The 72,089-nt window shown below is 43.5% G+C and overlaps 1 pseudogene; it reads right to left on the bottom strand.

The window, feature by feature from the left end:
• Positions 1 to 32,574: 32,574 nt before the first annotated feature.
• Positions 32,575 to 52,892, bottom strand: LOC148138312 (putative G protein-coupled receptor 139; annotated as a pseudogene).
• Between the last annotated feature and the right edge of the window lie 19,197 nt (positions 52,893 to 72,089).

Here is a 72,089-nt window from a genome sequence, read left to right as displayed (position 1 = left end):
GTGATTCTTAACTTTGTACACCCCAGTCCAACTTCGGCATCTCCAAATCATGACAACATTTGAAATCCTCCAATCCTTTGGTAGGAAACCTATAGACAATGACAACTCAAAGATCAAGGCCAAAGTCTCCGCCATCTCCTCCCTAGCTTCCCAGAGAATCATTGAACAAATCCCATTCCGCCCAGTGGATTTATCTACGTTTGCACCTTCTAGAATTGATAACACCTCAGTCCTTTCAAGCTAATAACCATCTCTCAGTCTTCTCCTCTACAATATTCTCCTTATCCAGATTGAAAGCAGGTGAGAAATATTCGTTTAGCACCTCTCCGATTTCCGCAGGTTCCACACACAACTTCCCACTTCTATCTTTGACAAGGCCTATTTCTACACTAGTCATCCTTTTAATCCACTCGTGCTGAATGAAAGCTTTACGGTTCTCCTCTACTCTACCTGCTGAAGACTGCTCATGTCCCGACCTTACTCGTCTTAATTGTCTCTTTAAATCCTTCCTAGCTACTCTGTAAGTCTCCATCACCTCACCTGAACCATCTCATCTCATCGTCATATAACAAGAGATACAATTTATTTAGTAAACCACAGTCCCCCAACCTTATTACTTACTCCCTGCCTGACAGGGAGATATCAATAAAGTTTACGCGATATCTGTTCCTCAAACCATTTGATTGTTACCACCCCTGCATTTTGCGGCCCCATTCTATGCCTCCTAAGTCTTGCCTAATTGCATTGTAGATGAGGTACATTTAGTGTTAATAAGTAGGGGAGTCAAGGATTATAGGGAAAGAGTAGGAAAGAGAACGTGACAAGTGTTGGAAGAGTCATTGTCCCATTGAAAGCTGGATAAATCTCAAGGGACTGAACCTTGTTCGCCTATCCATATTTCTTGTGGTTGTATAATCTTTTGGAAATGTAGTACTTTCAATTGAAATAGACTCTAATCACATATTAGATTATGAGTAAAGTATTGGAAAGAATTCTGAGGGATAGGCTTTATGACTATTTGGAAAAGCATAGCGTGATTAAACGCAGTCAACGTGGCGAAGTGAGGGGCAGGTCATGCCTCACAAGTTTTATTGTGTTCTTTGAGGAGGTGACAAGACAGGTCGACGAAGTTCGAGTAGAGTTTGTGGGTTATATGGATATTTGCAAGGCATTTGTTAAAGTTCCCATTGGTCCGTTCATTCATAAAGTCAGGAGGTATGGGATACAGGGAGATTTGGCTATCAGGATTCAGTAAAAATGACTTGGATGAGGAGGTTGAGGGGTGTGTTAGTAAATTTGCAGATGACACAAAGATTAGAGGAGCCATTGATATTATCGAGGGCTATTGCAGGCTGCAGTGTGATAAGGACTGGATGCAGACCTGGGCTGAGAAATGGCATTAGGAGTTCAACCTGGATAAATGCGAAGTGATGCATTTTGGCTGGTCGAACTCGAATGCTGAATATAGGATTAAAGACAGGATTCTTGGCAGTGTGGAGGAACAGAATGATCTTGGTGTGCAAGTACATAGATCCCTCAAAGTTACCACCCAAGTGGATAGGGTTTTTAAGAAGGCACATGGTGTTTTGGCTTTCATTAACAGGGGGATCGAGTTTAAGATCCGCGAGGTTTTGTACAGCTCTACAAGTCCCTGGTGAGACCACACTTGGAATATTGTGTCCAGTTCTAGTCGCCTTACTACAGTAAAGATGTGGAGGCTTTGGAGAGGGTGCAAAGAAGGTTTACCAGGATGCTGCCTTGCCTCATGAAGAGGTGCTGACTAGGCTTGGACCTTTCTCTCTGGAGAGAAGGAGGAAGAGAGGTGACCTGATCGAGGTGTACAAGATAATGAGAGGAATGAATAGAGTCAATAGCCAGAGTTTTCCCCAGGGCAGGATTGGCTTGTACAAGGGGTCATAGTTTTAAGATGTGTGTACAGTTCAGTTCGTCACATGACCAAAAGGATGTGGACACTTTTGAGAGGGTGCAGAGAATGTTTACGGGGATGTTGCCTCATATGGAAGATGCTAGCTGTGATGATTGTTTGAGTGGCTTAGGTTTATTTCCATTAGAAAAAAATAGATTGAGTGGGGACTTGATTGAGGTTTACAAAATCATGAAGGGTAGAGACAAGGTGGTTAGAGACAAACATTTTCCCAGGGTTAAGTATTCCATAACGAGAGGTCACGCTTTCAAGGTGAGAGGTGGAAAGTTTAAGGGGGATACACGCAGCAAATACTTCACACAGAGGGTCGTGGGCGTTTGTTACGCGTTGCCAGCAGAGGTGGTAGAGGCAGGCACGGTAGATTCATTTAAGATGCGTCTGGACAGAAGCATGAGTAGTTGGGGAACAGAGGGATACAGATGCTTAGGAATTGAGCAACAGGTTTAGATGGTACATATGGATGGGCTCAGGCTTGGAGGGCCGAAGGGCCTGTTCCTGGACTGTAAATTTTCTTTATATCATGAGGAAGGTACAGAGGAGACGTCAGAGGAAGGTTCTTTATGCCGAGAGTTATGAATCCATGGAGAACATTGCCAGTGGAGGTGGTGGAAGCAGATTCATTAGAGACATTTAAGTGCTGGATATGCAAATGGATGGCAGTGATTTGAGGGGTGCGTAGGTTAAGTTATTTTATTTTATATTAGGATTAATTCTCAGCACAACATCATGGGCCAAAGACCCTGTTCAGTGCTATACTTTTCTATTTCTATGTAATGACAGATATGGTTCTTTTATCACTCAACCGAATGTTCGTGATGAAAGACAGCAACCACATCTATCAGTGTAGTTGATAAGTCATGAACAAGGTATCAAGCATCTGTCAGTTAGTTACTTGGACATGGAGTCACAGAGTCAGAGAGATATAGAGACGTACAGTATGGAAACAGACCCTTCTGTCCAACCCGTCCATGCCCACCAAATATCCCAAACCAATCTAGGCCCACCTGCCAGCACCAGGCCCATATCTCTCCAAACCTCTTCTATTCATATACCTATGCAAATACCTTGTAGGCTTACCAGCCTCCTCCACTTCCTCTGGCAGCTCATTCCATACATGTACCATCCATTATGTGAAAGATTTGCCCCTTAGGTCACTTTTATATCTTTCCCCACTCACCCTAAACCTATGCCCTCTAGTTCTGGACTCCCTGACCCGAGGGAAAAGACTTTGTCTATTTATCCTATCCATGTCACTCATGATTTTGTAAACCTCTTAATGGTCACCCCTCAGCCTCCGACGGTCCAGGGAAAACAGCCCCAGCCTGTTCAGCCTCTCCCAATAGCTCAAATCCTCCAACTCTGGCAACATCCTTAAAAATCATTTCTGAACCCTTTCAATTGCATGCAATATTCCAACAGTGGCCTCAGAAGTTTCCTGTACAGCCACAACATGAATCTCAAATCCTGTACTCACTACACTGACCAATAAAAGAAAGCATACCAAACACCTTCTTCACTATCCTATCTACCTGCAACTCCACTTTCAAGGAGCTATGAACCTGCACTCCAATGTCTTTTTGTTCAGCATCACTCCCTAGGACCTTACCAATAAGTGTATAAGTTCTGCTAAGATTTGCTTTCACAATATGCAGCACCTCACATTTATCTGAATTAAACTCCATTTGCCACTTCTCAGCCCATTGGCCCATCTGGTCAAAATCCAGTTCAAATCTGAAGTAACCTTCTTTGCTGTCCACTACACCTCCAATTTTGGTGTCATTTGCAAATATACTAATTGTACCTCTTATGGTCGCATCCAAATCAGTTGTATAAATGACAACGAGTAGAGGAGCCAGCACCGATCCTTGTGACACTTCACTGGTCACAGGCCTCCAGTCTGAAAAACAACCCTCCACCACCACCCTCTGTCTTCTACCTTTGAGCCAGTTCTGTATCCAAATTGCTACTTTTCTCTGTATTCCGTGAGATCTCAACTTTCGAAACAGTCTTCCACAAGGAAATTTGTCGAACGCCTTACTGAAGTCCATATACATCACATCTCCCGCTCTGCCCTCATAAATCCGCTTTGTTACTTCTTGAAAAAACTCAAGCAAGTTTGTGAGACATGATTTCCCATGCACAAAGCCATGTTGACTATCTCTAATCAGTCCTTGCCATTCGAAATACTTGTACATCCTGTCCCTCAGGATTCCCTCCAACACCTTGCCCACCACTGACGTCAGGCTCACTGGTGTATAGTTCCCTGGCTGGTCCTTACCACCTTTCTTAAACAGTGGCACCACATTAAACAACCGCTATTCTTCTGACACCTCACCTGAGACTATATATTATACAAATATCTCAGCAAAGGGCCCAGCATTCACTTCTCTAGATTCCACAGAGTTCTACGGTATGCCTGATCCGGTCCTGGGGATTAATCCACCTTTATGCATTTCAAGACATCTAGCACTTCCTCCTCTGCAATATGAACATTTTGCAAGGTGTCACCATCTATTTCACAGCGTTCTGTATCTTCCATATCCTCTTCCACAGTAAATGCTGATGCAAAATACTCATTTAGTATCTCCCCCATATCCTGCGGCTCCACACAAAGGCAGCCTTGCTGATCTTTGTGGGGCCGTATTCTCTCCCGAGTTACCCTTTTGTCCTTAATGTATTTTTAAAAACCCTTTGGATTCACCTGAATTCTATTTGCCAAAGCTGTCTCGTTTCCCCTTTTTGCCCTCCTGATTTCCCTTTTAAGTATACTCCTACTGCCTTTATACTCTTCCAAGGATTCACTCAATCTATCTTGTCTATACCTTACATATGCTTCCTTCTTTTTCTTGACCAAACCCTCAATTTCATTATCAACCAGTATACCGAATACCTACCAGCATTTCCTTTCACTCTAACACAAATATACTTACTCTGGATTCTAGTTATCTCATTCCTGAAGGCTTCTCATTTTCCAGCCGTTTCTTTACCTACGAATATCTGCCTCCAATCAGCTTTTGAAAGTTCTTGCCTGGTATCGTCAAAATTGGCCTTCCTCCAATTTAGAACTTCAACTTTTAGATCTTGTCTATCCTTGTTCATCATTATTTTAAATCTCATGGAAGTATGATTTCTGGCCCCAAAATGCTTCCCCGCTGACACCTCAGTCAACTGTCCTACCGTATTTCTCAAGAGCACGTCAGGTTTTGCACCTTCTCTAGCAGGTACATCCACATACTGAATCAGAAAATTGTCTTGTACACACTAAACAAATTCCTGTCCGTCTGAACCTTTAACACTCTGGCAGTCCCAGTCTATGTTTGGAAAGTTAAATTCCCCTACCATAACCACCTTATTATTGTTACAGATATCTGAGATCTCCTTCCAAGTTTGCTTCTCAACTTCACTCTGACTATTAGGGGGTATATAATACAATCCCAATTACGTGATCATCCCTTCCTTATTTCTCCGTTCTACCCAAATAACATTCCTGGATGTATTTCTGGGAACATCCCCCTTCAGTACAGCTGTAATGCCATCGCTTATCAAAAAGACCACTCGCTCTGCTCTCTTGCCTTCCTTTCTATCCTTCCTGTAGTATTTCTATCCTGGAACATTAAGCTGCCAGTCCAGCCCACCCCGAGCCTTATTTCTGTAATTGCTATGATCTCCCCGTCCCATGTTCGTAACCATGCCCTGAGTTCATCTGCCTTCCCCTTTAGGCCCCTTGCATTTAAATAAATGCAAATTAATTTGTTAATCGTACCTTGTCCCTGCCTGCCCTGACTGTTTGACTCATTTCTGTTCTCAACTGTACCAGTCTCAGATTGATCTCAATCATCACTATCTCCCTGGGGCCCCCCAACGCCCTCACCTTACTAGTTTAAAGCTTCCCGAGCAGCTCAAGCAAATTTCCCTGCCAGTATATTAGCCCCCTTCCAATTTAGGTGCAATCCGTCCTTCTTGTACAGGTCACCTCTAGCACAAAAGTGATTCCAAAGATCCAAAAATGTGAATCCTTCTCCCATACACCAGCTCCTCAGCCATACATTCATCTGCTCTATCCTCCTATTCCTGCCCTCAGTAGCTCGTAGCACCAGGAGTATTCCAGATATTACTACTCTGGAGGACCTCCTTTTAAAAATTCCTGCTTAACTTCCTGGAATCACGCTTCAGAATCTCAATATTTTCCCTTCCTCTGTCGTTAGTTCCAATGACCTCTTGCTGGCCACTCTCCCCCTTGAGAATATTCTGCACCCTCTCTGAGACATCATTGAACCTGGCACCAGGGAAGCAACGCACATTCTGATTTTTCGCTGCTGGCCACGGAAACGTCTGTCTGTACCTCGGACTAGAGAATTGCCTTATACAATTGGAAACCAACGTAACCCTCATTGCATTAGAGCCAGTCTCAATACCAGAAACTTGGCTGTTCGTGCTGAAAATCCATCACCAGCTATATTTTCCAAAACAACATACTTGTTTGAAATAGGTATAGCCACAGAAGACTCCTTCACTCGGTGCCTACATCTCTTAACTTTCCTGGAGTTAACCCATCTATGTGACTGTATCTGTGACTTTCCCCCTTCTTTTCACTGCCATCCATCACATACTGTTACTGTTGCAAATTCCTGATTGCTTCTAACTGTCGCTCCAACCGATCCATTCAATCTGATTAGATTCGCAACCAACAGTATTTATTACAGATATAATCCGCAGTTGGCCCAAATCCCGCTACACCCTTCGTATTCATATACCCATCCAAATGATTTTATATGTTGTAATTGTACCAGCCTCTACCACTTCCTCTCGAAGCTCATTCCAAACAGGCACCGCCCTCTGCATGAAAAAGTTGCCACTTCGTTCCCTTTTAATTGTTTCCCTCTCACACTCTAAACCTACGCCCTATAGTTCTGAATGGGCAGAAGTACATTGTTGTTGAAAAAAAGAGTGAGATGTCACTGAAAGAAAATACAACTTCATTGCTGGTTCTAATGTTTAACCTGTAACTGACGCAATCAGAATTGTTCAATCTTTCAAGTTTTCCAGCTCAAATTAGGAGCAATGTTTTGTATCTCAACACGGGCTTAATGTGATGTCGTAATCTGTTTGTTCACCGAAACTAATTACCCAATGTTGAAATATTTCGAGTCACAGTATAAAGGACAGGTTCTGGTAATGTATCAGCTCAGAGTTTGACACAGAGAGATTGCTAAAAGCACTGAAGGACAAGTCACTTGACAGTTGAAAATGCGTGCAAGCTTTCATGGTGTTGAGAAAATATGCTATCTGATTCTCGCTGTTATTGGTGTTCCCGGTAAGTTATTCTCAGCACACAGTGAAAAGAAAGAGTCAGCGTTCCAGTTATGTTTAGTTAAAATCGATTCAAGTTGATAATTGCACACAGGCATCTGACACCTACCATGAAGTAGCACAATTTTATCAGATTATTCAATTTTCACAAGTGAATATGAAGTGTTGTTTCTTTATAATTTACAGATTCTCTATATTATCTAGCATTGTCTCGAGTAGAACATTGCAAATGGTACAATTAGAAATCGCTGCATATATATTTCAGATGAAGATATTATTAGATTTGCTTGTAAATCTACATTTATGTATAGTGTGGATCAGAAATGAAGTGCAATTTCTGAGTCAGTAATGATATATTACAGTGACAATGCGTCTGTATAATACATCCTAGAATCTAAATTGTGTCCCAGTTTCTGTCACTGTTAGTCCCGTCATTGGCTACAGTGAACACAGCACCCTCTACCATTTCTGCCTATCCAGCTTTTACAAAACAGACAGGGAGGAGGCTGGAAGAACACAACAAGACAGTCAGCATCAGGAGATGAAGAGGTTGACGTCGGGTTACAGCACCAACGAGAATTCTGCTCCTCGCCCAATTTACCCTTTTAATTACAATGCACTGATTTTGACAATCAAACCCGACGGGCACAGTTTTCTGCATACAAACGTTTTCTCATACTATTGCTTTTAACTCCCATATTCACAATCGATACACATATACTGTTTGCGAGCGATCCAACGATTTCCTATTGCTGCTTCCTATTTGCAACGATTTCCTATCCCTGTTGACAATTCGGTAACAGCATTTTCTGCTCACGTACACGTTGCCTATACATTTAGAGAGAACAAAATGAAAATTCAGCTTTTAATTTTACGACTGTCCAATCAGTTTGGAATGCAGATTCTAAAGTGGACTGCTAAAGTGAACCATTGTCTTTTCCAGTCGAAATCGGACTTCCACTTTGACAACTGAAATGTATTAACCAAAACTAAGTATGAATGCCACAATAGTTGTTCCGTGAGCCAAATTATTTTCTTAGGTGGCCAATATTGAAAGTAAGCGTGAGGAAATAGTCAACAGAAAAGGTTTTTTTTAAGCCAGTCTGTGTTGGTAATTGAAAATGGAAACAGTGGTTATCACTGCAAATGAAAGTGGATGATGGTGGTGTTCGGATTGACAAATTCATAAAATATAAGCATTTAGAAGGATGCAAGATGATATTAATATCATAGCGACATACCCAGCATGACAACCTTCCTTTCTACGTCACTGTTCATAACTATTGGAGTCTACTAATTTTACTGTGCATTTAAGAAAGCTGTTGCAGAATAACTATTTCTTATTTCTCTGATTTCAAGTTCAGTTTCTTCTATTGCCATTTTTTACCGTATCCCACCATCCATTTCTTTTGTTAAAGAGTTCTTGTATTCCACTGCATTATATAACATGGAGATCCCTTACAAATGGCATTGTCGGTAAACCCGAATCATTGATTTTTTCTCTGTGCTGCAAGACACCAGCTGATTAATGCCCTCTGAAGTCCAATTGGTGATGAACACACACGGACTCAACAATGCTAAAACTATGAATGTATAAAAGTCAACTTCTGATAAAACCATGGCTTGCAGAATTTTGTTGCAAGCATCGTGTTTTACTCTGATGCATACAAGGAGAATGTTTGATAATTCATTTGCAAAAAAAAAAATCCTTTCACTCTGTTGCAGTAAATTTGCTGGCGATTGGTATCCTGTCCCAAGGAAAATGTGATCTTTCTACCTGCACAGCACGCTATCTGGTGGCTATGGCAATATCAGATCTGCTTGTCATTTTCACTGAGGTCATACTCTGGTGGATCAGTAATTACTATTTTCTGGAGTCCTTCCTTAAAATTACGCCTGTATGTAGTGTCATCATTGTCCTGAGCCGGGCAGCTACGGACTGTTCTGTCTGGTGTACCGTTGTGTTCTCCTTTGATCGAGTTGTTGCAATTTGCTGTCAAAAGCTGAAAATAATTTACTGCAGGGAGAAAACAGCCGTCATGGTTATCACGACAACTTGCATTCTACTCTGTTTAAAAAACATACCTTTCTACTTTCCACAGGAACCTGGACAGATAATTGACAATGTACAATGGAACTGTTTTATGAAATGTAGTTATTATACTGAGATAGGATGGATTGTATTTGATTGGTTTGATACAGTTCTAACACCATTGCTGCCATTCACATTAATTTTGTTGTTCAATGCTCTGACGGTCAGACATATTTTAGTGGCCAGTCAAGTCTGTAAGGCACTGAGGTCTCAGAACAAGGGAAATATCTTGGATGATCCAGAGATCCAGAGATCCGGAAATCTGCAATATTGCTCTTCACAATATCTGGCAGTTTAATTCTTCTTTGGTTGACAACGGTCATAGAATTCATATACTACACCGTCAAAGGAATTGACCCAATGGACTACACCGATTCTGAGTATATATTTCAAAAAGTAGGGTGGCTGTTCCGTAATTTCAGTTGCTGCACAAACACTTTTATTTACGGAGTGACTCAGTCTAAGTTCAGAGAACAGTTAAAAGGTATGGTGACATATCTGATTGCCTCAATTGTTGCATCATTTCATAAATATAATTAAACCGAAGATTGTCCCAATGCCTCCATTGTGCAACACGGATTAAGTATAGCAGTGCACCTTTGGGTAACAGATGAAGACTGGGAGTAGGTAATTTTTAGAGACACGGAGGGAAGCAGAACAACAAAATCTGATATACCTCCACCATGTATCCTGTCAGAATGCTGTGCTCTGAAGAAAACATTCCAAACTTATGACGTCTCTCCTTATAACTCTATTTCGTCACCTGAGGCAAAGTCCTGATGGACACAGTCGGTACCTCCTCTCGTGGTATCACAGCCTTCCTGTCGTGAGGTGACCAGAACCAGTCGTGATCTCACAACCCTCTCTCCAAGACCAGAATAACCTTCTTGTCCTTACACTGTATGCCACCACTAAAGAAAACAAGTGTCCCATATTCCTTCTTAACTATCCTATTCACGTGTCTTCTGACATCAGAGATATGTGAATAATTATTGCAGGATCTTTCCGTTCCTCTAAACTACCGAACGTCCTGCCATTTATTAAATAATCACATATCTGTTTTGTTTTTGAATGTGCTTCACCCTGACCTTATCAGAGTTAAATATCATCTGCCGATAGTCTACCCATGTGATCAACCCATGTCTATCTTCCTGTAACTTCCAGCCATCTGCATTGTTATTAACAACTCGTCTGCTAAATTTCCTAACATCTCTACATGTTTTCAACGATATCGCATATGGATGTAACAAAGAAGAAGGGCCCCAGTGCTGATTCGAGTGATATATCGCTGGACAGCGGGCTCCAGTTGCACAAACAACACTTTACTAGTACTGTTCTGTGCTATTACTTATCCAACTTCTGATCCATCTCGCCATGTTTCTCTCAAATCCAAATGTTTTAACCTTCTCAATCAATATCCCATTTGACACATTGACAAAAAAATCCATATAAACTACATTACCTGGACTTCACCTCCCCCCAACCCCTCAGCCACACCCTCGATCACATTTCCAAACAAATTCTAACAAATGTGTTAAGCATGAACTCTCTCTGACAAGACCATGCTGCATGACCCGAATTGACCCATCCCATTCCAAATGGGTATTAACTCGCTCCTTGAGAACTTTCTCCAATCATTTCCATACCAATAACTTGAGATTCACCAGCCTTAATTTCCTCGTTCATGTCAATCACCCCTCTTATAAAGGGGAACCATATTAAACATGCTCCAATCTCCCTCACATCTATTGCACCAAATTTTGTTATGCAGTAATAAACCCATTTAAGAATGAAAAGCTTTAAATTATTTTAACATGTGATTTTTAAATTTAGTCTATCAGGCACATTTTTGTCCATTAGACATCACTTTAACTTTCTCGGTTTCTGCCATCTGCCTGGTGTTCTCCATCAGATGACCCGAAAAAGAGCTTTTCATACCTTGGCAAGTTGATCCAAGTGGACTGCCCTCAACCTGTAATAAGAAGTGATACAAAATGTGGAAATAGATGTATTCCCTTTTCATCTCAACTTCATTCCAGTCAGTTTCGTTTCCCCATCTTTGCTGTAACAAAACGGTTCTTCTTAAAGGCGCAAATTACATGATGTGTATCTGTTTTGAAAATAAATGATCGCAACAACTCGACTTTCTCGATCGGATTGCAGTTTTTGACACTGTTCACGACACAACTCTCCTTCAAAATCCCTCCACAAATTAGTTCTGTTACTAATTTCACAGATCTAATGCCTCAAAATATATCCAGGCTTGAACTTCAATCTTATTTTATTTCTCCCTCGGTAATGAAATCTGTATTGAAGCAAATCCTGCAGTTGCTTCCAGGAAGATGGCGGTGGAACAGGGATTCTGAGCCGAGGGCTCGTTCACTGGCTCCAATTGTCTCTTCATTTCTTTTCTTTTTATTCCACCTTCCTTCTCGTTCTATCTTTTTTTAAATATTCATTTATACTTATCTCTCACTGAAGCGCTCGTTCGCTGTGATAGCATCAGCTGCAGTAAGTCAGCCCAGCACAGACCACTGGCAGTCAGTGAGCGAGCCAAGTGAGGACACGAGTGAGCCCAGCGTGTACACCAGTGGGCCCAACGTGGATTTCCTTTTGGATCAAGTGTTTTAAGTTAGCTTTTTAAAGTTCAAAATTTGGAATGTCAGACAACAAGATGAATTGAGACCCAGGGTCAGAGCCCAGCAGAAAGCAATGAGTGAAATCATATGTCAGCCACATTGTGGAGGAACCCATTGGATATTGAACTCTTGAAGCACATCCTGTGGGAGACGGGTTACACTTAGCGGTTATAAAATGCTCAATTCTGAACACGGGCAATCAATCCGATTGAGATTTCAGGGACATAGTGTGAGGATTGCTTGCTTAGGTGCTGGTTTCAGGGCCTGAGAGAGTAGTATCAGAAGGGAGATAGTGTGAGTAGTTCTTAATTTTGGAGTTTGGAGTTTGTTCGGAATATGGAGGGGGAAAGAATTGTGCGTGTGTGAGAGACAGACGCTCAGATATAGAGACGTGGATAGAGATGCTGACTTGATATGGTGGATAGGATTTGAACAATTTATTCCTAATTTATTGTTTGTCATTACTGAGGATCACAACGGTATGAGAGGAGGAGAATTCAGGTCTGTGGAATGCTCCTCTTGCATGATTTGACACATCAGGGACAGTTCCAACAGCGAAGTGTCCATGCATGCAGCAAGTATGTTTACCTGTAGTTCCTGATTAACTAGATGGAACGGCTGGAACTGAAGATAGGCTCAATATAGAGCACCTGTAATACCGAGAACCTCCGGGACAGAATGCTTCGGGAGTTTGCAACACCACAATAAGGGCTATACAAGCAGAAATGTGCTGAGTGACCACAAGTAAGATGAGCATAGAGTGCAGGTATCCCACTGTGAATCAAATATATCGTGTTGGATCATATTGGGGGATACAAAGTTATAAATCATACAACAACAGGTTATAGTCCAACAGGTTTATTTGGAAGCACACGAGCTTTCGGAGTGACGCTCCTTCATCAGGTGATTGTGTCTTCATCAGGTGACACAACCACCTGATGAAGGAGCCTCGCTCTGAAAGCTAGTGTGCTTCCAATTAAACCTGTTGGAGTATAGCCTGTTGTTGTGTGATTTATAACTTTGTACACCCCAGTCCAACACCGGCATCTCCAAATCACATTGGGGGAGGCATGACCTGTCAGGGGAAAGCAACAGCAGTCACGCTCGTGGCTCCATGTATGTCTCTGCTCCACAGCAGGTGTGGAAAAAGAAGAGGAATCTTAAGTGATAAAGGTCACCATTGTAATGGGTACTGGTTCACTAATGCTTTTTAGGGAAGGAAATCGCCATCCTTATACGGTTTGGGTTACATGTGATTTCAGATCCAAAGGATTGTGGCTATTTCTCAGTTGCCCTCTGGGCAATTGTGAATGGTCAATGATTGCTGGTCTAGGCAGCAACACCTTCATCCTGCGAATGAATATTAAAGGACAATGGTCTATGGCTGCAGCAAGACTCTTGAATGGTTCTTTGACTCTCTTGTGCTAAGGTCGGGGATGTCTCACAGCAGCTGCAGGGAATTCTTAAGAGATTGTGTAACAGCCAGCAGTTGTGGTACAGGTCGGTAACAGCAATGAGTGTTTTAAAAAAAAAGTGAGATCCTGCAAGAAGATTTCAGAGAATAGGAAGTGCAATAAAGAGGAGGATTACTAAGTTTATAATATACAGCCCAGAACATAGAACAGAGAACAGTTCAGCACAGTTAGGTCCACGATATGGTGCCGATCATTTATCTTAATCTAAGATCAATGTAACCTGCACACCCCTCAATTTACTGCCAGCCATGTGCTTGTCCAGCAGTCGCTTAAATGTCCCTAATATCTCTGACTCTACCAGTACTGTTGGCAGTGCAATACACACACACCATAGAACATTGCAGCGCATTGGATGACCTTCGGCCCTCCATGTTGCACCAACTTATGGAATCAATCTGAAGTCTATCGATCCTACGCTATTCCATTTTTGTCCATATGTTCATTCAGTGACCATTTAAATGCCTTAAAATTTGGAGAATCTACTACTGTTGCAGCCAGAGCGTTCCATACCCCTGCTACTCTCTGAGTAAAGACGCCACCTGTCCTATATCTATCATCCCTCATTTTAAGTCTATTTCCCCTTGCGCTAACCATCACCATCCGAGGAAAAAGGCTCTCACTGTCCACCCTATCTACCCTCTGATTATCTTATAAGTCTCAATGAAGTCACCTCGTAATTTTCATCTCTCCAAAGAAGCAGCCTCATTTCCCTCAGCCTCATCTTGAGACCTCCCCTCCATACCAGGCAACATCTGGTAAATCTCCTCTGCACCTTTTCCAAAGCATCCACGTTCTTCCCATAATGCGGTGACCAGCACTATAGGCAATACTCCAAATGTGACCACACCAGTGTTTATTGCACTTCCTCCTTACTGACGTCAACCCTTTCAAGTCTAACCCCGTCTCCACACGATCCACACACAACTGGCCACTTCTGTCTTTTACAGGCCCTATTCCTACACCTGTCATCTTTTATTCCACACGTGCCTATGGAAAGCTTTACGGTTCTCCTCTACTCTACCTGCTGAAGACTTCTCATATCACTTCCTTGTTCTTCTTAATTGCCTCTTTAAATCCTTACTAGCTACTCTGTAAGTTTCCATCAACGCATCTGAACCATCTCGTTTCATCGTCACATAAGCCTCTCTCTTCCACTTAACAAGAGATAAATTTTCATCAGTAAAACCCGGTTCCCCAACCTTATCCCTTACTCCCTGCCTGACAGGGACTTATCTTTGAAAGACATACAATATCTGTTCCTAAAACCTGCTCCACATTTTGATTGTCCCCATTGCTGTATTTTGCTACCCCATTCTGTGCCTCCTAAGTGTTGCCTAATCGCATTGTAATTGCCCTTCCCCCATCTATACCTCTTGCCCTGTGGCTTGTGCCTATCCTGTTTCTTCATTAAACTAATTGTAACCGAATTATTGTCACTCTCTCCTAAGTGCTCACTTATCACTGAATCAATCACCTGGCCTGGTTCATGACCAGGTGTCAGACCCAGTGTGGCTTCCCCTCTTCTCGGCCGTTTGACAAACTGTGTCAGGAAACCCTTCTGCACACATTGGACAAAAATGATCTATCAAAAGTACTGGAGTTATAGCATTTCCTGTTAATATTAGCGAAGTTAGAATCTCCCATATTGGCCACCCGTTTCCTTTCATTCCTGCCCAGAATCGATTTGCCAATCCTCTCCTCCACATCCCTGGAACTCTGTCGAGGTCTATAAAATGCTCCCAGCAGTGTGACCTCTCCTCTCCTGCATCTAACCTCAACCTATACAACCTCAGTAGACGAGCCCTCATCAAACGCTTTTTCAGCCACCATTATACTATCCTTGACTAACAAAACCATGCAACCCTATCTTTTAATGCCTTCCCTGTTCTTAATGAAAGTTCTCAATCCAGGGACCTGCAGCATCCATTCCTGACCTTGCTCTATCCATGCCTCCGAAATGGCCACAACACTGAAGCCTCACATTTACCAAGATTGAATTCCATTTGCATTGATCAGACCACCTGATCAGCCTTTATTATTGTACTTGTAGTGGAACGCTACAGTCCTCATTATTAACCTGTCTACCGATGTTTGTGTGCGCAGTCAACTTACTGATCAGCACTCCTGCTTTCAATTCTAACGACATTTTTTTTAAAACCACAAACAAAAAGAGCTCCAACACTAACGCCTGTCCGACTCCCACTGGACTCTGATGTCCAGTAAGAAAAGCATCCTTTATTCATGTCCTCTGCTTCCTGCCACTTCGCCGATTATGGATCCAAATGGACAAATGCCCTTGCTTCCCATGGGCTTTAAGTTTTGTGATCAGTCTCCAGTCTGGGATCTATGAAAGAAAAAACGTTGCTGAAGTCCCAGTAGACGGCGTCCAAAACGTGCCCTCATCTATGCCACTGTCATGTCATCAAATAAGACAGTCAGGGTGGTCAGAAATCACCTCCCCTTAAAATAAAATACAGACTGTCCTTGATTAACCCCTGCCTCTTCAAATGCAGTGTAATTCTGTCCCTCAGAAGTGCTTCCAACAGCTTCTTTACCACTGAGTTTAGACTGATCAGCCAGTTGGTTTCTGCTTCATCACTTCCTTCCTTCACGACTGAAGACACCACATCGGTTGTTCTCCAGGACGTTGGCACATCTCCTCTGCCCAATGCAAGTGAAACTGTTTCCCTTTCTTCCCTTGAGTACACTCAACAGTATAGGATATATTTCATCTAGCTTTTAAGCCTGCCAAACCACTCAGAATCACCGCTGTGTCTGCGCTAACATATTTAATTGTATCACAGATATTTGCCTTAAATTCTGTACCTACATTGACTCGTGAACAACTATCCAACATATTATTCCACACCGACCCGCAACCCACCCATTTACCCCTTCACCTAACAATACAGGTAATTTAGCATGGCCAATTAACCTAACCTGCACGTCTTTGGACTGTGGGAGGAAACCCACGCAGACACGGGGAGAACGTGCAAACTCAACACAGTGAGTCGCCTGAGGCGGGAATTGAACCTGGGTCTTTGGCGCTGTGAGGCAGCAGTGCTAACCACTGTGCCACCGTGCCACCCACATATATTCCGCTTTTATGGACAATTTACTGCTGTGGTTAAGGATATGCCCCATTCAATTTCCAGTTATTCTTTTAGCGCTAGTGTATCCTAAAATACAACTTTTGATTTTCTATCATTTGCAGCCGCCAGTAACATTTCATATCACTTTTTAACATCCTGAAGTTTCCATTTAGATACCCTCTTGCACATTTCATATTTCTCCTCATTCTTTTGCTGTTTTGAGAGCTCAGTATCTGTCATAAGCACCCATTTTGCTTTTAATCTAATCTTGTGCATACGTTAACATTCTGAGTTGCTGGTACATAATGTCTTATTCCTTTTCTTCTTGGAATGTTTCAGTCCTATATTCTGCATATTTCCTTCTTGATTGCATCCCACTGCACTGAGACAGATTTATATGAAGGTTTCTTAAATGTATAAGCTTTATGATACTGTACAACAGGTAATCAAGAAACTGTTGGAATGTTAACACAGTTTAAGACAATGAAGTGACAGAGTATGAAAGTCTTATCGCAATTATCTAAGATACTGGTGAGGCACATCAGAAGTGCTTTGACCAGTTTTGGTTCTCTTAACTAGCCCAGTTTGATAACATCATGAAAGGCATCATTCCACTGAAGTCCATTCAGAGAAGGTTCTCGAGGAGAAATTCCAGTTTGGAGAGATTGTCTCCTGAGAAAAGTTTAAATAGGTCGGTTTAAGTGATTTTAATTGATGGAATTTGGAAGAATGGGAAGTGTTCCAATTGAAACATACAAGGTACTGGATCTCGTCCATTTCAAGTTGAAATGGTTGTTACCCCCATGGGAACGTCGAGGAGCAGGAAGCATTGTTTCAGAATAAACAGACATTTCTTTAAAACTGAGGACCATCTTCTCTCAGAGGTTTGTGATTTCATTCAATCTCTTGCACAGGGAGCTGTGTGGACAGAGTCTGTGTTCAGAATTGAAGATGAGATACATTTACTTTTAATAAGTAGGGGAGTCAAGGATTATAGGGAAAGAGCAGGAAAGTGGACGTGACAAGTGTCGGAAGAGCCAGGGTCCCATTGAATGGTGGATCAATCTCTAGTGACCGAACCTCATACACTTATTCACATTACTTTATGTTGCAGAATCTTTTGAAATTTTCGTATTTCCATTTGAATTAGACTCTAATCGCATGTTAGATTATGAGTAATGACAGATTTGGTTCTTTTATCACTTAACTGAATGTTCATGATGAAAGAGAACAACCACATCTCTCAGTGTAGTTGATAGGTCGTGAAAAAGATATCAAGAATCTGTCAGTTAGTTAGTCATGGAGTCATAGAGATGTACAGCATGGAAACAGACCCTTCGGTCCAACTCGTCCATGCTGACCAGATATCTCAACCCAATCTAGTCCCACTTGCCAGCACCTGGCCCAAATCCCTCAAAACCCTTCATGTTCTTATAGCCATTCAGATGCTTTTAAATGTTGTTCTTGTACCAGCCTCTACAACTTCCTCTGGAAGCTCATTTCAGACAGGCACCCTCTCTGTGTGAAGAAATTGCCTCTTCGTTCCCTTTTAAAGGTTTCCCTCTCTCACCATAAACCTATGCCACATAGTTCTGAATGGGCAGAAGTACATTGTTGTTGAAAAAATAAAGAGGGCGAGATGTCACTGAAAGAAAATGCAACTTCATTTCTGGTTCTAATGTTTAACCAGTAACTGATGCAATCAGAATTGTTCACTCTTACAAGCAATCTAGCTCAAATACGTAACAATGTTTTCTATGTCGACATGAGCTTAATTTTTTGTCGTAATCTGTTTGTTCACCTAAAATAATTGCCCAATGTTGAAATATTTAGAGTCACAGTATAAAGGAAAGGCTCTGGTAAGATATAAACCCAGAGTTTGACACAGAGACATTGCTGAAAGCACTGAAGGACAAGCCACTTGACACTTGAAATTACGTGCACGTTTTCATAGTGTTGAGAAAATATGTTATCCCTGTTATTTCTGTTCCCGGTAAGTTATTCTGAGCACACAGTGAAAATAAAGAGTCTGTATTCCAGTTATGTTTAATTTATACTGATTCTAAATGGATAATTGTACACAAGGATCTGACAGCTAATATAAAATAGCATAATCTTATAAGATTATTCAATTTTCGCAAGTGAATATGAATTGTTGTTATTCTATAATTTACAGATTCTCTGAATTATCTAGCATTGTCTCAAGTAGAACATTGTAAATTGTACAATTAGAAATATTTGCATATATATTTCGGTTGAAGATATTATTAGATTTACTTGGAAATCTATATTTACATATGGCGTGGATCAGAAAGTGAAGTGCAATTTCTGAGTCAGTAATGATACATTACACTGGCAATACGTCTGTATAATACTTCCTACAATCTAAATTATGGCCCAGTTTCTGTCACTGTTCTCCCCTCCATCGGATACAGTGAACACAACGTCCTCTGCCTTTTCTGCCTTTCCAGCCTTTACAAAACAGACAGGGAGGAGGGTGGAAGAACACAGCAAGTCAGTCAGCATCAGGAGGTGGAGATGTCGATGTTGGGTGACAGCACCAACTTGAACTTCTGATTCTCGCCCACTATACCCTTTTTAATTATAATGCACTCATTTCGACAACCAAACCGACGGGCACAGTTTTCTGCACACAAGCGTTTTCTTGTAATAGTGCTTTTAACTCCCCTATGTGCAATCAATACACATATACTACTTCCGATTGCTGTTTCCAAATTGCAATGAATTCTCATTGCTCCTGACAATTCGGTCACAGCATTCTCTGCTCACGCGCAAGTTGCCTATACATTTAGAGAGAACGAAATGAAAATGCAGCTTTAATTTTATGACTGTTCAATCAGTTTGGAATGGTGATTCTAAAGTGAACTGCTAAAGTGACTCACGGTCTTTTTCAGTCTAAATCCGACTTCCAATTTGACAAATGAAACGTATTAACCAAACCTAAGCGTGAAAGTCACAATATTTATTCCGTGAGCCAAATTATTTTCTTTTGTCCCCAATATTGAAAGTAAACTCGAGATTACACACGACAGAAAATGTTTTTTTTTAAGCCAGTCTGTGTTGATCATTGAAAATGGAAACAGTACAATCGCTGCAGGTGAAATTGGATGATGATGGTGTTAGGATGGACAAATTCATAACATATATGCATTCAGAATAATGCAAAATAATATTAAGATCGTATGCACCCGCCCAGCACAAAAACCTTTCTTTCTACATCACTGCTCATAACTATTGGAGTCTACTTATTTTACTGCACATTTATGAAATGTCACGCCCTATGCATGTATTCCAGAATAACTAGTTCCTATTTCTCTGATTTCAAATTCAGTTTCGACGAATGTCATTTTTACTGTATCCCAATATACATTACTTTTGTTAAAGAGTTTTAGTATTCCACTGCATTATATAATATGGAAATCCCTTACAAATAGCATTGTCGACACACGAGGATTATGGACATTACTCGGCGATGTTGGACAGCAGCTCATTAATGCCCTCTGAAGTCAAATTGGAGATGAACAAACAGTAAATCAATTGCGCTGAACCCACGAATGTATAAAAGTTTACTCCGGACAAAAGCACAGCTCGCCGACTTTTGTTGCCAAAATCGTGTCTTACTCTGTTGCACACAAGGAGACTGTTTGACAATTCATTGACAAAAAATATCCTTTTAATCTGTTGCAGTAAATTTGCTGGCGATTGGCATCCTGTCCCAAGGAAAATGCGATCTTTCTACATGCACCACACGCTATCTGGTGGCTATGGCAATGTCGGATCTGCTTGTCATTTTCACTGAGGTCATGCTCTGGTGGATCAGTAATTATAATTTTCTGGAGTCATTCCTTAAAATTACGCCTGTATGTCGTGTCATTATTGTCCTGGATCAGGTAGCCACAAACTGTTCTGTCTGGTGTACCGTTGTGTTCTCCTTTGATCAAGTTGTTGCAATTTGTTGTCAGAAACAGAAAATAATTTATTGCAGGGAGAAAACTGCAGTTGTAGTTATCACAACAATCTTCATTCTACTCTGTTGAAAAAAAAACATACCTTTCTACTTTCCACAGAAACCTGGACAGATAATTGACAATCCAGGCAGCATCCGAGGAGCTTCCTGAATTGCTGTGCTCTTCCAGCACCACTGTTCCAGAATCTGGTTTCCAGCATCTGCAGTCATTGTTTTTACCACCTAGATAATTGACAATGTACAATGGAACTGTTTTATGAAAAGTAGTTATTATTCTGAGATAGGATGGTTTGCATTTGATTGGTTTGATACAGTTCTAACACCATTGCTGCCATTCACATTAATTTTGTTGTTCAATGCTCTGACGGTCAGACATATTTTAGTGGCCAGTCAAGTCCGTAAGGCACTGAGGTCTCAGAACAAGTGAAACATCTTGGGTGATCCAGGGATCAAGCGCAGACGGAAATCTGCAATATTGCTCTTCACAATATCTGGCAGTTTAATTCTTCTTGGTTGACAAGTGTCATAGAATTCATATACTAGACCGTCAAAGGAATTGACCCAATGGACTACACCGATTCTGAGTATATATTTCAAAAAGTAGGGTGGCTGTTCCGTAATTTCAGTTGCTGCACAAACACTTTTATTTACGGAGTGACTCAGTCTAAGTTCAGGGAACAGGTAAAAGGTATGGTGACATATTTGATTGCCTCAATCATTGCATAATTTCATAAATATAATTAAATGAGGATTGTCCCAATACCTCCATGTTGCTACACGGATAAAATATAGCAGTGCACCTTTGGGGAGCAGGTGAAGACTGGGAGGAAGTCATTTGAAGGGGCATGGGGAGAAGCAGTGAAGCCCATGAATGACAGAGATGGGGTCAGGAATGCTGTCTTTTTGCAAGCTGCAGTGATTCCATTCTTATAGATTCATCGTTTCATATCGTGCAAAACAAGTCTTTTTCCCCATTGAATCTGCGCTGACGTAATGACTACTTGTAGTAGAATAACCCCAATTTCTGCACTTGACAGTTATGGTATTTGAAAGACTCATTCTATTTTATTATTTAAGTTTGTAACGATTCCAGCCTCCATTACGTTCCCAGGTAGTGCTTCACAATTCTCACAAACACTGAATGAAAACGATATTTTTCCTCAAATCCTCACTGAATTTCTTGCCCCTTGCCCTAAAGCATGCCCCCTCGTGATTGAGCCCGCGACAAAGGGGACCAGTTGCACTTCATTCGCCTTGTCCATACCCCTCAAAATCTGATATACCTCTACCATGTGGAAGGAAGCATTCCAAACTTATGCAGCCTCTCTCTATAACTCAATTTCGACACCTGAGGCAAAATCCTGATGAAAACCCTCGGTACCTCATTTGGTGCTATCACAGCCTTCCTGTAGTGAGATTACCAGATCCAGTCGTGACCTCACAACCCTCTCTACAACACCAGCATAACCACTTTGCCCTTATACTGCATGCCATCATTGAAGAAAGCAAGTATTTGATATGCCTTCTTAACTATCCTATTCACGTGTCTTCTGACATTTGTGAATAATTATTCCAAGATCTTTCCGTTCCTCTAAACTACCGAAGGTCCTGCCGTTTATTAAATAATCACTCATCTGTTTTGTTTTTGAATGTGCTTCACCCTGACCTTATCAGAGTTAAATATCATCTGTCAATGTTCTACCCATGTGATCAGCCCATCTCTAACTTCCTGTAAGTTCCAACCATCTTCTTTGCTATTAACAACTCCCCTGCTAATTTTCCGAACATCGCTACATGTTTTCATCTATGTCGCATCTGTCTGTAACAAACAATAAGGGTTCCAGTACAGATTCGAGTGATATACTGCTGGACAGCGGGCTCCAGTCGCTCAAATAACCTTCTACGAATACTTTTCTGTGCCACTACTAAGCCAGTTTCTGATCCATCTCGCCAAGTTTCTCTCAAGTCTATATCTTTTAAGCTTCTCAATCAGTCTTCTATTTGAGACATTGACAAAACATTTGCGAAAGACCATATAAACGACACCAACTTGACTACCCCCACCCAAACCTTTGATGACATTTTATAACAAATTCTAACAAATTTGTTAAGCATGAACGCTCCTTGACAAGGCCATGCTGGATAATCTGAATTAACCCATCCCATTCCAAATGGGTATTAATTCGCTCCTTGATGATTTTCTCCAATAATTTCCGTCCCACTAATTTGAGATACACCAGTCTTAATTTCCTCGTTCATCTTTATCACCCCTCTTAAAAAGTGGAACCATATTAAACATTCGCCAAATTCCGTAACACCTATTGTATCAACGTTTCTTATCCAGAAATAAACTATTTCAGAAGACAAACGCATAAATTATTTCAATGTGATCATGTTTGGTTAGTCTGGCAGGGACATTTTTGTCCATTCGTCATCACTTTATCATAGTCGGTTTCTGCCATCTGGCTGTTGTCTCCATTAGATGACCGAAAAGGTACTTTTCATATCTTGGCAAGTTGATACAATGGATTGTCCTCAATCCGTAATAAGAAGATACACAATATGTGGAAATAGATGCATTCCCTTATCATCTCAACTTCATTGCAGTCAGTTTCGTTTCCCCATCTCTTCTGGACCAAAACTGTTCTTCTTAAAGTCGGAATATGCATGATATATATCTATTCTGAACCTAAATGACAGCAACTCGACTTTCTCGATTGGTTTGCTGTTTTTGACACTGTTCCCGACATAACTCTGCTTCAAAGCCTCTCCATAAATTAGTTCTGTTGCTGATTTCACAGATTTAATGCATCACAATATATTCAGACTTGAACTTCAATCTTATTTTATTTCTCCGTTGGTAATTAAATTTGTATTAAGACAAATCCTGCACATGCTTCCAATAAGATGACGGTGGAGCAGGGATTCTGAGAGAGTGGCTCGAACGTATGTGGGGACTTCCTTCTCCAAAGTATGTGGGAACGCCTCATCTTCACCATGGATATCCAATCCCTCTACATCTCCATCCGCCATGACCAGGGCCTCCAAGCCCTCCATTTTTTTCCTCTCCCAACGTCCCCAACAGTACCCTTCCACTGACACTCTCATTCGTTTCGCCAAACTGGTCCTCACCGTTAGCAATTTCTCTTTAGAATCCTCCCACTTCCTCCAGACCAAAAGGGTAGCCATGGGCATACGTATGGGCCCCAGCTATGCCTGCCTCTCTTTGTTGGCTACGTCGAACAGTCCATCTTCCGTAATTACACCGGCACCACTCCCCACCTCTTCCTCCGCGACATTGATGACTGCATTGGCTCCACCTTGTGCTCCCGCGAGGAAGTTGAGCAATTCATCAACTGCACCAACACATTCCACCCTGACCTTAAATTTACCTGGACCATCTCTGACACCTCCCTCACCTTCCTGGACATCTCCATCTCCATTAATTACGACCGACTTGACACTGACATTTTTTACAAAACTACCGACTCCCACAGCTACCTGGATTACACCTCTTCCCACCCTACCTCTTGCAAAAATGCCAGCCCATATTCCCAATTCCTCCGCCTCCGTCGGATCTGCTCCCAGGAGGACCAGTTCCACCAGAGAACACACCAGATGGCTTCCTTCTTTAGAGACTACAATTTTCCATCCCAACTGGTTAAAGATGGCCTGCAACGCATCTCGTCCACATCCCGCACCTCCACCCTCAGACCCCATCTCTCCAACCGTAACAAGGACAGAACACCCCTGGTGCTCACCTTCCACCTTTCGCATAAACCAAATCATCCGTGGACATTTCTGCCACCTCCAAACAGACCCCACCCCATGGAGAAATTGCCCTCCCCACCCCTTTCAGCCTTCCGCAAAGACCGTTCCCTCCATAACTACCTGGTCAGGTCCATGCCTCCCTACAACCCACCCTTCCATCCTGGCACTTTCCCCTGTCACTGCAGGAATTGCAAAACCTGCACCCACATCTCCTCCCTCACCTCCATCCAAGGCCCTAAACGAGCCTTCCACATCCATCAAAGTTTTACCTGCATATCCACTAATATAATTTATTGTATCCGTTGCTCCCAATGCAGTCTCCTCTACACTGGGGAGACTGAACGCCTCCTAGCAGACTGCTTTAGGGAACATCTCCAGGACACTCACACCAATCAACCACACCACCATGTGGCCCAACATTTCAACTCCCCCTCCCACTCTGCCGAGGACATGGAGGTCCTGGGCCTCCTTCACCACCGCTCCCTCACCACCAGACGCCTGGAGGAAGAATGCCTCATCTTCCGCCTCGGAACACTTCAACCCCAGGGCATCAATGTGGACTTCAACAATTTCCTCATTTCCCCTACCCCCACCTCACCCTAGTTCCAAACGTCCAACTCGGCACTGTCCCCATGACTTGTCCTACCTGCCGATCTTCTTTTCCACCTATCCACTATACCCTTCCGCCCCGACCTATCACCTTCATCCCCTCCCCCACTCACCTATTGTACTCGATGCTACTTTCCCCCACCCCCCACCTTCCTCCCACTTATCTCTCCACCCTTCAGCCTCTCTGCCTGTATTCCTAATGAATGGAGTATGCCCGAAACGTTGATTTTATTGCTCCTCGGATGCTGCCTGAACTGCTGTGCTCTTCCAGGGATTCTGAACCTAGCGCTCGTTCACTGTGCTCGATCATCTCTTCATTTCTTTTCTTTTTATTCCCTCTAACTTCTGGTTCTTTGTTTCTCTTTTTCTATACATTTATATTTACCTCTGGATGATGCGCGAAGTCAGTGTGGTTGCATCAACTGCAGTGAGTTGGCCCAGAACAGACTGTTCACAGTCAGTGAGTGAGACCAGCATGGACACGAGTGGGCCCAGTGTGTACGCGAGGGGGACCCAACGTGGTTTCCTTTCGAATGAAGAGGGTTGCCTTAGCTTTTTATGTTCATAATTTGTTAGGTCAAACAACAAGATGAATAGAAACCCCGGATCAGGGTAAAACATAAATCAATGAATGACATCACACCTCATGTGGAGGCACTCACTGGATATTGAACACTTGAAGCACAACCTGTGGGAGACAGGTTACACTTAGCGGTTATAAAATGTTTAACTCTCAACACGGGCAATTAATCAGATTCTCATGATAGGGACATGGTGTGTAGATTCGTTGCTTTGGTGCCGCTTTCAGTGACAGAGAGGAGAATTGGAAGGGAGATGAAGTGAATAGTTCTTCATTTTGGGGATTGTAGTTTGTTAAGAATATGGGGAGGGAAGGGAGTGTGTGTGAGGGAGTGACGGAGATATGCTCAGATATCGAGATGGCGATACAGATACTGACTTGGTCTGCTGGATAGGATTGAACGGTTTGTTCCTAATTTATTGTTTGTCGTTAGTGAGGATGACGGCGGTATGAGAGGAGGATAATTCGGGTCTGTTGAATGCTCCTCTTGCATTGTGTGACAAGTCAGGGACACTTCCAATAGCGAAGTGTCCATGCATGTAGCAAGTATGTTTACCGGCAGTTCCTGATTAACTATATGGAGTGGCTGGAGTTGCAGATGGGCTCAATATAGAGCACCTGCAATACTGAGGACTTCCTGGATGGAATGCTCAGTGAGTGTGCACCGCCACAATAAGGGCTATACAAACATACCTGCCACATCCTACAGGAGGATCGAGCAACTGCCCTAACATCAATTCCCATTGTTCTGAATTCCCAAGGAGATGATTGAAAAAACTAGTAACCTTACAAATCCAGCGGACCGAAATTTTTCGTTTGGTTGGAGGAGGAGGATAGGTGAGACACTATGTATGTAGTAAGGCAACTGCCCAGATATGTAACCTCACTTACTCAGCAGTCCCGTGTCCACTTCACCTATTCATGAGGTCAGTTTTTAATGAAGGGGTTTACTTTCCCAGCAGCCCCCCCGGCCCTCACCCTCACCGCACCCACTGCTGCATCTGTATTACATCCAGTGCCACACACGACAGAATGAAGGAACAGGTGGATAGGTCAGTTGGTCGTGTGGGTGAAGGGTGCATGGTGTCGATCTTAGGATTTTGGATCATTATCGGGTGGGACTGGTACCTGTCGGACGATTCACACCACAGTGAACATGTGTCTAATTTACTTTCTGGGAGATTTGTTCGTGCTGTTGGGCAGCTTTTAAACTAATTGTGATGGGTTTGGGAGAGTGAGGAGATATAAATCTGGATTCATACCTTAATGCTAATTCCACCATATGTTTGGCTCGCTGCTTCTCCATATTTGTTCTACATCAGGTTTTCCTGTTATCGTACTCCACTATATCGGACCATCCACAAAATAATAGAAGGCTTTCCTGATTTCCTTGGGTTGTCCCCATTTTTTTTATGATCAAAGTCCCTTCCTTTCGAAACTTAGCTTTTCGGCTAAGAAGGTGGATACTTTGGCACGTTTTTCAGTAACGTCAGGGCCTTGAAGTATCAAGTTCCAGTGCACCAGGCAATTGAGTCTCACCATACTGTCTTTTATTTGGCCGCCCAACAATAGTCATGTCCGAGTATTTTTCGGTGAGAAACGTTGGAACCAGTTGTCTAGACCTGGAGGTATTCCTCATCCATGCGAAACCGTGCCGAACTGGGAATAAAAGTCACTGGCATAGGCCATTGCTCCAAGCCTCCTTGGTGCTCTGGAAAGTGCACAGTTGTGAGGGTAATATCCATGGCAGCTAGTTCTTGTGCGACTGGGTGTTTGGTGTTTGGTATCTGCAGTTTAGGACCTTTCCCAGGGCCTGTTCATTTATCTTACCTGTCTTACTCCTTCCATTAAAATAAGAATACTTCAGACAACCATTAATACCATGCTAATTAATTGTTCCTGCTTGTTCTTTCCAATGAATTACTCGATTTAATTTTTGAATTTTCCTCAACCAATTTACTTGATAACCTAGTTTTCTTGTTCCCATATCCCTGCCTCACTAGGATCATAGGATCACGGTGGCTTAGTGGTTAGCACTGCTGCCTCTCAGTGCCAGGAACCTGGATTCGACTACAGCCTAGGGCTACTGTGTGTCTGACGTTTCGATATTCTCCTCGTGTCTGCGTGGGTTTCCTCTAGGTGCTCCAGTTTCTTCCCACAGTCTATTGTCTATTGTCACCGTCCAAAGATGTGTATGTTAGATGAATTGGCCATGGGAAAATGTCCATAGTGTTCAGGGATGTGTAAGTCATGTGCATTAGTCAGGAGTAATGCTGAATAATAGGGGAAGGGGAATGGGTCTTGGACAGATACTCTTTGACCTACAATGCATCTCATCCACATCACACACCTCTGCCCTCAAACCCCACCCCTCCAATCGTAACAAGGACAGAACCTTGCTGTCCTCACCTTCCACCTTACCAACCTTCGCATTAACCGCATTATCCGCATTATCCGCTGGCATTTCCGCCACATCAAAATGGACCCGACCACCAGGGAAACATTTCCCTCCCCACTCCTTTCCACTTTACACAAAGACCGTTCTCTCTGTGAATACCTGGTCAGGTCCACGCCCCACAAGAATCTTCTTCTGCCATATCTGGGACACCAGTACCCACCAACACCCCCCACCCCGTGGCTGAAAATTCCAACTCTCCCTCCCAGTCCATCAAGGACATGCAGGTCCTTGGGCCTCCTCCATCGCCAAACCTTTACCACCCGGTGCCTGGAGGAGAAACGCCTTATATTCCGCCTTGGGACCCTGCCAGCACACGGGATCAATGTGGATTTCACCAACTTCCTCATTTCCCCTCCCTGGCATTATTCCACTCCCATACCTTCAACTCGGCACCGCCCTCCGTACCTGCCCATCACTGCCACCTCTGACCTTCTCCCTCACCTTCATCCAACTATCTCTTTCTCAGTTACCTCCCCCAACTCTACCCACTTCCCACTTTTCTCTTAGAGCCACTGGCCCACAAGCCTCATTGAGGAGAAAGTGAGGTCTGCAGATGCTGGAGATCAGAGCTGAAAATGTGTTGCTGGAAAAGCGCAGCAGGTCAGGCAGCATCCAGGGAACAGGAGAATCGACGTTTCAGGCATAAGCCCTTCTTCAGCATCTGCATCTCCAGCATTCCTGAAGAAGGGCTTATGCCCGAAACGTCGATTCTCCTGTTCACTGGATGCTGCCTGACCTGCTGCGCTTTTCCAGCAACACATTTTCACTTCAAGCCTCATTCCTGATGAAGGGTCTATTCCCAGAATGTCGATCCTCCTGGTCCCTGGTTGCTGCCTGACCTGTTGCTTTTTTTCCAGCACCACACTCTCAACTCTGATCTCCAGCATCTGCAGTCCTCACAGTCTCCCTTAACAATCTGGTATGTTTCAATCAGATCACCTCCGTTTCTCTCTTCCTCTCTATGTTTCTCTGTCTCTGTCCTTCTGTGTGTGTCTCTCTCGGTTTATCTTTGTCTCAAACTCTCACACATGCACACACATACACACAGAGCCCATCTCTCTGCCTAGGTGGTAAAAACAATGACTGCAGATGCTGGAAACCAGATTCTGGATTAGTGGAGCTGGAAGAGCACAGCAGTTCAGGCAGCATCCAAGGAGCTTCGAAATCGACGTTTCTGGCTAAAGCCCTTCATCAGGAATAAAGGCAGTGAGCCTGAAGTGTGGAGAGATAAGCTAGAGGAGGGTGGGGGTGGGGAGAAAGTGGCATAGAGTACAATGGGTGAGTGGGGGAGGGGATGAAGGTGATAGGTCAGGGAGGAGAGGGTGGAATGGGCATGTGGAAAAGGAGATAGGCAGGTAGCACAAGTCCGGACAAGTCATGGGGACAGTGCTGAGCTGGCAGTTTGGAACTAGGGTGAGGTGGGGGAAGGGGAAATGAGGAAACTGTTGAAGTCCACATTGATGCCCTGGGGTTGAAATATTCCGAGGCGGAAGATGAGGCGTTCTTCCTCCAGGCGTCTGGTGGTGAGGGAGCGGTGGTGAAGGAGGCCCAGAGTGTCCTCGGCAGAGTGGGAGGGGGAGTTGAAATATTGGGCCACGGGGCAGTGTGGTTGATTGGTGTGGGTGTCCCGGAGATGTTCCCTAAAGCGCTCTGATAGGAGACGCCCAGTCTCACCAATGTAGAGGAGACCGCATCGGGAGCAACGGATACAATAAATGATATTAGTGGGTGTGCAAGTAAAACGTTGATAGATGTGGAGGGATCCTTTAGGGCCTTGGATAGAGGTGAGGGAGGAGTTGTGGGTGCAGGTTTTACAGTTCCTGCGATGGCAGGGGAAAGTGCCAGGATGGGAGGGTGGGTTGTATGGGGGCGTGGACCTGACCAGGTAGTCACAGAGGGAACGGTCTTTGCGGAAGGCAGAAAGGGGTGGGGAGGGAAATATATTCCTGGTGGTGGGGTCTGTTTGGAGGTGGTGGAAATGTTGGCAGATGATTTGTTTATGCGAAGGTTGGTAGGGTGGAAGGTGAGCACCAGGGGCGTTCTGTCCTTGTTACGGTTAGAGGGGTGGGGTCTGAGGGCGGAGGTGCAGGATGTGGACGAGATGCATTGAAGGGCATCTTTAACCCTGTGGGACGGGAAATTGCGGTCTCTAAAGAAGGAGGCCATCTGGTGTGTTCTGTGGTGGAACTGCTCCTCCTGGGAGCAGATATGGCGGAGGCGGAGGAATTGGGAATACGGGATGGCATTTTTGCAAGCGGTAGGGTGGGAAGAGGTGTAATCTAGGTAGCTGTGGGAGTCGGTGGGTTTGTAAAAAATGTCAGTGTCAAGTCGGTTGTCACTAATGGAGATGGAGAGGTCCAGGAAGGTGAGGGAGGTGTCAGAGATGGTCCAGGTAAATTTAAGGTCAGGGTGGAATGTGTTGGTGAAGTTGGTGAATTGGTCAACTTCCACGCGGGAGCACGAGGTGGCGCCAATGCAGTCATCAATGTAGCGGAGGAAGAGGTGGGGAGTGGTGCCGGTGTAATTACGGAAGATGGACTGTTCTCGTAGCCAACAAAGAGAGACAGGCATAGCTGGGGCCCATACGTATGCCCATGGCTACCCCTTTGGTCTGGAGAAAGTGTGAATTTCTCTGTCTCTCTGTCTCTCAGTGTCTATCTCTATTTCTTTTTCTCTCTCTCTGTCTGTCTCTCTATGTCACGCTCCATCTCTGTTTCTCTCTCTCTCTTTCACACACACATACACAGCCCACCTCTCTGTCTCTCTGTGTCACTCTCCGTCTCTGTTTCTCTCTCCATTTCTCTTTCTCTCTCTGTCCCTCACCCCCCTCCCTCCCCGCTCCCCATTCCCCCAATGATTACTCCCCATGTCTGTGTGAGTAGTATGGGATTTGGCAGGGTAAGTCTGAAGCGGTTATGTGATTTAATGAGTAGCATTAAATGTTGGCTGTGTATTACCTGTCGACAGAATTGATCTGTTTGTAGTAAGCAGCCTTTTCTGTTCAGTACAGACCCCTGCTCTGTGTTTGCTGGTGTCTGCGGTTTTTCTGAGCAGTAACTCGGTTGTCTGTTTCTCCTTTACTGATGTGTTTCAGTTCGTGCTGGCTCTGGGAATCACAGGGACTTGTTTCCCAGTGCAGTGTCCCACGAGACAGGACACTGCCATATCTCTGTCAGCCACTGGGTGTCAGCTGAAGCCACTTCTGTCTTTGCTGTTCTCCCTCCAGCCCAAACCTATCACTTCACAACAAATCACCATCTGAAAGCCCTTCCACCCTTCTCCGTCCTCACAGTCACCCTTTCTCTCTCTCTCCCCCCTTTCTCATTCTCTCTCCCCCTTTCTCTGTCTCTCTCTCCTCCCCTCCCTCTTTGTCTTATTCTCTCTCTCTTCCTGTCTCTCTCGCAGCCATTCTCTCCCACTTTCTGCCGATCTGTCTCACTCTCTCCCACTTTTTAAACTTTCTCTCTCTCTTTCTCTCTCTATCTCACATCCCCCCCGCCCGACAAGTTCTCCAATTTTCTCTCCCCCTCCTCTCTCACACTCTCTCCTGCCTTCTAACTCCTCTCCCCCTTTCCTTATTCGCTTTATCCCAATCTCTGACTCATTGTCTCAGCTTGTGCCTATCTACTCTGTCCAGCCCCCACCCCTGATTTTGCAAATCTCTGTCAGATCTCCCTCTCAGCGCATCTTCAATCTTCATCCTCATCAACGACGTTCCTCATCCCTGGAACCATTTTTGGAGATTGCTCCGAAACTCTCTCTCCAACGTGTTCACATCCTTCCCATAATGTGATGGCCACACTGTACCCAATTGTCCAGCAGGGTTCTAACCAGGGTATTGTACAATTTCCACTTCACCTCCCTACTCTGAATGGTCTGGGAAGAGTGGATGTTGGGGAGATGTTTCCATTGAGAGGAGAGACCAGGACCCGAAGGGACAGCCTTAGAGGAAAGGGAAAACCTTTCAGAACAGAGATAAGGAGAAACCTCTTCAGCCAGATTGTGGGGAGTCTATGGAATTCATTGCCACAGAAAGCTGTGGAGATCAGGTCATTGAGTATATTTAAGACGGAGATAGATAGTTTTCTGAGTACCGAGGGGATCAGGATTGTAGAAAGTGGGAGAATGGGGTTGTGAAACACATCAGCCATGATTGAATGGTGGAGCAGAGATGATGTGCTGAATGACCTAATTTCTGCTGCTATGCTATCTCTGATGATTTTAAAACTGAGCCATTGCTTTCCATAATTCACTCCCTTTTCAAATAGCAAAACGAGAGCGGTGTTTCCTGGGTACCTGGTAACAATCAGCTGTTAAACTGCCTTGCTGAAAGGAGAAATTTTGCTAATAACTATCACTGTTAAGTGGATGTTATTTGCAAATTCTGCATTTTTATCATTAACTTCAGTTTCAATTTCAGTGTGACTCAAATATTGGTACAGATTTCAGATGTCTGTCTGCTTCCAAACATCAACAGATTCAATAACTCGGATAGTTTAATGAGAGATTCCTGGGTTTATTCGTTCTTTTTCAGTGAAGTTTCCCTTCAATATTCGATCAAAAAACAAAAACTGAATTCTAAATCCATTGCATTTTGGCAGATTTCTATTGTGAACTAAAACATTTGCCATTTAGTGAAGAGATATTTGATACCACGTTTTAACTCTGATCTGAATTTCCTTTGGGTTAGTCCATAGATGCATGTGTTTGTTGATGAACTGAGAATCTGTAGCATGTATCCAACCTGCTGAACAATGTAAACTGGTGCATTAAAATGTTTGTTTTGGTAATTAAAATTCACCAATTGCCAGGTCAATGAATGCACAAGGTTTGTCATCCATAACAGTACGAAGTTGGCTGATATTGCAAACAATAAAATCATAGAATTTCTCCGGTTTTTCATTTCGGGATCACAGCATTTCTGTCTCTGTTCCAGAGATCTCTGCGCACTTTATTTTTTGCTATAATGTGCATGACAGTTAAAACATTGAAGAGCAAGATCAAACATATCGGGAATAAAGGGTTGACAATGCTTTCAATGCATTCATATGTCCTCCAGAAAGAAGAAGTCCAGTAGTCAGGTTTACCAATGCAGTGCCACGGAACATTGTTAATCACAATCATAGGCGTATATACAAAGAAAATAGGAATGCTCCGCAAACAACCTCCCATGAAAACAGCTGATAGTCCGGTAATTACTGTTCCCTTGTTAAAGTACCTGCGTTTAATGTTTGAATAACAAATAGCTGCACATCTATCGAAGGTAAAAGCTGCTGTAAACCATACACAGCAGTCAATAGACACAGAGTACAGAACATGTCTGAGAGAGCAAACAGGAGTTAAAAACAAGAAACTAATTGGGAAATACATATTATTAATGCGGTGTAGAAACACATCAGTCACCATCACAGCGAGATCAGCTCCTGCCATAGCCAACAGGTAGTACGAGTTACATTCAGAGAGACCACACTTGATGATAGAATTCTCAATAATTGTTCTGGCTGGAGGAACGTTGTCAGTTCGTGAAATTATTGAACAGCTGGAGTGTTTCTGAGTATGGATGCAGGTCAGCTCGTTGAGCTGGAAGTTTCATTTCCAAACGTTTCGTCACCCTACTGGGTATCACCTTCAGTAGGACTCAGGTGAAGCTTTGACCGGGACACACAGAAGATGTTACCTAGGATGGTGATGAAACGTCTGGAAATGAACCTTCCAGCTAAGCGAACAAACGTACATCCAGAACCTCAACCTGAGCTACAAGTCTTCTCAAAACTCGCTGTTCGTAAATATGGCAAAGTAGAACATTATGGAGGGAACTGGGACCTTATCCACTTTCGCTGAAATACTAGAAACTAATTCTGTGTTTTGAATGAACATAAAGAGCCCAATGATACAAAACCAAGTGAACCACAGCCAATGGATTCCATCTATGGTGCGCAGTCCTAACACATCCAATCGGGAGTGGTGGTGGACAATTAAACATCTCAGCAAAGGAGGTAGCTCCACTAATATCCCCGCCCACAACGATGGAAGAGTCCAAAACCTTCATGGAAAAGATAAAGCTGAAGCATTTGGGAGCAATCTTCAGCCAGAAGGACAGGGACGATGCACCAATTTGGCCTCCCATAGTTATCCCCAGGCAGATTTCAGCAAGTCGTCTTACGCTGTGAAAACTAGAAAGGTTTGGAGGCACTTGAAAATATATTCTACACCGGGACTTCGGAGAACTAGGAAGAAGGCTGAAAAGCAGGACGTCCAGGGTGGTTATCTCCAGTTTGCTTCCAGTTCCTCGGGCTGGAGAGGACAGGAACAGGGAGATAATGGAGTTGAATGTGTGGCTGGGGAACTGGTGCAGGAAGCAAGGATTTAAATTATTGGCTCACTGGGGCATATTTAGCGGTAAAGATAAATTATACAAGAGGGATGCGTTGCACCTTAATAGGTGGCAGACCAGCTTTCTGGCAGTTACGTTTGCCACTGCAACACAGCTGCGTTTAAACGGGGGGAGAGGATCAAACTGGAAGTTTAAGAAGGAAATTGAAGGGAAAGTTAGAACAAGAGAAGTCAAGAAAGACAACAGAGTCAATGGAGCAGAAAACTCAGAAAAGGGATCATGCCGTAAGGTTGAGTGAAATAGGGATTGATAGGAAGGTTGAGGGGAATAACAAATTTAAAATATTATATATGAATGCACGAAGCATTAGAAATAAGGTGGATGTGTTTGAGGTTCATTTGGAAATTGGCAGTTGCGATGTTGTGGGGATAACTGAGACGCAGCTTTAAGTGGACAGGGCCTGGGAAATGAATATGCAAGCTATACGTGCTATCATAAGGACAGACTGACTGGCAGAGGGGGTGGGGTGGCCCTGTTGGTAAGGAATGATATTCGGTCCCATGCACGGGGGGACTGAGAATCAGAGGATGTAGTATCAGTATGGATAGAGTTGAGAAATTCTAAGGGTAGAAAGACTCTAATGGGAGTTATCTACAGGCCCCAAAACAGTAGCCTGGATGTAATGTGTAAGTTTAATAAGGAGCTGAAATTGGCCTGTCGCAAAGATATTACTACAGTTGTTATGGGGGATTTTGATATGCAGGGAGACTGGGAGAACCAGGGTGGTACTGGACCCAAAGAAAGGAATTTGTGGAGTGCCTCCGAGATGGATTCTTGTGCTGGAACCGACCAGGGAGAAAGCAATTCTGGATCTGGTGTTGTGCAACAAACCGGATTTGATCAGGGACCTCGAAGTGAAGGAGCCATTAGGAGGTAGTGACCATAATACAATAAGCTATAATCTGCAGTTTGAAAGGGGGAAGGTACAATCGGAAGTGACAATATTTCAGTTGAATAAGGGGAACTATGGAGCTATGAGGGAGGAGCTGGCCAAAGTTCAATGGTGCAATACCCTAGCAGGGATGGCAGTGGAACAACAATGGCAGGTATTTCTGGGTATAATGCAGAAGATGCAGGATCAGTTCATTCCAAACAGGAAGAAAGATCCTAAGGGGAGGCAGCGGAGGCCGTGGCTGATGAGGGAAGTTAAGGACCATATAAAGCCAAAAGGGAAAATGTATAACATAGCAAAGATGAGTGGGAAATCGGAGGACTGGGAAGCTTTTAAAGAACAACAGAGGACAACTAAAAAGGAAATACGCAAAGAAAAAATGAGGTACGAAGGTAAACTGGCCAAAAACATAAAGGAGGATAGTAAAGGCTTTTTTAGGTATGTGAAAGGCAAAAAAATGGTTAAGACTAAAATTGGGCCAATGGAGACAGAAACGGGTGAATTTATTACGGGGAACAAAGAAATGGCAGAAGAGTTGAATTGGCACATTAGATCTGTCTTTACTGAGGAAGACACGAGCAATCTCCCAGATTCAATAGTGGCTGAAGGACCAGAACTGAAGGGAGTTTATATTAGGCAGGAAATGGTGTTGGAGAGACTGTTCGGTCTGAAGGCTGATAGGTCCCTGAGACCTGATGGTGTACATCCAGGGTACTGAAGGAGGCTGCTCGAGAAATCGTGGATGCGTTGGTGATCGCTTTCCAATGAGGATTGGAGAGTGGCTAATGTTGTCCCGCTTTTTAAGAAAGGAGGGAGAGAGAAAACAGAGAATTATAGACCAGTTAGTCTGACCACAGTGGTGGGAAAAATACTGGAGTCAATTATAGAGGACGAAATTACAACACATCTGGATAGCAGTAAGAGGATAGGTCAGAATCAGCATGGATTTATGAAGGGGAAATCATGCTTGAATAATCTTCTGGTATCATTTGAGAATGTAACTCTGAAGATGGACAAGGGAGATCCAGTGGATGTAGTATACCTGGACTTTCAGAAAGCCTTTGATAAAAGCCCACATAGGAGGTTAGTGAGCAAAATTAGGGCACATGGTTTTCGGGGCAAATTACTGACATGGATTGAAAATTGGTTGGCTGACAGGAAACAAAGGTAAAAACAATGACTGCAGAAGGTGGAAACCAGATTCTGGATTAGTGGTGCTGGAAGAGCACAGCAGTTCAGGCAGCGTCTGAGGAGCAGGAATGTTCACGTTTCGGGCAAAAGCCCTTCATGAGGAATACCTGGTGTTCCTGATGAAGGGCTTTTGCCCAAAACGTCGATTTTACTGCTCCTCGGATGCTGCCTGAACTGCTGTGCTCTTCCAGCACCACGAATCCAGTGACAGGAAACAAAGAGTAGTGATAAACGACTCCCTTTTGGAATGGCAGGAGATGACCAGTGTTGTGCCACAGGGATCAGTGCTGGGACCGCAGCTTTTTACAATGTACATTAATGATATAGATGAAGGTATTAAAAGTAATATTAGCAAATTTGCTAATGACACAAAGCTGGGTGTCTGGGTGAAATGTGAGGAGGATGTTACGAGAATACAGGGTGACCTGGACAGGCTAGGTGAGTGGACGGATGCATGGCAGATGCAGTTTAATGTGGATAAATGTGTGATTACCACTTTGGTGGCAAGAACAGGAAGGCAGATTACTACCTAAATTGAGTCAAGTTAGGTAAAGGGGCAGGAGAAAGAGATCTGGGTGTTCTTGTACATCAGTCAATGAAGGTAAGCATGCAGGTACAGCAGGTAGTGAAGTAGGATAATAGCATGCTGGCCTTCATAACAAGAGGAAAAAGTACAGAAGCAAAGAGGTCCTTCCGCCACTGTACAGGGCCCCGGTGAGACCACACCTGTAGCACTGTGTGCAGTTCTGGTCTCCAAATTTGAGGAAAGACATTCTGGCTATTGAGGGAGTGCAGCATAGGTTCACGCGGTCAATTCCCGGAATGGCGGGACTATCTTACGCTGAAATATTGGAGCGACTGGGCTTGTGTTCGCTTGAGTTTAGAAGGCTGAGAGGAGTTTGAGGCGTATAAGATTATTAAAGGATTGGACACTCTGGAGGCAGGAAGCATGTTTCCGCTGATGGGTGAGTCCTGAACCAGAGGACACAACTTAAAAATAAGGGGTAGGCCACTAGAACAGAGTTGACGAGAAACTTCTTCACCCAGAGAGTGGTGGGTGTGTGGAATGCTCTGTCCCAGAAGGCTGTGGAGGTCATGTCTCTGGATACTTTCAAGAAAGAGTTGGATAAAGCTCTTAAGGATAGTGGAATCAAGGGTTATGGGGATAAGGCAAGAACAGGATACTGATTGAGGATGATCAGCCATGATCATAATGAATGGTGGTGCTGGATCGAAGGGCAGAATGGCCTACTCCTGCATCTATTATCTATTGTCTATTGTTTATCGTCATTTATTGTATCCATTGCTTTCGATGCGGTCTTCTCTGCAATTGGGGAGACTGGACACCTCCTCGCAGAACATCTCTGGGACACCCACATCAATCAACTGCACCGGTCCGTGGCCCAATCTTTTAACTCCCCCTCCCACTCAGCCGAGAACATGGAGGTCCTGGGCCTCCTTCACTGCCGCTCCCTCACCACCCGATGCCTGGAGGAAGAACGCCTCATCTTCCACCTCGGAACACTTCAACCCCAGGGCATCCATGTGGACTTCACCAGTTTCCTCATTTCCCCTGTCTCCACCTTACCTCAGTCCCAACCTGTTCTACCTGCCAATCTTCCTTCCCACCTATCGACTCCACACTCCTCTCTGACCTATCACCTCCATCCCCACCCCCATCCACCTATTGTACTCTTTGTTACGTTCTCCTCAGCCCAACCGCCCTCCCATTTACCTCTCCACCCCGGAGGTTCCCTGCCTTCATTCCGAAACGTCGATCTTCCAGCTCCTCAACTGCTGGCTGTGCTTTTCCAGCACCACTCTAATCTAGACTCTGATTTCCAGCATCTGCAGTCCTCACTTTTGCGTGCATTGCTAATTGTTAATCCATCTTGCCTGTACAACTTTGGGTGGTTGGTGATGCTCCAGCGGCCCACGACAATGTTAAAAACAAGACAACTTGGGACATGTTTATCAAACAAAAGATGGCTGAAAGGATATGATAGTTACATACAGATGGTCGCAGCTAGACTTGTCTCCATGTAGATACACTGGATAAGATGAGATTCTCTGCAGAAAGAAATGTCATGGAAATTCATCAGGTTCGAAACTTATAAGCATTCAAATTAAGGACATTTTTGTCAGGCCTAGTTTAGCCACAATTCCATGCTTGTTGTCGAGTAAAATGTAGAAGGAAAAGTCTGACCAAACAGGATTCTGAACTACTTACATTAATTGTAAAAATCAAAAGTGTCTTGGATAAGTGTGTGTATAAAATGGTTAAACATGGTTAAGAGAAAACTTGACTACAGCAATTTACTGAAGTGTGGGTGTTTGTTAACATCGAACATTCCAACGTAGTACAGGCCTTTCAGCTCTCGATGTTGCGCTGGCTCGTGAAACCAATCTGAAGCCCATCTAACAAATACTAATCCGTTCTTGTCCATATGCCTATCCAATTATTATTTGAATGCCATGAAAGTTGGCAAGTCCATTACTGTTGCAGGTAGTGTGTTCTGTAACCTTACTACTCTCTGAGTAAAGAAAATACCTCTGACATCTGTCCTATGTCTATCACCCTCAATTTAAAGGTATGTCCTCTCGTGGTAGCTATCACCATACTTGGGAAAAGGCTTTCATTGTCTGCTTTATCTAACCCTTTGATTATCTTCTATGTCTCAAATAAGTCAACTCTCAACCTTCTTCTCTCCAGTCCCTCAGCTTTTCCTGGTAAGACCTTCCCTTTATACCAGGCAACAACCTAGTTACTCTACTCTGTAATCTTTCTAAGGCTTCCACATCCTTCTTGTAATGCAGTGACCAGAACTAATAATCAATACTCCAAATGCGGCCGCACCAGAGTTTTGTACAGCTGCAGCATGACCTCATAGTTCCTTCCCTCGATCCCTATACTAATAAAAGCTAACACTCTGTATGCCTTCTTAACAACCTTATCATCCTGAGTGGCAACTTTCAAGGATCTATGTACATGAATATCGAGATCTCTCTGCTCATCTCCACGACCAAGAATCCTATCATTAGCCCAGTATTCTGCATTCCTGTTACTCCTTCCAAAGTGAATCACTTCAGATTTGTCCCCATTGAACTCCATTTGCCACCTCTCAGCCCACTCTGCAGCTTATCTATGTCACTCTGTCACCTACAACATCCTTCACCACTATCCACAATTCTACTGACCTGAGTGTTACGTGCAAATTTACTAATCTATCCTTCTATGCCCTCATCTAGGTCATTTATAAAAATGTCAAACAGCAGTGGTCGCAAAATAGACCTTTGTGGTACCCCACTCGTAACTGAACTCCAGGATGAATATTCCCCATCAGACACCACCCTCTGTCTTCTTTAAGCTCGCCAATTTCTGATCCAAACCGCTAAATCACCTTCAATCCCATGCCTCTGTATTTTGTGCAATAGCCTACTGTGGGGAACCTTATTAAATGCCTTACTAAAATCCATAGTCATCACATCAACCATTTTACCCTTATCCACCTGTTTGGTTACTTTTTCAAAGAAGTCAGTAAGATTTATGATGCACAACCTACCCTTCACAAAATCGTGTTGACTATCCCTAATTGATTTATTCCTTTTTAAATGATTATAAATCCTTTCTATTAAAGCCCTTTCCAACACTTTATCTCTATTATCTGTCTCATTCTTGGACACAGGCATCTCCATCAAGGATGAACACCTCAGCACCTCACTCTGCCTCAAACCCACAGATAACCTCATGATGCTACACTCCTCCAGCTTCCACCTGAAACATATTGAAACTGCCGTCCCTTACGGACGAGTCCTGCGCCCACACAGCATCTGTTCAGATGAAGAGGAACATGGCGGGCACTTAACAATACTCAAGGATGCCCCCATAAGAATCGGGCAGGATGCTCAACTCATTGACCACCTGTTCCGACCTGCCACAGCACAAAACTGTAATGACCTCCTCAAGAGATAGATACAAGCTGCAAGCGACAGGGTAACCTTTATTGTCCAGTACTTCCCAGGAGCTGAAAAACTACGCCATGTTCTTCATGATCTGCAACACATTATCAATGAGGTTAAGCACCTCACCAAGACCTTGACCCACACCTCCACTGCTTGCATTTAAACAACCGCCAAACCTCGAAAAGATCATTGTTTGCAGCGAACTGCCCAGCTTTCAGGACAACACCATGCAACCTTGTCATGATTGATGCTGTAACACGTGTCAGAGTGTGGACATGAATACCACCATTACGTGTGGGACAGCTCCCCCCATGTCCGTGGCAGGTACTCAAGTGACTCGGCCAATGTTGTCGATCTCATCCATTGGGAAAACTGAGCAGAGGCTACAGCAATGGATGAATGGGCGCAACACAGCAATCAACAGACAAGAGGGTTCCCATCCAGTCGGAGAATACTTCAGCTATCCGGGACGTTCGAGCCCTCACACGTTTGTGTGACTATCCTCTAAGGCAGACTTCAGGGCAGGAAACAGCGAGAAGTGGCTGAGCAGAGGCTGATAGGTAAGTTCGGTATTGGTACACGTTAGGATGGTCTCAAAACGAACCTTGAGCTCATGTCACTCGACAGTTGACCCCACTGCACTCCACACACACACACACACACACACACACACACACACACACACACACACACACACACACACACACACACACACACACACATATATACACACACACACATATATACACACACACACACACACTCTCTTGCAGACCCTCTGTCATACATAAACTCACTCTCATCCGGTCACACAAACAATCCCACACTCACACACACTCTCTCACAGATACACATAACCTCCCATCACACACACACAGCCACATGCAAACACTCACATATAAGTTTGTGGGGTGAATTTGCACTTGTGGAATTACATTTTTGTTCAAAAACTACATGAATCCATGCAAGATTCTGTAAATCCCTTTTGTACATTAGAATCAGTCTGAACATTGGGGCACAGACTGCCTTATACATGAAACCTCACACGTTCAATGAATTATCTTGGCCGACATGGCACCTATTGTTAAAGTTCACTTGAGAATGTAACTTTAAGAAAGTTGTGGAAGTTACATATGAAAGAACAGAAACCAACATGCTCATTCTAAGAGATGAGAGATTTAACAATCAATCCAGGACTTTTACATGAGAAAGTTTCAGTTAAATCACACTGTAAACTTTAGTTATAAATTCTGTGTCCGACACAACCACCTGATGAAGGAGCAGCGCTCTGAAAGCTAGTGCTTCCAAATGAACGTGTTGGTCCATAACCTGGTGTTCTGTGATTTCGAACTTGATTCTATAATTCCCAGGGTTGTCTCTGCTCCCTCTCTTGAACAAGGGAACAACATTTGCTATCCTCCAGTCTTCTGGCACTATTCCAGTAAACAAAGATGACATAAAGATCAAATCCAAAGTCTCAGCAATCTCCTCCTTGGTTTCCCAGAGAATCCGGGGATAAATCTCATCTGGCCCAAGGGACTTACCTATTTTTACACTTTCCAGAATTGCTAACACCTCCTCCTTGTGAACCACAATCCTATATACCTAGTAGCTTCTATCACATTATTCTCCTCAACCACATTGCATTTTACCGGTGTGAATACTGCTGAGAAATATTCATTTAGCACTTCCCCTATATCCTCTGACTCCATGCTCAACGTCCCACTGCTGTCCTTGATTGGCCCTAATCTTACTCTCGTCATTCTTTTATTCCTGAATTACCCAGAGACAGCCTTAGGACTTTCCTTGATCCTATCCGCCAACAACGTCTCATGTCACCTCTTGGTTCTTATTAAGTAGTAATAATGATCTTAGTCAGAGTAGTAAATGGAGAAGGAAGGAGAAAAATCAACAAGTCTCACAACCTGCTGCTCGTTGGGGTCCCCTCGATTGATGGCTCATCTGGAGGGTTAGGTTTGTTTCTGGCACCTTTCCTCATGCTGGTGTGAGGTAAAGTCCAACTCTTGAAATGAAACTCTCTCTGTCTCTTATACAGTGTAATAAACAGCTTACGCAGGAAACAACTATCAAACAAAACCAAACCGAAGGTGCTGTCTTCGGCCCGTAAAGGAATGTTCACATGAATCCTTCAAGGTCATGCGACTGTCAAATATCATCATTACCTTTCCAAACTTATTTTTAGGTTTTGTTCCTTCCCAACTTGAACCTTCTACATACTGCTTGACGAAAGTTTCCTGAATGCATTTAACAAATTCCACCCCATCTCAGTCCTTAACGCAATGGCACTGCTGATGATATTTGACGGTGCATGTTACAACTCCAAATGCAGGCACAAATCAGTGATAGCTGCATGAGAACGTATACTGAAAGCATGTAACCTACACCAGAAAATTAAAAACTGCAATAAAAATAACCGTCATCAAGATGAATAATTTTAGAATACGGTGCATGATGATATTACTGACTACAGTGGCCTGTTTCGTGAGATTAGGTTCAGCAGCTGCCAACTGATTAATCATTCGCAGAAGCTTCTATGCATAATAAATGTACATGGTTCTACAAGGCCAGTTGTTTGAGGACAATAAAGAATGTGGAACATCCAATGGATCCCACTACCTCCAGCCCATTGCTATACCTGAGATCTGTAAAGTGTGAGGCAGTGTACAATTTAATTTCTGATGGTTCACCATAGCAGGATATCAACTGTTCTAGTCCCTTAACAGTGTTACTCTGATTTGTTTTGGTTGTTGGAAAAGCTAAGATTAGCCCAGCCTAAGTGTCCACCATGGTTAGCAGATCCTAATATTGTTATTGTAATGGTAATGAGCCAACATATTCAATCTGCCAGATATGAGCAGGATGTTCCTTCCACAGGTGTAAGGAACATTTGGAGCATCTGGCATAATTGTTCAATCAACTTCAGGACACAAGTTTGATGATAGAGCTGGCAAAAAATGAGTTTGCAAAAACCCAAGTCATGTTACTAGGTCGTAACATTGGACATGGATAGATAGCCATATAGGATGTGAGAACAAATCTTATTGAAGAGTTCCCCATACCGTTCACAAAAATTGATTTGTGCAATTGGCTTTTTTTGGCAGTGGTACATGTTTTGCCTCTTGTCATTGCTCACACTGTCAAAAAGTCTCAATCTTGCTGATGGAGACGAACTATTAGAGTTACTTCCGGTGGTAGGTGAACCTTTAAAAGCAAGGTTTAGTGGGCCTTATCAAACTGAAATAAAACTGAATGAGGCTAATTATTTGATTCCCATGTAACATAGAAGGAAAACTCACACAGAGTGTGTTGTGTGATTTTGTTCAAATGGTATTTTGATGGGGAAGGATACCAAATGCAAAATATGTTAATTTTTGCTACATAGCGTGAAGAACTAAATTCAGAAGATACTGATTTTGGCATTGCTAGAATTAAATCAGACAATGTGGCTCAGGGATGAGCAGGACTGGCAGCTTAATGTTCCAAGATACAAATGCTGCAGGAAGGATAGAAAGGGAGGCAACAGAGGAATGGGGGAGGCATTTTTGTTAAGGGACAGTATTAAAACACTGCTGAGGAAGGATATTCCCGGAAATACATCCAGGGAAGTTATTTGGATGGAACTGAGAAATAAGAAAGAGATGCTAACCTTATTGGGATTGTATTATAGACCCCCTAATAGTCAGAGGGAAATTGAAAAACAAACTTGTAAGGAGATCTCAGCTATCTGTAAGAATAATAGAGTGGTTAGGGGAGGGGATTTTAACTTTCCAAACATTGACTGGGAATGCCACAGTGTTAAGGGTTAGATGGAGTGGAATTTGTGAAGTGCGTACAAGACAATTTTCTGATTCAGTATGTGGATGTACCTACTGGAGAAGGTGCAAAACTTGACCTACTCTAGGGAAATAAGACAGGGCAGGTTACTGAGGTGTCAGTGGGGGATCACTTTGCCAGCGACCATAATTTTATTAGATTTAAAATAATAGTGGAAAAGGATATGCCAGATCTAAAATTTGAAGTTCTAAATTGGAGAAAGGCCAATTTTGACGGTATTAGGCAACAACTTACAAAATCTGATTGGGGGCAGGCGTTTGTAGGTAAAGGGACGGCTGGAAAATGGGACGCCTTCAGGAATGAGATAACGAGAATCCAGAGAAAGTATATTCCTGACAGGATGAAAGGGAAGGCTGGTAGGTATAGGGAATGCTGGTTGACTTAGGAAATAGAGGGTTTGGTTAAGAAAAAGAAGAAAGCATATGTCAGGTACAGGCAGGAAAGATTGAGTGAATCCTTAGAACAGTTTAAAGGAAGTAAGAGTATATTTAAGAGGGAAATCAGGAGGGCAAAAAGGGGACATAAGATAGCTTCAGCAAATAGAGTTAAGGATAATTCAAAGAGTTTTTACAAATACATGAAGGGCAAAAGAGTAACTAGGGACAGAATAGGGACCCTCAAAGATCAGCAAGATGGCCTTTGTGTGGAACCACTGAAATTGGGAGAGATACTAAATGAGAATTTTGCATCAGGATTTACTGTGGAAAAGCATATGGAAGTTATCGATGGTAGGGAAATAGGTGTCGACCTCTTGTAAAATGTCCAAATTACAGAGGAGAAAGTGCTGGATGTCTTGAAATGGTTGAAGGTGGATAAATCCCCAGGAACTAGTCAGGTGTACCCTAGAACTCTGTGGGACGCTAGAGAAGTGATTGCTGGGCCTCTTGCTGAGATATTTGTATAATCGATAGTCACAGGTGAGGTGCCAGAAAACTGGAGGTTGGCTAACGTGGTGCCACTGTTTAAGAAAGGTGATATGGACAAGCCAGGGAACTATAGACCAGTGAGCCATTATGTCGGTGTTGGCAAGTTGTTGGAGGGAATCCTGAGGGATAGGATGTACATGCATTTGGAAAGGCAATGACTGATTAGGGATAGTCAACATGGCTTTGTGCGTGGGAAATCATGTCTCACAAACTTGATTGAGTTTTACTGAGGAATTAACAAAGAGGATTGATGAGGGCAGAGAGGTAGATGTGATCTGTATGGACTTCAGTAAGGCGTTTGACAAGGTTCCCCATGGGAGACTGATTAGCAAGGTTAGATCTCATGGAATACAGCGAGACCTAGTCATTTGGATAGAGAACTGGCTCAAAGTTAGAAGACGGAGGGTGGTGGTGGAGGGTAGTTTTTCAGACTGGAGGCCTGTGATCAGTGGAGTGCCACAAGAAACGATGCTGTGTCCTCAAGTTTTTGTCATTTACATAAATGATTTGGATGCAAGCATAAGAGGTACAGTTAGCAAGTTTGCAGATGACACCAAAATTGGAGGTATAGTGGACAGCGAAGAGGGTTACCTCAGATTACAACAGGATCTTGATCAGATGGGCCAATGGGTTGTGAACTGGCAGATGGAGTTTAATTCAGATAAATGTGAAGTGCTGCATTTTGGGAAAGTAAAACTTAACAGGACTTATACGCTTAATGGTAAGGTCCTAGGGAGTGTTGCTGTACAGAGACCTAGGAGTGCTGGTTCCTTGCAAGTTGAGTCACAGGTAGGTAGGATAGTGAAGAATGTTTTTGGTATGCTTTCCTTTATTGGTCAGAGAATTGAGTACAGGAGTTGGGAGGTCATGTTGCAGCTGTACAGGACATTGGTTCAGCCACTGTTGGAATATTGCATGCGATTCTGGTCTGCTTTCTATTGGAAAGGTGGTATGAAACTTGAAAGGGTTGAAAAAAGATTTACAAGGATGTTGCCAGGCTTTGAGGATTTGAGCTATAGGGAGAGGCTGAACAGGCTGAGGCTGTTTTCCCTAGAGCGTCTGAGGCTGAGTGGTGACCTTATAGATGTTTATGAAATTATAAAGGGCATGGATAGGGTAAATAGGCAAAGTCTTTTCTCTGCGGTCGGGCGTCCCAAACCAGAGGGCATAGGTTTAGGGTGAGAGGAGAAAGATATAAAAATGACCTACGGGGCAACGTTTTCACGCAGAGGGTGGTACGTGTATGGAATGAGCTGCCAGAGAATGTGGTGGAGGTTGGTACAATTGCAACGTTTAAGAAGAATTTGGATGGGTATATGAATAGGAAGGGTTTGGAGGGATATGGGCCTTGTACTGGCAGGTGGGACTAAATTAGGTTGGAATATCTAGTCGGCATGGATGGGTTGGACCGAAGGGTCTGTTTCCATGCTGTACATCTCCATGACTCTATGTCTCTTATCAGAAACTGGAATAAATTGTTGAATTCACTTCCAGACGAAAATCAACACGATCAAAAAGAGCTAGGAGAATATCATGGATTCCTCTGTGGGAGTACTACATTTATCTGAATTTATCTGAACTGGGAAGTACTAAACTGATTGGGCATGATGTAGATATAGGGAGTGCTTTTCCAATTAAGCAACATCCGTAAAGGCTTAACTCTCTAAAATTCACACATGTTCCAAAAGTGATTGGAAGCATGCTCACTGGTGACATAATCAAAGTGAGTTGCAGTGAATGGAGTTCACCATAAGGGATCCAACAGTTGTGTGTGGACCTTTGAAAATCCAAAGCATTTGTCACCTATGTACATGAATTGAAGAATGTATTGAGAAGGGTAGGAAAGCGACTTACATTTCTCATGTTGATTTAATCAAAGGATGGTAACAGGTAACTTTATCTGTAAAAGCGAATGATATTCCATGCTTCATGTCACCAAATGGACTTCACCAGTTTTTAGTCAAGCAATTTCATATGAAAAATGCACAAGCCACATTTCAAAGATTAAGTATTAAGGTAAATTTGGAATTAATTGATCATATGGTGTCCATCAATGATCTGGTGATTTTTGGTCACAGATGGAGGGAACATTTGGAGCATCTGGCAGAATTGTTCAATCAACTTCAGGAAACAAGTTTGGTGGTAGACCTGGCTAACAATGAGTTCGCAAAAACCCAAGTAACATTCCTAGGCCGTACCATTGCACATGGATAGATAGCCCTGTAGGATGTGATAACAAATCTTATTGGAAAGTTCCCTACACCGTTCATAACGATGTTCCACTGACTGTCGATTTGAAGAAATGCAGAAATTTTTAGTGGATGAATAAATGTGAGGATGAATTTCAAAGCCTAGAATCTGTTTTCCCCACTGCCCTGTGTGAGCAACACTCAATTGTGCAAAGCCATTCATGTATTCGATGACCATTGATGCACATGACGTGGGTGTTGTTGCTATAATCTTACAAGAAGATGGCAAAAGAGAATGGAGAGACTTAATTTCATGTCGAGGCAGAACCGCTCACGACATTTAAGCAACTCTTGGATAGTCACAAGGATGATAGTAAATTGAACGGTATGTCAATTTGTTCCATCTTATAGCAGGATAAAGGATCGCCACATCAAGGGTCAAAGGGTCTGTATTGCGCTGTATTGTTTTATGTTCTATACTCAATTGAGACCGAATATCTCCTAATTCTGATGGTTCGTTTTTCATGGTCTCCTTTATATTTCGTCCGAATAAAAGTGTTGTGTTAATAATTCAAATTATTCATGCCTTTCTAGCTCTGAATTTCAATGCTACATCCAGTGCACTTGCCATGTCAATCAAATGCATCTTTCACAGTTCACTTAAATCTACCATTTGCTGGGATTTCTTTGCTATTTCCATTGCTTTGTTTTCAACAAGCTCAGAATCTATTAATATTCTTTGAATATTAAACCATATATTAATATTAAACCAGGACCCTCATCTGTTAGTTTTCTTTGTGTGTGTTTATAATACCACATCTGCATCCTCCTTTCCCCTTTCTCAATTCTTGTATTTAAACCAATCTGATCCAATCTATTCCAAACATAACTGATACCAATCCAATCTAAGTCAATCCCATCTCAGCGAAAGTGAGGACTACAAGACGCTGGAGATTAGAGTCAATTGTGTGGTGCTGGAAAAGCACAGCAGGCCAGGCAGCATTCAATAAGCAGGAGAATCGACGTTGTGGGCAAAAGCCCTTCGTCAGGAAATCACATCCAATATAACCTCATCTAATACAATATAATCTCATCAAGTCCCAAATCGATCTAATCTGATCTAATCCAATCCATTTGAATCCAATCCTATTCCAGATGAAGAGCGCACTTGACCCTGTCATGGTCTATGAGGCAGTGCTCTGGAGATCAAAGCCGTCAGGTCGGGCAGCACTTTTAGACAGAAGCAGAAGCAGAAGGTGCTGAAAATGATCTGATTCCGATGGCCTTTCGTCTGAATGTCAACTCTGATTTCTCTTCACAGATGCTGCCTGACCTGCTGAGCTTTTCCAGCACGATTTGTCTTTGTTTCTGATTTACGGCACCTGCAGTTCTTTCAGTTTTCACCTTTCGAAAGGCAACTAGTGGAATTGCATGTTGTCACAGATGGATCAATGAGAGGCCGTGTCTGTGTTTTGTAGAGTGACACCTTGTTTCAAAATGTGAACAATGAGCCTTTGGAGCAGATCATCCTGGTACGGTCTGCACATAGAGGACAGAAGTCACGGAGAAGACTCAAAGCAATGGGACTACGCCTGCCATTTCTCATCCCCCATTTCTGACACACCAGATCTCCTATCTTCACCCCGTCTTCCGTAACTGATGTAAGACTCTGAGCTGGATCTGCCAGATGTTAACAATGACAGTCAGGCAACATAAGAGAGAGAGAGCTTCGGTATGAAAATGGAAACCGAACGCCCACGGAGGCAAACGACCGTGACTGAAAGTTAATAACATTTACACAAAGAAGCCAGTGGCAGGAGAGGTACGTACTTTCATCTGAACATAAAAAAAGTGACTGAAATAAACATTGGTCCTTTAGAGGATGATGGGGGGATTTTGTAATTAGATATGAGGAAATGGCCAAGGCATTGACCAGGTATTTTGTGTTGGTCTTCACAGTGGAGCACATGAATAACACGCCAGAAATTGACAAAGAGATGAGAGTAAGTGTGGACCTGGAAGCAATCATTATCACGAAGAGATAATGTTGGGCACGTTAAAGGAGCTAAGAGTAGACAAGTCTCCTGGCCCTAATGCAATTCGGGCCAGGGTGTTAAAAGTGATGGTGGGAGAAATAGCGTACGCACTTATTGCATACATATAGCATACAACATTCAGTGAACTCTGGGTCCGTTCTACCAGGTTGGAAACCAGCAAATGTGATGTCACTGTTTAAAAAGGAAGAACGACAAAAGGTGTGGAATTATAGACCAGTTGACATAATGCTTGAGGCTATTGTCAAGGAAGGAATAGCAAGGCATCTGGATATATATTGTACCGTTGGGCAGACACAGCATGGGTTCATAATGGACATGGCATGCTTAACTAATCTTTTGGAATTCTATCAAAACATTACAAACACAATGGACAACAGCGATCCAGTAGATGTACTATGGCTATATTTTCAAAAGGCATTCAACAAGGTGCCCACACAAAAGGCTGCTGCATAAGATAAAGATGCAAGGCATTATGGGCATTTTATTAGCAAGGATAGGGGATTGGTTAACTAACAGGATGCAGAGTGAGAATAAATGAGTTCTATTCTGTTTGCAATCCTTGTCTATTGGTGTGCCTCAGGAATCAGTGTTGGTGCTGCAATTATTCACAATTTGCATAGATGATTAGGTTAGATTAGATTAGATTACGTACAGTGTGGAAACAAGCCCTTCAGCCCAACAAGTCCACACCGCCCCGCCGAAGCGCAACCCACCCATACCCCTACATTTACCCCTTACCTAACACTACGGGCAATTTAGCATGGCCAATTCACCTCACCTGCACATCTTTGGACTGTGGGAGGAAACCGGAGCACCCGGAGGAAACCCACGCAGACACGGGGAGAACGTGCAAACTCCACACAGTCAGTCGCCTGAGGCGGGAATTGAACCCGCGTCTCTAGCGCTGTGAGGCAGCAGTGCTAACCACTGTGCCACCGTGCCGCCCATGATTTGGAGTTATAAGGCCATGTGTATTGAAGTTTGTGGAATACGCTAAGATGAGTGGGCGGCACGGTGGCACAGTGGTTAGTACTGTTGCCTCACAGCACAGTGGTTAGTACTGCTGCCTCACAGCGCCAGAGACCCGGGTTCAGTTCCCGCCTCAGGTGTGGAGTTTGCACATTCTCCCCGTGTCTGCGTGGGTTTCCTCCGGGTGCTCCGATTTCCTCTCACAGTCCAAAGATGTGCAGGTTAGGTGAATTGGCCATGCTAAATTGTCCGTAGTGTTAGGTAAGGGGTAAATGTAGGGTTATGGGTGGGTTGTGCTTCGGCGGGTCGGTGTGGACTTTGGGCTGAAGGGCCTGTTTCCACACTGTAAAGTAATCTAATGAGTCATAGAGCAATGTGTGAGAGGACTGTGACTCTCTGCAAAGAGACATCGGTAGTTTAGGTGAGCTGTCAGATGGAGTCCAATGTTAATAAATGTGAAGTCATTTATTTTGGGAGGAGAAACAGTAAAAAGGACTATTGCTTGACTGGTTAAGCAATATAAAATCATTATATTCATTTTATTTTAGAAGAATGAGAGTGGATATTACGGAAACATATAAAATTATCAAGGGAATAGATGAGGATGTTTCCACTGGCGGGTAAAACTAGGATAAAAGTGCATAGCCTCAAAATTAGTGGGAGCAGATTTCAGACTGAATTGAGAAGGAACTTCTTCACCCCGAGGGTTGTGAACCTGTGTAGTTCCCTGCCCATTGAGGTGGTTGAGACTTTCTCAGTAAATGTTGTTAAAGTTAAGATAGATCATTGTTTGAGCAGTAAAGGAATTAAGGTTATGGTGAGGGTAAAAAACAATGACTCAGGATGCTGTATTCCTGATGAAGGGCTTTTTCCCGAAACGTCAATTCTACTGCTCCTCGGATGCTTTTCCAGCACCACTAATCCAGGTTATGGTGAGGGGGCGGGTAAGTGGAGCTGAGGCCACAAAAACATCAGCCATGATCTGACTGAACTGGGGGAGCAGGCTCGAGGGGCCAGATGGCCTACTCCTGCTGCCAGGAATATTTATGTTCCTATTTTCTAAGTAAATTACTTTCTTACCAGATGAAATTAGCTGAAATCCCAGTCCATGGAGGATGAATAGAGACTGACTGTCTGTTCCTGAGCTACCATGGAACACGCAATGAGACATCCACCTAAACCTTTCCCACCTTCGAAAGATCATGCCCGATGCAAACTGTTCTTTCTTTTCACTGAGCCACCCTACCCATATCACTGTTTGGTTTCCGATCAAACTTTTCAGAGATGTTTTTATATGGCCCTGGAGCAGTTGGGATTGATCCCACGTCACATGGCTCAGAGACACCGACACTGTAATATGGTCAATAGCTCCAGCTTTATTCCACTTGGTATCCCACAAGATTCCTATTGCTCATCACCCACTATTCTTTCATATATCCGTCATTGTCTGATGAGCACTGCAAATTGTTATTTTCCAGAATTGATGCTAATTCAATTCGAACCCATCAGTTTTAAATGCCCATCGTGAAAAGCAATTATTGTGTCCTTCAAGACCTTTATATCAGATCCACAAGAGATCAGCTTCATTACCTGAAGTTTAATCTTTGACCTCCCCTCCCCTCCTTTTCCGATTAATAAACTGAACAATAAATTTCAGTGGATATTTCACTGAATTCATCACATGTTCTCTGAACTTGGGCAGAGTCACTCCATAAATCAAAGAATTTGTGCAGCAACTTAAATTGCGGAGCATATATGCGACATGTTTAAATGTATATTCACCGTCACTATCCAAGGCAGCATCAGCATCAAAATAATATAAAATGTACCACAACCACAGAAATATGAAATTGGCGGATATGGTGAAGAGTAATATCATTGACTTCCTCCTACTCTCCATCTCTGGGTCCCTGTGATTCTCACCCTTGTTCGGGCACATTAATCACTTACGGACTCGATTGGTCACTAAAATTTGACTGATTGTTAGAGTGTTGAGTAACAAAATTAAAGCAAATGGGAATATTGGAGTTAAAATCTTTTCAAATAATTTATATCCTCTCCACACAGGATCAGCATAATATGCTTTTGAATTATCACAACCCCATGGTATGTGGTCAACAATCCTTTTATGTCTAAATCTAAAGTAGATGGGAATGTTTTTTAAACAGAGCAGAATGCTTGATGTCGCTAGAACCACAGCCACAGTTTTCTTGGTACAATACTTCAATTTTAGCTTCTGACAGCAAATAGCAACAAATCTATCAAATGTGAAGGCGATATTGAACCAAACAGAACAGTCGATGATTGCACGACGTAGGACATAACGTACACGACACACAGAGGTGATGTTCAGGAACGTTGACGGGAAATAATCATTTTCCACTTGGCTGAGTATGATCTCAAAAATAACGAACAGCAGATCTGTTGTTGCCATGGCAACCATGTAATGCCTTGTACAGGCGGAGATTCCGCATTTTTCTCGGGACAGGATCACCATTGCGAATAAATTAACTGGAAGAAACAGAAAGGAATTTTGTTGGAAATTGCTGATAAAACAATGTTCGTTCCTGAATCTAGGTGGCAAATGCTGTACTTTAGCAATTCGAAGTTTTGAGTCGGAAACAAGACTGAATTTAAATAATGATAAACATGATATTAGCGGGCATCACAGCTCACTGGATCATATTCGGCTTGTGTAGAGTTCTGCAGAAAAGCCATATCTGAACGTAAAAGTTTATCTCTGCTTCTCTCTCTCCACAGGCGCTACCAGACCCGAGCAATTTCTACAGCAGCTTCAGTGCTTCTTTTAAAGCTCCATCATCACAGCATTTTGCTTTTAAATACTTTCTATATAAAAGGGACGTTGGTATAAAATGCTCCCAGGAAGCACAAGTGCAGTATAATATTAGGCAGCAGAACAGAAAAGGATTGATTCCATCTTAAACTCTGATTTCCTCTGTACTGGGGAACTTTTTATCAAATTCACATTACTTTCTCATGTAATAGACCCTTGTCCTTCTAGGATCATTCCCCATAGCCGCAGAAATGGGCGGCACGGTGGCACAGTGGTTAGCAATGCTGCCTCACAGCGCCAGAGACCCAGGTTCAATTCCTGACTCAGGCGACTGACTGTGTGGAGTTTGCACGTTCTCCCAGTGTCTGCGTGGGTTTTCTCCGGGTGTTCCGGTTTCCTCCCACTTTCCAAAGATGTGCAGTTCTAATTGGCCCGTCATGTTAGGTAAAAGGGGTAAATGTAGGGGTATGGGTGGGTGGCGCTTCAGCGGGTCAGTGTGGACTTGTTGGTCTGAAAGGCCCGTTTCCACACTGTAAGTAATCTAATCTTAAAAAAAAGATTACACGTAAATAGATATCCTGGATAGCAAAGCAAGTTTAATGAAACCAGGAAACTCAGAATTGTTTCTTCTGAAATGGTGGGACGATGATTGTATTAGCAGGCTGAGAACAGTACTTAGGCCGTTGATTTCAATTTGCTTTTCACATCAAACAATAAAACAGCAAGTGGAAAGTGTATTGACAAGACTTACTCCCTTTCTTTGAGGTTACACCTTTGGGACAATTCAATGGGTGGTGGATTTATACCATGAATAAGAAAATGCCGAGTGGTGATCCAATTGATCTCTTTAAAATTGTTACCCATTTCCAGAGTCTTGTCTTCATAAATCTACCTTTTGAAGCCTCTGATGCTGCTTGACCAGCTATGTTTTTTCTTCCAGCTGACTCTCCAGTATCTGCAGGACCGTAATTTCCCTTCCCACGTAGTTAAAGATGCCCTCCAACGCATCTCGTCCACATCCCGCACCTCCGCCCTCAGACCCCAGCCCTCCAACCAAAACAAGGACAGAACGCCCCTGGTGCTCACCTTCAACCCTACCAACCTTCGCGTAAACCAAATCATCCACCGACATTTCAGCCACCTCCAAACAGACCCCACCACCAGGGCTATATTTACCTCCCCAACCCTTTCCACCTTCCACAAAGACTGTTCCCTCTGTCACAACTGGTCAGGAACCCCTACAACCCACCCTCTCATCCTGGCACCTTCCCCTGCCACCGCAGGTATTTGCAAAACCTGCGCCAACACCTCCTCCCTCACCTCCATCCAAGGCCGTAAAGGAGCCTTCCACATCCATCAAAGTTTTACCTGCACATCCACCAATATCATTTATTGTATCCGTTGCTCCCGATGCGGTCTCCTCTACATTGGAGAGACTGGACGCCTCTTAGCAGAGCGCTTTAGGGAGCATCTCCGGGACACCCGCACCAACCAACCACACCAACCTGTGGCCCAACATTTCGACTCCCCCTCCCACTCTGCCGAGGACATGGAGGTCCTGGGCCTCGTTCACCGCCGCTCCCTCACCACCAGACGCCTGGAGGAAGAACGCCTCATCTTCCACCTTGGAACACTTCAACCCCAGGGCATCAATGTGGACTTCAACAGTTTCCACATTTCCCCTTCCCCCACCTCACCCCAGTTCCAAACTTCCAACTCGGCACTGTCCCCATGACTTGTCCTGCCTGCCTATCTTCTTTTCCACCTATCCACTACACCCATACCCCCGACCTATCACCTTCACCCCCTCCCCCACTCACTATTTTACTCTATGCTACTTTCTCCCTATCCCCACCCTCCTCTCACTTATCTCTCCACCCTTCCGGCTCTCTGCCTGTATTGATGATGAAGGGCTTTTGACCGAAACGTTGATTTTACTGCTCCTCGGATGCTGCCTGAACTGCTGTGCTCTTCCAGCACCACTAATACAGAATCTGGTTTCCAGCATCTGCAGTCATTGTTTTTACCATCAAATTATGTTACATAGTAATGTGGTAATAAATATAATTACAATTAGATTATATATAGTAATGTTGCAATAAATATAACTTTAAATATATTATATGGTAATGTGGTAACAAATCCTTCTAGATAGAAAACAAAGTTTTCCAACTTCACAATAAAGCAAAATATGGTAGAAATCAGAGATGATCTGAGGACTTAATCTGTGAAAATGTTTACTCTGTGTGAGAATGGGATGGTGATAGATGTACTCTGATAGATCGTACAGGAACCATAAGGAACTGGTTTTGACGCTTCCAGTTTATGCATCCAACTCCACCCAAAACACGTTAAATGGCAAAGTCGCACTTTGTAATACAATGTTGTTAGGGTTCAGTGTTAAACTGCATTCTGCCTGAGAATGTATCCCCTTACAAGGAACACCAATGGCGTTTTACAATTTAATCATATAGGAGAACGTGAGGACTGCAGATACTACAGATCAGAGTCTAAAATTGTGGTGCTGGAAAAGCACGGCCTGTCAGGCAACATCGGAGGAACAGAAGTGTCCATGTTTCAAACATAAGCTTTTCCTCAGGAATTGATGAAGAAATTATGCTGATGAACACTTCAGTCATATACACAACTGCACAGAATGAAATAACATGATACCACAATGTAGTAGTGCAGGAGACTGTTGAGGCAACAGAATAAAGATGTACAAAACTAATATATTTGACAATATCCTCATACAAGTTTAGAATTGCTTTTCATTCAACTTTGACAACTATGTCAAGTCACCAGAGTCCTGCTGAGCGATCGGGATAGAGTTTACTGGTGGCGTTTAATTCTGATGATCACTGAGTAATGCCTCAGGGTGAGGGATGTGATTGAGAAGGACAGTTCTTCACATTAACCCCTCCACATGCAGACCCAAAACTGTTGGTATCACCCTGTGTCAAAAAACAGTGTTCCAGCCAACTGAGCCAAGTGACACCCACCACGTCCACACTATTAGTGAGTTGTGTAATGTTGTCACTCACAGATAACAAGAGAAGCTCGATCTAACACAAATTGAAACATCTTATGTTATAATGTGTTTGCAGGAACTTACCAGGAATACCAATCACACCAAGGATCAGATAGAATATTTTCCTGATGGTCTGAATGGGGCGGTGCATCTTCTCCTTGAACTAGGACAAGTAATCGCCCCAAGTTAGATTAGGATCTGTTACATACTGGGTGCTTTAATTATATATGCTGCAGAATCTCCTTGGAGACACAGAGTTGACATATCTGTCAAGTTGTTTTTTTCTGAATTTTTACGTGCGCAGATCCCAAGAGCTGACACTAATCCTGGTGACTAATCGTTGACAGCTGAGATTGAATCAGCCCCATTCCATCCCCTTAAGGATGGAAACCTCTGTTCATATTTAGTATCTTATCAGAGCTGGAAGCTGTTTGCAACTCATCTTATCCTAATTCCAAGATGGACTTCACTTACACGACCATACAACTAACAAAATTCTAACATCAGAGAATCCATTCAGTTTTATTGAAGTCAGATGTTGTGTTTTGTTTTCTTTTTATCTCGGGATGTTCCATTCAACATTTTCCAACAGAGCACTGAACTATTGAACAAGTCTTGTCTGTTTGGGCTCCCTCCAGGAGAAGCTCAGGTGATCTCACTCCATCAGTCTACCCACCTTTGCTCTGTCTCCCATAATTGAATGGTTTATTCAACATGTTTCAGATTCAATAAGTTTCATCACATGATGTATGAAGACATCGCTGATCCTAACATTGTCATCCATTGAAATATATTTCCATCAATTAGCAGTTGATTTTATCATGAATTACCTTGACATGTATGCTCAAACCATCAGGAAATATATAAATGCCAGATTCATCAGCCGTACCCACAAGGTAGAGCAAAACATCACCTGTTCACAACGCAACGCCATCCAGGCTCTCAAAACCAATCACAACATTGTCATCAAACCAGCAGACAGCATTTCCCAGGAGCTGAACAACTTTGCGACCTGCAACACATTATCAATGAGGATGAGCACCTCGCCAAGACCTTCCCCACACCTCCACTGCTCACGTTAAACAATCGCCAAACCTCAAGCAGATCATTGTGTGGAGCAAGCTGCACGGCTTTCAGAACAACTCCATACAACCCTGTCACGGTCAGAATGTGGACATGGATACCACCATTACAGGTGGGGACACCTCCCACCGTGTACGTGGCAGGTACTCATGTGACTCAGCCAACATTGTCCATCTTATACGTTGCAGTCAAGGATGCCGTGAGGCATGGTACATTGGGGAAACTGAGCAAAGGCTATGACAACGGATGAATGGGCACCACACAACAATCCATGGACAGGAGTGTTCCCTCCCAGATGGGGAACACTGCAGCAGTCCAGGACATTCGACCTCGGACCTTAGGGTGACCATCCTCTAAGGTGGATTACGGGTCAAGCAGCAGTGAATAGTAGCCGAGCAGAGACTAATTTAGGGAGGGCCTCAACCGGGACCTTGGGTTCATGTCACACTACAGGTAACCACCTTTGCACTTTACACACACACACGCACACACAACTTGCACACAAACACTCGCAAACAAACACTCGCACACACTCCTACAGACACACACACTCCCACATGCATCCTCTCACAGACTTAGACCACTTCACACTCACACACACCTATATACTCTCTCTCACTGACACTCACAATCCCTGACCCCTCCCCCACTGTCACCCACACACTCCTACAACACACACACACATGCACCCTCTCACAGAGCTGGACACTCTGCAATCACATATACACACATATGCACTTTTTCTCACTCTCACAATCCCCCACCCCAGACAGACAGATACACACATACACACAGACAGACAAAAACCCTCATGCACACATATACACATATGTTTCTGGGTGAATTTGAATTTGCAGAGTTACATTGTACTTTGCTCAAAAACTGAATGAATCCATGTAAGACTCTGTTAACTCACATTTTAGATTAGAATCGATCTAAACATTATGGCAGAGACAGGGAACACAGGGGGCGAACACCTTCAACATATTATCTGGCTGACACCAATTGTTACATTTAACCTGAGAACGTAACCGTTAAAAAAAGTTTTGTGATTTACAGATGAAAGAAATGAAATTATCATGGTGTTCTGACAGATGAAAGACTCAACAAACAATCAAGGTATTTTCAATGTATAATTTCAGTTACTTCACACTGTAAATTTTTGCTGTAAATTCTGTGTCTTACAACTGTGTCCTCCACAACTACCTGATGATGGAGTGACGCTCTGAAAGCTAGTGTGCTTCCAATTAAACCTGTTGGACTATAACTGGTATTGTGTGATTTTTAACTTTATACACCCCATTCCAACACCGGCATCTCCAAATCACCGTAAGCCACTGTGGGGCAATCATTACCACATCTCCCACTCCTCCTCCACCCACCCTTAACAATCCCACTCTAACCCAATGCACAATGGTCGCTTTCCTAACTAGAGCACATTCAATTTATCTGGCCTCTCCGCAGTAATCGATAAACCTGTTCCCCTGAAGGAGACAGAAAGTCTAGGAGTAGCAAACTTACTTTCCCTGTTTGACCTCAGTATCTGAAGTTTATATCTTGTAGAAATTGAAAGAACTGCAAGTGCTGTAAATCAGACACAAAAACAGACATTTCTGGAAAAGCTCAGTTGGACAGACGGCATCGGTGGGAAAATAAACTGTGCAAAGAAACCACTGAGGAAGGGTCACTCAACTCCAAACGTTAAACCTGATTTCTCTCCATAAATGCTGACTGACTTATGAAGCTTTTCCAGCAATTTCTGTTATTGTTTTTAAAGACAGGTTGATTAGAGTTCAGGAGAGACATGTTCCTGTGAAAATGAGGAATAGAAATGGCAAGATTAGGGAACCATGGATGACAGGTGACATTGTGAGACTAGCAAAGAGGAAAAGGGAGGCATGCATAAGGGCTAGGCGATTGAAGAGGGACGACGCTGCGGAAGTATGTCAGGAATGTAGGACCATTCTGAAACGTGGAACTAAGAGGGAGAAAAGGGATCATGAGATACCTTTAGCAAACCGGGTTAATGAAAAGCCCAAAGCAGTTGATTCATATATAAGGAGCAAGAGGAACTAGAGAAAGAGTTGGTCCACTGAAGGACAAAGGAGAAAAGTTATTTGTGGAGTCAGAGAAAATGGGCGAAATTCTTAATGAGTACTTTGTATCGGTGTTCACCGAGGCGTGGGACATGAGGGATGTTGAGGTTAGTGACAGATATTTGATTACTGCAGGTAAAGGAGTGGGGAGGTCTTAGGTATTCTAAAAGGCATTAAAGTGGACAAGTCCCCAGGTCCCAATGGGATCTATCCCAGGTTACTAAGGGAAGTGAGAGAAGAAATAGCTGGGGCCTTAACAGACATATTTGCAGCATACCTAAACACAGGGCAAGTCCCGCAGGACTGGATTAGATTCCTTACAGTGTGGAAGCAGGCCCTTCAGCCCAACCAGTGCACACCGGCACTCCAAAGCGCAACCCATCCAGACCCATTTCCCTCTGACGAATATACCTAACACTGTGGGCAATTTACCATGGCGAATTCACCAGACCAGCACGTTTTGGACTGTGGGAGGGAACCCACGCAGACACAGGGAGAACGTGTAAACTCCACACAGACAGTCACCTGAGGCTGGAATCGAACCTGGGATCCTGGTGCTGTGGGGCTGCAGTGCTAACCACTGAGCCACTGATTTACTGATGTTGTCCCCTTGTTTAAGAAGTGTAGCAGGGATAATCCAGGTAATTGTAGACCGTTGAGGCTGACGTCAGTGGTAGGAAAGCTGCTGGAGAAGATACTGAAAAATAGTATCTATTCCCATTTGAATGAGCTTATCAGTGGTAGGCAAGATGACTTTGTGCAGGGAAGGTCATGCTTTACCAACCTAATAGAATTCTTAGAAGAAGTGACGAAGTTAATTCATGAGGAAAGGGCTATAGATGTCATATGCATGGCCTTTAGTAAGGTGTTAGATAAGGTGATATTGCATGGGGTCCAGATCTTGCTCGGCAACAGGAGACAGTCAGTAGCAGTGGAAGAGAGTTTCTCAAAATGGAGACCACAGGGATCCGTGATGGCAGCACTGTAGTTTGTGATACACACAAATGATTTGAAGGAAGGTGTAGGTGCCCTGATTAGCAAGTTTGCAGATGTCACTAAGGTTGGTGGAGTAGCAGATTGTAAAGGGTTCTATCAGAGTGTCCGGGCAAATGCGAGGTGATGTATTTTGGAAGATTTAATTCAAAAGCAAGTGTACAGTAAATGGAAAAGTCCTGGGGAAGATTGATGTACAGAGAAATCTGGGTGTTCAGGTCCATTTTCCCCTGAACGTACCAAATCAGGTCAGTAGAGTGATCAAGAAGGCATACAGTACGCTGTCCTTCATCGGACAGGGATTTTAGTACAAGAGTTAACAGGTCATATTACAGATGTATGAGACTTTGGTTTGAACACATTTGGAATACTGTGTACAGTTCTGGTCGCCACATTACCAAAAGGATGTGGATCCTTTGGAGTGGGTGCAGAGGAGGTTCACCAGGATGTTGCCTGATATGGAGGGTGCTATCTATGAAGAGATGCTGTGTAGATTCGGATTATTTTCATTAGAAAGACAGAGGTTGAAGGGGGTACCTACAAAATCATGAGAGGTATGAGGAGGTAGGGGAAGCCCTAAATGAGTTTTTTGCTTCTGTCTTTACTAAACAAAAAGGACCTTGTAGTGAATGAAACCATTGAGGAGCAGGTAAGCGTGCTGGAACAGATAGAGATTGAGGAAGCTGATGTGTTGAAAATTTTGACAAACATTAAGATTGACAAGTTGCCAGAGTCAGACCAGATTTATCCTCGGCTGCTTTGGGAAGCGAGAAATGTGATTGCTTCGCCGCTTGTGAAGATCTTTGCATCCTCGCTCTTTACCGGAGTCATACCTCAGGACTGGAAGGAGGCAAATGTAATTCCTCTCTTCAAGAAAGGAAATAGAGGAATCCCCAGCAATTACAGACCAGTAAGTCTCGCGTCTTTCATCTGCAAGGTGTTAGAAATGATTGTGAGGGATAGAATTTATGACCATCTGGTTGAGCATGGCTTGATTAAAGGCAGTCAACACGGCTTTGTGAGGAGCAGGTCATGCCTCACAAACCTTATCGAGTTCTTTGAGGATGTTACTAGAAAGGTTGGTGAGGGTCGAGCAGTGGATGTTGTGAATAAGGACTTCAGAAAGGCATTTGATAAGGTTCCCCATGGTTGGCTTATTCAGAAGGTTAGGAGGAATGGGATACAGGGAATGTAGCAGTCTGGACACAGAATTGGCTGGTCAACTGAAGACAGCGAGTGGTAGTGGAAGGAAAGTATTCTGCCTGGAATTCAGTGGTGAGTGGTGTTCCACAGGTCTCTGTCCTTGGGCCTCTACTCTTTGTAATTTTTATTAATGACTTGGGTGAGTAGATTGAAGGATGTGTTAGCAGGTTTGCAGACGACACAAATGTTGCAGGTGCTGTTGAAAGTATAGAGGACTGTTGTAAGCTGCAGCATGGCATTGACAGGATGCAGAGATGGGCTGAGAGGTGGCAGATGGAGTTAAACCTGGATAAATGCGAGGTGATGTATTTTGGAAGGTAGAACTTGAAAGTTGAGTACAGGATTAAAGATAGGATTCTTGGCAGTGTGGAGGAACAGAGGGATCTTGGTGTGCAGGTACATGGATCCCTTAAAATTGCCACCCAAGTGGACAGGGTTGTTAAGAAAGCATATGGTGTTTTGGCTTTCATTAACAGGGGGATTGAGTTTAAGAGCCGTGAGATCTTGTTGCAGGTCCATAAAACTTTGGTTAGACCGCACTTGGAATATTGTGTCCAGTTCTGGTAGCCCTATTACAGGAAAGAAGTAAATGCTTTGGAAAGGGTTCAGAGGAGGTTTACCAGGATGCTGCCTGGAAAGAAGGGCTTATCTTACAAAGAGAGGTTGACTGAGCTCGGAAATTTTTCATTGGATAAAAGAAGGAAGAGAGGGGACCTAATTGAGGTGTACAAGATAATGAGAGGCATAGATAGAGTTGATAACCAGAAACTTTTTCCCAGGGCAGAAATTGATTTCAGTCTGAGCTCGATGACTAAAGTCTTTTTCCTTCTGATATCTGTACCATCTTTGATCTACACTGTCATATTTTGCACCTTTTTCACAGATTGTGATTGTCTCCAGAGAATAGACTCTGCAGCAACCTGTACCAAAAATCCCTAATGTACAGATATAATAGGACCAGTTCCAGCAAGTTGGGTTCTGTCAAGGGCTCAGCACAATGTTCCCTGAACCTCCATCTGCTTGGTACGTGTTCTGGCCATGACAATTGACACAACAACACTTGAGGAGTGCCTTTCATAGCTACTTGACCCAGGATTCAAATGAATAAATCTTCCATGAATTGTTCCCAGTGTAAAATTTTTGCTCTTTGAGAGAAAGTGAGGTCTGCAGATGCTGGAGATCAGAGCTGAAATGTATTGTTGGAAATGTGTTTCTTCATTCCTGAAGAAGGGCTTCTGCCCGAAATGTCGATTCTCCTGTTCCCTGGATGCTGCCTGACCCACTGCGCTGTTCCAGCAACACATTTTAGCTAATAATGTTGTTCCTCCAGGAGCAAAGCTATTGCAGAGTACATCAAGTGAAATGAATCCTTATGTGGTTGAAGCGAGTCATCCGAGCTTCATGGTCATTCTCCTTACAAAAAGGCAAACATTGTACTCAGCTTCGTGAATCATTGTGCTACCTACCTGTGCATGTTGTGGGGATAAATGATTAGATTAGATTAGATTGGATTCACTACAGTGTGGAAACAGGCCCTTTGGCCCAACTAGCCCGCACCGACCCTCTGAAGACCAACCCACCGAGATCCATTTTCCCTAACTAATGCACCGAACTCTACAGGTAATTTAGCGTGGCCAATTCACCTAAGCTGCACATCATTGGACTGTGGGAGGAAACCGGAGCACCCGGAGGAAACCCAGGCAGACACGGGGAGAACGTGCAAATTGCACACAGACAGTGGCCCAAGGGTGGAATCGAGCCCGGGTTCCTGGCACTGTGAGGAAGCAGTACTTGCCACTTAGCCATCTTGCTGCCCCTTGCTGGCATACCCAGCTGTTTCTTCCGTGAACATACTGCAGTCTCTAAGAATACCACAGGGTGACAGGCGAGGGTGTCTTGCTCTGGAAGTGAATACAATGGGAACATTATACTGTCAGCAATGATTCAGTATAGTCACAAGGTCAGAACTGTTCCTTTGTTCCATTGACGTCAGGTCACCAACGTGGTAGTGCTGCACTGTTCGAGGATGAGCACTGACAGAGTTTTGTTCTGCCTATGTAATAAGTAGCAATTTCCCGGTTGAGGGTCAGCGCAGAGAGAGTGTGCTTTCCATTTCCAGCCTGTTAAGACCATTCAGGATCTTACAAACTTCAATCAAGTCGAAACGTATTTCTTTCAAATCTCTCTTGGAAACATATCCAGTCTATCCAAACTTATCTCAAAAGTGCACTCATTCGAAGTCACAATCAAGGACTGTATCTAATGCAACCATATTCTTCCTTAAATAAGGGCACAAAGTATTCACAATGAGGTCTCTCCAATATCCTCGAAAAACTGCCGTATAACCTACTTGCGTTTATGTTTCATTCCTCTTTATATATATGATATAGATTTGAACGCAGTTAAGGTGATCAATAAATTTGAAAATCATGCAAATGTTTGTTGGTGGTAAATTGTGAGGAGGATAGCCTTAGATTACAGGATGATATAGATGGGCTGGTCAGTGATAAATGGAAATCAAATGTGCTAAGTGTGATGCACTTTGGCAGGAAAAACAAGGCAAGGAAACACATGATGAACAAAGAAAGAAAGAGCAGCACAGCACAGCACAGGAAAAGGCCCACTAAGAATGCTCTGACAGCTGATGTCTGTCTGTACTGAATGGTCCAGCCTTGGGAAGCACCAAAGACCAGAGTGATCTCAGTCTGCATGTCTACCAGTCCCTGAAGGTATTAGAACTGGTGAATACAGTAGTTAAGAAGGCATATGGTATACTTGGTTTTAATTGATAGACATAGACTTTCAGAGAAGAAGGAAATGCTGGGAACTACATGCAATGTTGGTTAGGGGAAGCCAATGGTCCTCATGGTATTCTCACTAAACTATTAAATGAAGAAACTCAGCGAATATTCCATGGAACAGGGTTTGAATCTCACCATGACAGATGGTGAAATTTGAGTTCAATAACAAAAGATTTGTCATTAAATATGTACTGATGCCATTGAAACAATTCTCAACTGCCAGAAAAAAAAAACGTTTGGCTCACTAATGCTACCGACAGAGAAGGGAATCTGCCATTCTTACTTGGTCTGGCCTCGAGACCTACACCAATTGTTGTTGACTGTTAACTGCTTTTTGAAATGCACTGCTGTGAACAGTACTCCTGACTGAGCAGGTCAGGTCCGAAAGAACACAACTTCTAGACTGGTTCTGCAGCAGCTGATGAGGAAACCAACAATAGGGAATAAATTAGCTGATCTCTAGCTACATGACAGTATTGATAAGATTGAATACTCTGGTCCTTGTGGAGACAAAGTCCCACCTTCACGTTGAGAATAAACTCCATCATGTTGTGTGGCACGATCACCGTGCTGAATGGGACAAACTTTGAACAGATCTAACAAGTCAAGATTCTGCATCCATGAAGCAGTGTGGGCCATCAACTCCAGCAGAATTGTACATCAGCATAATGTGTAACCTCAGCAGTTCTGAGTTAGGGTCTCCAGACCCAAAACATTAACTTTGAGTTTTCATCACAGATCCTGCCAGACCTGCTGAGTTTTTCCTGCAACTTCTGTTCTGTTCCTGGTTTACAGCATCTGTGATGCTTTCGGCTTTTTAATTTGTAACCTCATGGTCCAGCATATCCCCAATCAACCATTAACATCAATCCAATGGATCCACGATGGTTCAACACCTCCCCCCTCACCTCCCTCCAAGGCCCCAAGGGATCCTTCCGTACCCATCACAAATTCACCTGCACCGCCACACACATCATTTACTGCATCCGCTGCACCCAATGTAGCCTTCTCTATATTGGGGAGACAGGCTGCCTACTTGCGGAATGTTTCAGAGAACACCTCTGGGACACCCGCAACAACTAACCCAAACGCCCCGTGGCTGGACACTTTAACTCCCCCTCCAACTCCGCCCATGACATGCAGGTCCTTGGCCTTTTCCATTGCCAGACCATTGCAACACGACGCCTGGAGGAAGAACGCCTCATCTTCAGCCTCGGAACTCACCAACCACAACGGATGAATGTAGATTTCTCCAGCTTCCTCATTTCCCCTCCCCCCAACTTATCTGAGTCCCAACCCTTGGACTCAGCACCGACTTCTTGACTTGCAATCTTCTTCCTGACCTCTCCGCCCCCACCCCCTCTCCGGACTATCACCCTCACCTTAACTGCCCTCCACCTATCGCATTCCCAACGCGACTCCCCAAGTCCCTCCTCCCTACCTTTTATCTTAGCCTGCTCGGCGCACCTTCCTCATTCCTGAAGAAGGGACTATGCCCGAAACATCGATTCTCCTGCTCCTTGGATGCTGCCTGACCTGCTGCGCTTTTCCAGCAACACATTTTTCAGTTCTCAATGGAGAGTTCAGGAGGACATGCCAGGAGCAGCACTAGGCATACCTGAAGATGCAGTGACAACATGGCGAAGCTACAGATCAGGAGTAGAAACAAAGAAAATAGACGCAGGAGTTGAACATTTGGCCCTTTGCGTCTGCAATGCCATTCAATATGATCGTGGCTGATCATACAATCTCAGTATCCCACTCCCGCCCTCTCCCCACCTTGACACCCAGGTCTTGTTGCCCCTCATCTTTACCTAAACTGCCATTATTCAGTAGATCATCTCACATTTATCCATATGTTCTTGCATTTGCAGGTATTTGCTCTCTCAGCCAGTCTGCTGCATTCACCCTGCAGCCAATCAGCATCCTCCACATAGTACACACTGCCACCCAGCTCCGTGTCATCTGCAAATTTAGAGACATTGCATTCAATTCAATTAATCCAAATCTTTAATCTATATTTGTGAACAGCTGGGGTCCCAGCGCTGAACCCTGCGGTACCACACTTGTCACTGCCTGCTACTCTGAAAAGGAACCTTTTATTGTTGTGGTTCTGTTCGCCGAGCTGGAAATTTTTGTTGCAAACGTTTCGTCCCCTGTCCAGGTGACATCCTCAGTGCTTGGGAGCCTCCTGTGAAGCGCTTCTGTGGTGTTTCCTCCGGCATTTATAGTGGCCTGTCCCTGCCGCTTCCGGTTGTCAGTTTCAGCTGTCCGCTGTAGTGGCCGGTATATTGGGTCCAGGTCGATGTGTTTGTTGATGGAGTTTGTGGCCGGCCGCAATATACCGGTACTGCAGCGGACAGCTGAAACTGACAACCGGAAGCGGCAGGGACAGGCCACTATAAATGCCGGAGGAAACATCACAGAAGCGCTTCACAGGAGGCTCCCAAGCACTGAGGATGTCACCTAGACAGGGGACGAAAGGTTTGCAACAAAAATTTCCAGCTCGGCGAACAGAACAACAACAACGAGCACCCGAGCTACAAATCTTCACCCAAACGAGGAACCTTTTATTCCAACTCACGGTTTCTTGCCTGTTAACCTGATTTCCATCCACGTCAATTACCTCTGATGCCATGACTTCTAACTTTAGATCATAGAACATAGAACAATCCAGCGCAGAACAGGCCCTTCGGCCCTCGATGTTGCGCAGACCTGTGAACTATTCTCAGCTCCTCCCTCTACACTACCCCAAAATCATCCATGTGCTTATCTAAGGATTGTTTAAATCTCCCTAATGTGGCTGAGTTGACTGCATTGGCAGGTAGGGCATTCCACGCCCTTACCACCCTCTGGGTAAAGAACCTGCCTCTGACATCTGTCTTAAATCTATCACCCCTCAATTTGTAGTTATGCCCCCTTGTACAAGCTGACGCCATCATCCGAGGAAAAAGACGTTCACGGTCTACCCTATCTAATCCTTTTGTATGTCTGCATCAAACCCCCTCTGAGCCTTCTTCTTTCCAATGAAAACAGACCCAAGTCTCTCAGCCTTTCCTCATAAGACCTTCCATCAGACCAGGCAACATTCAGGTAAGTCTCCTCTGAATCTTTGCCAATTCTTCCAAACCTTCCTGAAATATGGCGACCAGGACTGTACACAATATTCCAAGTGTGGCCGCACTAGCATTTTGTATAGCTACAGCATGATATTGAGGTTCTGGAACTCAATCCCTCTCCAAAGGAAACCTAACACACCGTATGCCTTCTTAACAGCACTATACACCTGGGTGGCAACTTTCAGGGAACGATGTACATGAACTCCAAGATCCCTCTGCACATCCACACTACTAAGAATCTTTCCACTGACCCAGTACTCTGCCTTCCTGTTATTCTTCCAAAAATGCAGCATCTCACATTTAGCTGCATTGAACTTCATTTGCCACCTCTCAGCCCAATTCTGCAGTTTATCTAAGTCCCCCTGCAATTTGTAACAGTCTTCCACACTGTCTACCACTCCACCGACTTTAGTGTCATCTGCAAATTTAATAATCTATCCACCTATGCCTGCGTCCAAGTCATTTATAAAAAATGGCAACCAGCAGTGGTTCCCAAAACAGATCCTTGTGGCACACCACTAGTAACTGGACTCCAGACTGAATATTTTCCATCAACCACTACTTTTTGCCTTCTTTCAGAAAGACAGTTTCTAATCCAAACTGCTAAATCACCCTCAATTCCATGCCTCTGCATTTTCTCCAATAGCCTACCATGTTGAACCTTATTAAAGGCTTTACTGAAGTCCATGTAGACCATGTCAACTGCCCTACCCTCATTTACATGCTTGGTCATCTTCTCAAAAAACTCAATAAGGTTTATGAGACATGACCTGCCCTTGACGAAACCATGTTGACTATCTGAAATCAAATTGTTGCTTGTTTGATGATTATAAATCTTATCTCTTATAATCCTTTCCAAAATCATTCCTGTAACAGAAGTATGGCTCACTGGTCTATAAGTATCTGGATTAACTTTCCTCACTAATCTGTTATGTGGAACTTTGTCAAATGTCCAGAAAAACAACAGCCACTGATTCACTCTTTTCCATGCTACTGGTTACATCCACAAAAAAGTACACAAGATTTGTCAGGCACGGTTTCCTGTTAGTGAAACCATGCAGACTTCTTCTGATTCTGACACAGCTTTCCAGATCCTCTGTTATGACATCCGTAATCTTTGACTCCAACATTTTCCCCATCACCTGTATCAGGCTAACCTGTCTGTAATTGCCTGTTTTCTCCTCTTTGTTTATGAAAGATGGGTCTGGGATACAGAGCATCAGACCCTGGGGACGTATTGGGTTTTAATTCCATCAATTCCCCAATACCATTTCCTGACAGTTAAGGATTTCCTTTAATTCCTCCTTCATGTTTGGTCCTTTATCCCATAGCATTCCTGGAAGATAATTTGCTTCGTCCATGGTGAAGACTGGCCCAAAGTATTTGATCCACCGGTGTGCCATCTCTTTGATTTCCATTATAAATCCACATGACTCTAACGGCAAGGGACCCATACGTGTCTTCACCAGCCTTTTTCTTTTCACATATCGACAGAAACTTGTGCAGTCAGGTTTTTTAAAATGTTTTCCACAAGCTTACACTTGCATTCTATTTTCTCTTTCAGAATTAAATCCTTTGTACTCATCTGCTGGAATTTAAATTTCTCCAATTCCTTAGTTTTGCTGATTTTTTTTCTGAACAATTTGTACGCCTCCTCATTTTCTTTCACACAATCTGTGATTTCCCTTGTTAGCCATAGTTGAGCCATGTTCCCAGATTTATGCTTTTCAACATAGTGGTGCACAATCGTTGAGTTTCATCCACATGTTCTACAACTGTTTGCCATTGCCTATCCACCATCAAACTCTGAAGTATCCTTGGCCAGTTGATCCCAGCCAATCCATGCCTCATTCCATCAAAGTTAGATCTCTTTAAGTTCAAGAGTCCAGTCTCATATGTAACTGTGTCACTCTCTATCTTAATGAAAAATTCTACCATAGTATGATCGTGCTACCCCAAAGGATCTCCCATCACAAAGTTGCTAATTAATCCTCTCTCCTTAAACCACACCCAGTCTCGGAGGGCTTGCTCTCTCATTGGTTCTCAACACATTAGTCGAGATATCCATCCTCTATATATTCCAGGAAATCTTCCACCATCTCATTGCTACCAGTTTGGTCAGATTGAAATTCCCCATAACTGCCACACCCTTATTTCAATACCTGTAATATCCTGTTTGATGCAATCCCCAAATGCACAACTATTGTTTGATGGTTTGTACACAATTCCCACAAATGTCTTTTCTTTTCCACAGCTCCACCCATACTGATTCAGCATCGTCCAGACCAATGTCCTTCTTTAGCATTGTGTTAACCTCTTTCTTAACCAACAACCTTCCACTGACCTCATTTCATTTCCATCGATCTTTCCTGAAGATTGAATGTTTGTGGATGTCGAGTTCCCATCCTTTGTCAGGCTGGAACCTGGTCTCTGTGATCCCAATTACTCGAAATCATTAATAACTGTTTGTGCAGTAACATCTTCCACCTTACTAAAAATGCTTTTCTCATTGAGACACAGGGACTTCAGAGCTTAAAAATGTGTTGCTGGAAAAGCGCAGCAGGTCAGACAGCATCAAAGGAGCAGGAGAATCGACGTATAAGCCCTTCGTCGATTCTCATGGTCCTTTGATTCTGCCTGACCTACTGCGCTTTTCCAACAACACATTTTTAAGCTCTGATCTCCAGCATCTGCAGTCTTCACTTTCTCCTACACAGAGATTTCAGCCACGTTTCCTTTTTGACTTCTATTGCCCTTTTAGAGTAATGTTGTAATGTGACCCTTTTTGGATTTTATCTTTTATCGCTCTGCCTTCCATTTTTACCGTTCCCCTACTGCCTTTGGTTTATGTTACCGTGTTCCTTCCCTCCGACTTCCTGAGCTGGTTTCCCTCCCCCTGCAGTATTTGCTAAAATCACATTCAGACCTCCTCAAAGAGCCAAGATGAGGCTTCGCTGAGGTAAACAGTCTCCCTTGACAACATCCAGCTCCTCCTACTCCCCGCTACCAAACAGCCAAATATAACCCGTGTCTACCAAGAGCAATTGAGTCACCTGGAACAACATGGAACAGAATAGTTTGAAAGAAAATCAGCAGTGAGGAGCAGCAAAGGGGAGAGCTCCAGTGCTGCAGAGATGGAGAATCGACAAAGATCTGTTATTTTACTGTTGCTTATTTCAGTCAACTTCCTTATATCATGTGCAATGTTAATGTTGTATTGCATATGGAACCAGATGTGGTTTATTGGTATGTCATTATGGGGTTTTTGGTTTGGGTTGGAACTAAGTTTCATGCTGCAGCTCCTCAGTTGCTGTATGAGCACTGGGATTTATACCATGACCCAAACAAAGTTCAGAGAGCAGCTGTAGATTATCCGGTTACTCTAATTCTCTATTTAATTCGTCAATGACTAGCACTGAGTCAGGAAGGCCAATGTTGTTCCAGCAGCAGGAAGTGTGATAGCGTCGAGCAGGAGGTTGGTCACAAGATTACATATGTGGCAGTTGCTTTACCAGAAACACTACTCGGGTAGTGTCCCTCATCCATCCTCCTCCTTCAAACAAAATAAGACTTCTGTGAGTCGGTTGGTAAGGTGGTAAGTGTTTTCTTTTGTGTTTCATTTTTTCAGCGGATTGTTTGGGAATTTAAAATAGTGGAAATGGAGGTTAGGACATTTGAATGTTCCTCTTGCAGTATGTGGGATGTAAGGGTCACCTATAGTGTCCCCGCTGATTTCATTTATGGGAAGTGCACCCAACCTATGCTCCACAACAACTACATTATGGAACTGGAACTGGAGTTGAATGATCTCGGAATCATTCAGAAGGTGGAGGGGGTTATTGAGAGGAGTTACAGGGGGTAGTTACTCCACAGACACATAGCAAAGGCAGATGTGTTACCGTCAGGAGTAGGAAATGGAACCGGCAGGCAGTGCAGGGAACTCCTGTGGTGGTTCCCTTCAACAACAAGTGTAGCATTTTGGATACTGTTGGGGAAGACACACCAGGGGTAAGCAATGTGGCACAGGTCTCTGAGGCAGAGTCTGGCCCTGCTGCTCAGAAGGGAAGGAAGGAAGAGGAGCAGAGCTTTAGTCATTGGGGACTCCATAGTTACAGGGACAGATAGAAGGTTTTGTGGGAATCAGAGGGACTCACGATTAGTTTGTTGCCAGTTACTAGGGCTTGTATCGCCTCTGATCATGTTTTTTGGGATTGTTGAAGAGGAGGGAGAGCAGCCCCAAGTTGTGGTCCACGTAGGCACCAATGACATAGTTAGAAAGAAAGGGGGTGGGTATCCAAGGCAGAAATTCAGGGAGCTGGGGTTGGAGCTTAGAGCTAGACAAAACAGAGTTGTTATATCTGGTTTGTTGCCCGAGCATGTGCTTGTGAAGCGAGGAATAGAGAGAGGAGTTGAACACATGGCTATAGGGTTGGTGCAGGAAGGATGGTCTTGTGTTCTTGGATAATTGGAGCTCTTTCTGGGGAAGAATAGACCTCTACAAACCGGATGTTCTTCACCTGAACCATACCGGTACCAATATTTGGGGGGAGGGGTGGAATTTGCTAATGCTCTTC

The sequence above is a fragment of the Chiloscyllium plagiosum genome, unplaced genomic scaffold, assembly GCF_037043375.1.
Source record: "Chiloscyllium plagiosum isolate Xiang-an unplaced genomic scaffold, Cpla_swu_hap1 HiC_scaffold_40, whole genome shotgun sequence".
Taxonomy (NCBI): domain Eukaryota; kingdom Metazoa; phylum Chordata; class Chondrichthyes; order Orectolobiformes; family Hemiscylliidae; genus Chiloscyllium; species Chiloscyllium plagiosum.
This window is presented reverse-complemented; position numbering and strand designations above follow the sequence as displayed.